The sequence below is a fragment of the Plecotus auritus genome (genome assembly GCF_963455305.1).
Source record: "Plecotus auritus genome assembly, chromosome: 2".
Lineage (NCBI taxonomy): Eukaryota > Metazoa > Chordata > Mammalia > Chiroptera > Vespertilionidae > Plecotus > Plecotus auritus.
The window spans coordinates 19,606,466-19,676,599 of NC_137771.1; the positions used below are offsets into that span (position 1 = coordinate 19,606,466).

Sequence of the window (70,134 nt, forward strand, 5' to 3'; positions counted from 1 at the left end):
GTCCCACCCAGTATGAGCGTAAATGATGTTTCCACAGCCTGTGGACTATTCCGCATGGTTAGTTAACCGAACCCTCGTGTTGAGTTAACTTGTTTAGGTTGTTCTTTTTGTTCTTTGTTTTTTCCTATTCTCAGTAGCCCAGTGGTAAATATATTTATGGCTGAAGCTTCGGGGGAGAGGCATAAGGGAGTCTCCCAGCCTCATTTAAAAACACAAAATAGATACGTAACCAGTCTATTGGGTGGGCTGAACTAGATGGAGACGCAAACAGAAATTATGTCATTTTCCCCCAACCCTGCCTTCAGCTGTGCTCCAGGAATGCCCACCTCACCACTGCCCAGACACGCCAGGGGGGATCTCTCAGCGCTGCCCCTGGCCACTGGCCGCACCGAAAGGCCCAGTCTGATCCGGCCACACGCCTGTTCCTGCTCCCTCTCAGGCCTGAGCGGGGCGCAGGGGCCCCAGCTGGGAAGCGGCACGAAGGTGGGCTGAGGTCCTCCCACTCCCTCTCTTCCCTCCTGCCTCCACACCTGATTCAACAGCAGGACTGGAACGCTGGTGGGAGGCCAACAGGTGTCCTCGGGGCCTGAATCACCAGCACACACTGGGACACATACTTTCTATCCCGGGGAAGTTGGGGGCCAGGGAGCAGCCAAGCTCAGGAGATGCAAGGACTAAACCAGGTCTTACTTCTCTCTGGGACTCCCTGTCCCCACACTAGCAGCTCTGGGATCTTGAGGGCCCAGCACCTCAGCATGGACACTGGCTTCTCCACTGGGGCACAGCCAGTTGGGGCACTTGAGGCACCCCCCGAGGCTCCCCAGTAGAGGCGTAGGAAGGAGAGAATTGATTCATGAATTAGCAGTCACAAAGCACCTACTATGTGCCAGGCTCTGGGCGAGGCATGTCACATTGACTCCTCCCAGGCCCAGGGGGTACATTTGGGCACCTCCAGTGAGGAATCTGGGACCCAGTGAGGTTGAGGATGTGTCCAAAGTCACCCCTACTAAGCGGTGGGGCCCACACCCAAATGCAAAATGGCTCAAGGGACATTTCTGAAGCAGAGTCCACAGTCTCCATGGCCGTCTAGGACGGGGTGAGAGCAGGGAAGAGAAGTCCCTGCCCTTCTTCTGTGGAGCCCAGCCCCAGGGCCTTCTTGGCCAACACTGCCTTCGCTGCCACCTGACTCCCCACTCCTGACAGCCGGCCCCATCTCCGGCCCCATCTCCAGCCCCTCTGACGGAGCACTGGGCTTGGAGTCTGTTGGCCAGGGCTGGACCTCGCCTTAGCTCTCGGGGTTGCCTTCCAGCCCCGTCACCTCTCAGAGCGTCTGCGTCCTCCTCGACGATATGGGGCGACAGTCTGCTGTGCCCACACTGCTGAGAACAGGAGTAATCCGTGCACAAAGCCACGCAGACCCAGCCAGGCGCCGCTCCACACGCAGGCATTTCGCCGGCTCGCTCAGTGCCCCCGGCTGATGCTGGATTTTGCTCAACTTGCTGCATTCCACGCTGTGGCTCGCAGTTGGACTTTGATAAATGTTTGTTACATGAGTTAGTTCATTAACGGGCTTGAGTTGTGGCTCTGCCAGTTATTAGCTCTGTGACCTGCAGCTAGGGGCCTGCCTGGCCCCCCTCGTCAGCGACTCTATAAAGCAGGATCATTCACTCCCTGAGTTCCAAATATCAAACGTGGTAAAAAACCCCATTCAGGGAGGGAGAAGCCTGGAGGGGAGAAGCCAGGGGCAACCCTGCCAGGGAGAAGCCAGGTGTCCTCTTCTCATGCCCCTGGCTGGACCGCGTGTCCCTCACTCCCTGGCCAACAGGACTTTTTCGTCAAGCTGGGACCTTCGGGAATGTGAGTGCTGGGTGGGGGGGGGCGCGGAACGGGGCGGGGGGTGGGGGGAGGCGTTTAATTACCTTTCTTCTGAATGGAGGGAGAAGTGGGTGGGGAGCCCTGCAGGAGAGTGGAGCCCAGGGCACCCTCAGAGGTGGAGGTGAGAATGGAAAGGAGTGAGGCGGGAGGAGGGGAGAGGCTGGGGTCTGAGAGTGGGCATTGCTGCAGGTGCCCATCACTGTGGCCGTCACTGAGCCCGTCACTGAGCCCGTCACTGAGCCCGTCACTGTGCCCGTCACTGTGCCCGTCACTGTGCCCGTCACTGAGCCCGTCACTGTGCCCGTCACTGAGCCCGTCACTGAGCCCGTCACTGAGCCCGTCACTGTGCCCGTCACTGTGCCCGTCACTGAGCCCGTCACTGTGCCCGTCACTGAGCCCGTCACTGTGCCCGTCACTGTGCCCGTCACTGTGCCCGTCACTGAGCCCGTCACTGTGCCCGTCACTGTGCCCGTCACTGAGCCCGTCACTGAGCCCGTCACTGTGCCCGTCACTGAGCCCGTCACTGCCCGTCACTGTGCCCGTCACTGAGCCCGTCACTGAGCCCGTCACTGTGCCTGTCACTGTGGCCGTCACTGTGCCCATCACTGTGGCCGTCACTGAGCCCGTCACTGTGCCCGTCACTGAGCCCGTCACTGAGCCCGTCACTGAGCCCGTCACTGTGCCCGTCACTGAGCCCGTCACTGTGCCCGTCACTGTGCCCGTCACTGAGCCCGTCACTGTGCCCATCACTGTGCCCGTCACTGTGCCCGTCACTGTTCCCGTCACTGTGCCCATCACTGTGCCCGTCACTGAGCCCGTCACTGTGCCCGTCACTGTGCCCGTCACTGTGCCCGTCACTGAGCCCGTCACTGTGCCCGTCACTGTGCCCGTCACTGAGCCCGTCACTGTTACCGTCACTGTGCCCGTCACTGTGCCCATCACTGAGCCCGTCACTGTGCCCGTCACTGTGCCCGTCACTGTGCCCGTCACTGAGCCCGTCACTGTTCCCGTCACTGTTCCCGTCACTGTGCCCGTCACTGAGCCCGTCACTGTTACCGTCACTGTGCCCGTCACTGTGCCCGTCACTGTTACCGTCACTGTGCCCGTCACTGTGCCCGTCACTGAGCCCGTCACTGTGCCCGTCACTGTGCCCGTCACTGTGCCCGTCACTGAGCCCGTCACTGTGCCCGTCACTGAGCCCGTCACTGTGCCCGTCACTGAGCCCGTCACTGTGCCCGTCACTGAGCCCGTCACTGTGCCCGTCACTGTGCCCGTCACTGAGCCCGTCACTGTGCCCGTCACTGTGCCCGTCACTGAGCCCGTCACTGTGGCCGTCACTGTGCCCGTCACTGAGCCCGTCACTGTGCCCGTCACTGTGCCCGTCACTGAGCCCGTCACTGTGCCCGTCACTGAGCCCGTCACTGTGGCCGTCACTGAGCCCGTCACTGTGCCCGTCACTGTGCCCGTCACTGTGCCCGTCACTGAGCCCGTCACTGTGCCCGTCACTGAGCCCGTCACTGTGCCCGTCACTGTGCCCGTCACTGAGCCCGTCACTGTGCCCGTCACTGTGCCCGTCACTGAGCCCGTCACTGAGCCCGTCACTGAGCCCGTCACTGTGCCCGTCACTGAGCCCGTCACTGTGCCCGTCACTGAGCCCGTCACTGAGCCCGTCACTGTGCCCGTCACTGTGCCCGTCACTGAGCCCGTCACTGTGCCCGTCACTGAGCCCGTCACTGTGCCCGTCACTGAGCCCGTCACTGTGCCCGTCACTGTGCCCATCACTGAGCCCGTCACTGAGCCCGTCACTGTGCCCAGGGCTGTCCGCACAGCCTCACTTCATACCCCAGCAATCCTGGGAGGTGGGCATCACCCCCTTTCAGCCATGAGGACACGGAGGATCTGAGTGGCCAGGCGACTTGTGCAAGGCCCCACAGCTAGTGAGGGCAGAGCGAGCACAGAGCCATCCACCCCCAGCGCTGACGGAGGCTGGCCCTGTGCCAACCATGGGGGCCGAGACACTGTCACTGCCCTCCAGGCCCCTAGTTTTATTGGCTTCTGCCTATCCATTCCCCACCCCAGACTCTGCCCGCCATGATCCCCGCCTGGACACCCTCCCTAGTCTGTGCCAGGCCCAGGCCTCTGAGTCCCCACTGGCCGTCTCCTCAGGGAGCCTTGGGCATCCCCAGAGGCCTGGGCCTCTTTCCCCAGCTGCTTGTTTGGAGCCTGGCCCCCAGTGGGGTACACGTTCCCAGGGGCTCGGGACCTGCCTCCCTCAGACCCGCCAAGTGCCCGCCGGTGCTTCACAGGAAAATGCTCCGTGTCAGCTGGATTCAATGCGGACTCAGCCCCACGTGGGTCAGTGACAAGCCTCCCCAGCCCATGTCAGGGTCCCAGCTCCCCGATGTACAAACCCCCGCATCCTCCCTGCACAGGCCCAGGGAAAGGGAGGGGTGTGGGTCCCCAGGCCCAGGCTCCCCTCCCCTCCTGCCACGGACAAGCTCAGGGACCTGGGACAAGTCACTGCATCCCTCAGAGCCCCAGGCTCTCCTCCAGAAAGTGGGACAGCAGTGCCACCTGGGGCAGAGTGAGGGCTGCCGGGTTCAGCGTAAACTCGCCCTACACACAGTAGGCGCTCACTAAATGCCAGCCCCTCCCCTGCAAAGGTGGGCACATCTGTCAGCTGCATCCAACTCAGAGCTCACAGTCTAAGAAGCTTTTGAATGAATCCTTTGTCCAGCAGCCTCCGAACCCCCAGCCCACCTCCCTCTGAGGCCCAGCCCGGCCTCCAGCCCACCTCAGCCCCACTTCTCCTGACATAACTTGTGTGGTTCGGTGGGACTTGTTCCATCCACTACATACAATAAATCTCTCAGGATGTTTAAACTCCAATCTTTTATGTAATTTCCCCCTCCTCCCCCAGAGGAATGGCTGTGTTCGGCAAAAGTCACACATAAAACCCCCCTATCAGGCAGGAAGAGGAGGCAGGGGCTCGAGCAAGGAGCAGCTGCTGCTGATGAGGGGACATCGCAGTTCCCCCTTCAAGGAACACACGCTCTGCTGGGGCTGCAAAGCCAGAGCGACGCCCTGTTCTCCCACCGCCTCAGAAATGCGTGATTTAGCGCTTCGAGTGGGACTGCTCCTTACAGCAACAATGTGAGTCCTGTTTATTGAGCACCTGCTTCCTTGCCTCTAACCCCAGCCCTGCACAGTCCACAGTGCTATCATCTCTGCTGCACAGATGGGGACACGCAGCACCGAGGGATGAAGGGACTCCCCAAGTTCCTGCACAGCAGCAAGAGGAGGGGCTGGGATTTGAACCCAGGTCTGGCTGGTGCTGAGGCCCCTGCTCCTCTCCCCCACCTCCTCCTCCCTGGAAACCTGAGAGGATTTCAGTGAGGAAGGTGAACAGAGAAATCAGCCCAGTCCAAGTGGATGCTCACCAGGCTTTGGGTTCGACCCACTCCTCTGGTCATTTGCATATATTTGCATACCGTGGCTCCAGAGGCCTCAACTATAGGTAATAAAATCAATTAATTAGTGCAACCAACCAGTGGGCACTAAGCTGCAGGATGCCCTTAGGCCACTGTAACACACGGGATTGATCTTGGACGTGATCCATCTCATTGCCTCCTGAGTCAGCAGAGCCCACCCTGAACTGGGCCCAGCCCCAGCAATGGTCCCTCCTTGTCCAAGAGCGAGACATCCAAGGGGAAAAGACTGTTTAACGTTCTGGAATAAAGAGGTTGCTATTTTGTGTTCTTAGGCCACCATGCACCTCAATAAAGCCAGGGCTGCAGAGATTCCTAAATCCTAAGGATGGACAGTGGCCTCTATTCTCTGCAAATGCCGCAGAGGCAGAGCCTCCTCCCCGCCCAGAGCTCGTGGTGCTCAGACACCCTCCCCAGAGGCGAGAGGCCGTCCTGGGACAGAGCGAGGGCAGGTGGCCTGGCCCGGGTCTCAGAGAAACCACCTAGAGGCACAGGCTCCCCTCCAGACCCACTAATGGGCAGTTCCCAATTGAACCGCGCAGAAGAGAAGACCCTGGTGGCCACCTAGAGCTCCTGAGGCCATGAGACCCAAATGAAGTCACACCCTAGATCAGCCGTGGGCAAACTACGGCCCGCGGGCCGGATCCGGCTATTCTATCCGGTTCTCTTGGTCTCCCCTTCGCTCCTTTACTTTGAATTTATATTAGTTCACACAAACACTCCATCCATGCTTTTATTCCGGCCCTCCGGTCCAGTTTAAGAACCCATTGTGGCCCTCGAGTCAAAAAGATTGCCCACCCCTGCCCTAGATCCTTATAGTTCCCAGCAACTTTTAGTCACATGGGAGTGGTCAGTGGTTTTCTACCAGCCCCATGGCCAGAGTCACTTCTTTTTATTATTATTATTATTATTATTATTATTATTATTATTTATTTCAGAGAGGAAGGAAGAGGGAGAGAGAGATGGAAACATCAATGATGACAGAGAATCATTGATCGGCTGCCTACTGCACACCCCACACTGGGAATCAAGCCTGCAACCCGGGCATGTGCCCTTGACCGGAATCGAACCTGGGACACTTCAGTCCGCAGGCTGATGCTCGATTCACTGAGCTAGGGCCAGAGTCACCTCTGAGGCCCAGACAGTCTGCCCACAAGTTGGAGAAAGGCGGCCGGCAGCAGGCTTGGGCATGCCAGGATGCCTGAAGGAATTAAGGTATTGAGGAGTGGAGAAACAAGGGAACCGATGCCTGAATGAATGAATGAATGAATGTGGAGAATGAGTGAGAGCACTGAGCAAACGACAGTATGAATGACTGGATGGAAGGAAGCGAGCCTGCCTGCATGAACAGAGCTAGAGATCATACTGGTTAGTCCCATCATCCTTTGCTCATAGGAGAGTAAACTGAGGCACAGAGAGGTCAGCAACTTGCCCAAGGTCACACAGCTAGCGTGTGGCAACACTGGGACTCCACCTAGATCATCTGGCCACAGGGCCTACACCTCCAGCTCTGCCCTGGGGTAGTTCGATGGCCGAGGCTCATCAGAAGAACTGGACCTTCCCACTGCACCCCACCCCCCCTCTAGCTGACATTGAAAACAACTTCACAAAATCCAGAATCCACGTCGTCTTTGTTGACGGGATCGGCTGGAAGCAGAGCTTGCCTTTTTCTTGATTGTTTCCAGTGGTTGCCCAAATTTCTGCACCTGCAGAGCTGGAGAGGTAGCATGAGGGCTGGACAGACAGGTGGCACCAAAGGGAGGGGCCAGTGTCATTGCCGGGAGGTGTCATGGCCTACACCTTCTGCAGCCCCATAGCCTTCAAAAGTCACTGTCTTAGCCAGGTGATAGTTTAAAGGTCATAGTTTTAGCCAAGAGATAGTTTAAAGGTCATTCATTGTTATAGCCAGGAGATAGTTTAGTGTCTTGGTCCGCGATGTTATTTTTTCTACCCATTCAGCTCTTCGAGGTGGATGGGGAAAGACAAGGAGTGGGGCCAGGAAGAGAGGGGTGGCTGGGTCACTTGGGGACAGTTTTAGGCTCAACATCAGCCGCCAAATCTACTCAATGGTGAGACAAGTTGCCCTGTCAGGTGATGAGCTCACTGTCCCTAGAAGTGTTCAAGTTATTTCAGGACAGCAAAGAGAAGGAAAAGGTTGGACTCAGGTCACTGCTTGTGCTAATATTCAGATTCCAAGAAATCTATTTCAACTCCTAAGTTTCTCTGAATGAGTCTATGCCAGTGGTCGGCAAACTGCGGCTCACGAGCCGCGGTTTGCCACTCTGTTGACTAATGAGTTTGCCGACCACTGGGATAGGGGCTTAATCATAAGGAACAACAACAGCCTGTAATTATTGGAATCAAGAGTCTAGGTCAGTGGTCAGCAAACTCATTAGTCAACAGAGCGGCAAACCGCGGCTGCCGACCACTGGTCTATGCTATTTCAACTCTTTTGCAGAGATTCCTAAATCCTAAGACTCTGTGGGCCTGCGAGCCCGTGAACGCACCTGTGAGGCATCATTCTGGGATTCCGTGCGAAGATAAGATGCTCAGATCCTGAAACTCGAAGATTCAATAAAATGCTCTGGAGTCTGTAAAAGCTGCCCTACTTCCGAGACTGCGCATCTCAGATGCTATGAATGGTGCTGGTTTAGTTACAATTGCTCCAGCTGCGTGATGGAGTGAAGGTTGGAGGCCCTGAGCATCTTCCCTTTCGGCATCTTTAGAAGGGTGTTATTCGGCCATTTATCTCCAGGGACCATTCAGCATTAAAAAGTGGAGTTCCTGCCCTAACCGGTTTGGCTCAGTGGATAGAGCGTCGGCCTGCGGACTGAAGGGTCCCAGGTTCGATTCCGGTCAAGGGCATGTACCTGGGTTGCGGGCACATCCCCAGTAGGGGGTGTGCAAGAGGCAGCTGATCGATGTCTCTCTCTCATGGATGTTTCTAACTCTCTATCCCTCTCTCTTCCTCTCTGTAAAAAATCAATAAAAATATATTTTAAAAAAATAATAATAATTTAAAAAGTGGAGTTCCTGGGAGTTCCCATCCCATTCTCCTGTCTCTCCTCCTCACCTAGCTCACCCCAGTCTCTCCCTTCAAGAATCCAGAGTCAGGCGGGTTGACCAAACATTCCAGAAGCCTGCACTCCCCTCCCCTGCCCCCTTCACTTGACCCTGGTTAATCTGCCTGCAGAGATGGACTATCCCCTTGTCCTTGCCAATCTGCTTTCTTTTTGGATTCTCCTGTAGACCATTCCCCAGCTTGGAGAAACAGGGCTGGGACACAACCATCCTATCCCCCACCCCACCCCTTCTCTCCTCCTGCACCCTCAGCCCCCAGACTCCAGGCAGGGGAGTGTGGGCTGCACCCCGGCTGCTCCACATTGGGACCTGCTCAGTGAGGTGGTGGCCACCAGTTGGAAGGTCACCACAAGGACGCCTGCACCACCCCAATGTCTTGAGTGAGTGAAATAGGTCTTGAAGGCCCAGGTAACGAAAACCATTAGAAAACGCCCTGCGGAGATGTGGTCCCAGCTGCACACTCGGGGGATTTTTCCCTTTAGTGTTAATTATGACAATAGTAGGGATAGTACTGGAACTTTCTCGTGCGTCTCCCTCAGCATAAGCAGCTTGGGGACGGGAAGCCAGGAGCTCACTTTCATTTCAGCCCTGTTTGTTTTTCCTGATTCACTCGCCCTGCTCATCACAGAGGTCCTCTCCTATGTTCAGCATTTAATCCGTGCTCTCGGTGGCTCTGAGCAAGGGCTGTCCTTCCGGCTCAGTTTGGTTTCTCTGAAAAGGAACGGGGCCCCCCGGGGAGGGGAGAAATGGAGACCAGGCAGGAAGGGGCTGGAATTCTAGAGGAGGCGTGCCTCCAGGATGTCCCAGCAAGAAGGTTGGAGTCCCCAACACCCCTGCCCCCTGCATCAGAGAACAATCCAGAGCCCAGAGCCCGGGCGATTTGGCCATGGAAAGAGGAACAGGGTGATGGGCTCAGCCCTGGGCAGCCTGGAGCCCGGCCTGCGTGCGAGTGGAGGGGGTCGCTCGGGGCCAGGAGGCAGAGGCCTCACCAATCTGCTTCCTGTGGCCGCAGGCCCAGCGGCTGGACCACCTCTGCAGCTGCTGCCTGGATCCCCTGGCCACATGTGAACAGAGGGGAGCCCGCACCCACCCCAGGCCCAGGCAGGACAGGTTTTTGGCTCAAGAACCACGTGGGAAGACGCCTTGTGAAGCCGGAGCCACCAGGGGACAGATCAGAGCTGTGCAGCCCCATTCCCCCTCTGGCCTGGTTTCCACGCCGTGCCCAGGAGCTGGGTGGCTGCTATAGGACACACAGACAGAGGAGGATACACAGGCAGCCGGGACAGGACCCGGGAGAGACTGAGGCCTGAGGGTGGGTGGGGCTGGCCTGGGAGAGAAGGGGGTGCAGAGGAAGGTTGTGTTTGGAGCCTGCCCTTCACCAGGCCCTGCACTGGTGCATCACATACTTCGTAATCTCACAACAGCCCAGGGAACCTCTGTTCATTTCGCCACTTTTCAGATGAGAAAACGGAGTGTCACGGGTGATGTACACACCCGTCACCCAGATGTGTCTGGCTCCAAAGTATACGATTTTCCTTCAGCCACAACCAACATTGATGGGAACTAAGCACCGGTTACAGCTCCATCAGGCACCGAGCACAGGAGGCCCTGGAAACAGGCTCAAACCCTGGCACGCTCACTCCCCGATGTGTGACCTTGGGCCTCTCTCACCTTCAGTTTTCTCATCTGAGGGGGAAAGGAAGGCTCTGGGAGTGCAGTGACCTGTCCAGGGTCCCTCAGCCGCAGGCAGAGCCAGGCTGCACCCCGGGGACCTCACTTGGGGCTCACGGGCCTCGTCAGCGTCTCCCCAGCTCCGGCCCCTCCCCCGGTCCTCCCGTTTCTTGCCATCGCCACCCTCCACCTGCACGATTTTGACATTGACCTGAAATGGTCTCCCTCACCCTGAGCCAGAATTTCCATGAAATCCAGGGTTCACCACACTACCTGCTGTGCGGTTTTCTGATGCCCATTAAAATACATACCCGACTGGTAAAATAGGAAACATTAATGTCTGTTCGTGCACCAGTGTAGTCACCGCTCAGACCCCCAGTGAGGACGTCCCACTCCCCTAAGAGGCCTGGGCCTGCTGCTGGGGAGACAGGGGAGGGGGAGGCGGTGGCATCTGGGGGTGGATGTGGCCTGGCCTCGCCCAGCCCAGCCCAGGACGGTGGGGTTTCTCTTCCTGGGGAGGCCCCACCCTGCCCACTGCCCCCAGGCCGGGCCTCAGCCAAGGAAACTGTGGCAGCAGGAGGGGCTGGGCTTGTCCCAGACCCTGTGAGCACAGGCCCCACGGGGAAGGGATCAAAAGGCCATGATGGCCCGATGGCCCCTGAGCATCGGGTGCATGTTGGGGTGCACACCGCATGCTCTCCCCACCCCTCCTGGCTCCTGGAGGAAGCGTAGGCTTGGGCAGTATTTTGGTCTCTGTACCACCCACAGGAGAGAGGCGGGGAGGCACTTGCTGTCCTCGGGCCAAGGGCTCCTGCCAGGAATGAAGGCAGGAAACTGCAAGGGAAAATCTGATACCAAGAAGAGGGAAAAATAATTTTTTCAGTTGTGGCCACATGCCCACGCAGCAGCCATGCAAACCATCAGGGGAGGTAGGGAGGCAGTTTATAGTATATACTAGTACACAGTACACGTAGTATATTATACATACTTACATATAATACTTATATGCTATATAAGTATTATGATATATAAAAATATAATAATATAACCAGATAAATAATATATATAAATATATCCTATATTATAAAAGCCTAATATGCTAAGTGTCCGGTCAACCAGTCAGCCGTTCAACCAATCAAATTGTAATATGCTAATGATATGCTAAGGCCATGCAACTGCTCACTATGATGTGCCCTGACCACCAGGGGGCAGACAGTCGACCGGTAGGTTAGCTTGCTGCTGGGGTCCGGCTGATAGGGACTAAGCAAGATGGGCTGGACACACCCTGGAGCCCTCCCATGGTCCCTCTCCGGCTGGCCAACCTCCCGTGTCCCTCCCTGGCCTGATGGTGCACCAGTGGGGTCCCTTGGCCTGGCCTGCTCCCTCTCACAATCCAGGACCCCTCAGGGGATGTCGGAGAGCCTGTTCCAGCCAATCCCACAGGCCAGGCTGAGGGACCCCACTGGAGCATGAATTCATGCACTGGCCCTCTAGTTATTATATAATGATATATTTATAGTATATTATAAACTATAAGTAGTACTTTATGAATATAAACCTATGAATGGCTAACATACATCAGTGCTTACTATGAGTATGGCATCATCCTCACAGTGCTAGCCTCATTCATTCTTCACACCCCCTTTGGGAGAAAGGACTATCCCCGTTTTAAAGGCTGGACAGAGTGAGGCTCAGCAGAAGGGCTTTGAAGAGACAAGTCAAGGCTCTGGGACTTGAACCCAGGCCTGTGTGCCCCGCATGGCCCCAGATCTTTCCTTCCCCTGGGGAAGAACCCTTGTTGCCCTGGTGCTCTTGGGGTTCAGAAGTTAGGGTTCTGGCCCTGCCTCTAGACCAGCCGTGGGCAAACTACGGCCTGCGGGCCAGATCCGGCCCGTTTGGCTGTTCTATCCGGCCCGTGGAGCCGAAAGAGCGGAGGGTTCTCTTGCTCTCCCCTCCGCTCCTTTACTTTGAATTTATATTAGTTCACACAAACACTCCATCCATGCTTTTGTTCTGGCCCTCTGGTCCAGTTTAAGAACCCATTGTGGCCCTCGAGTCAAAAAGTTTGCCCACCCCTGCTCTAGACCCTCCAGCTTGGCCACCTTCCTCTATGTCCCCTCTACAGTGTGGGCTGCGGGGACAAGGGAGGAGCACGTTCTGACCTGTTTGCAGGTTTCCATGAGGGAGGAGAGGATGGTTCTTGATCCGGAGGAGCTGCTGCCTCCTTCTTGAACCCTGGTGGCACCTGGACCCAAACCCCGGTGAAGATGCTGTCCCATCTTGGGCACCGATGGGCACTCGCCCTGCACTGGGCACTTACACAGTCTCCTTTCGATCTCCACGCCCCAGCGAGGAGGGAATTGTTCTCCCCATTTCCTAGGTGAGCAAACTGAGACCCAGAGGGGCAGTCAGGTGCCCACAGTCACATAGCACGTCAGGGACAGTGCCGGGATGTGCCCCCGCCCTTTGGATTGTGGAGTTTGTGTTCTCTCCAGGGTGTCTGAGGGGCCTTCCTGGGGCCCCCAAGTCACCTCTACTTTGGAGTCCCCAATGCCTCCTTGCCTCACCAGGCTGCATTTATCTGGACTCAGAAACAATTCTATCCTAATTTGGAGACAAAGGACTCAGCCATTGGCCCATAGAAACAAGAGAGGAAGGGGACAGTACGATATTACTTTCCTGGGGCACTCCTACTTAGCCCCCCACCCCATCCCCAACATCCAGGTCTGAACGGCCATTCCCGATCCAACAAGGCCGCTGGTCCTGGGAGACCAGCCCTGCATCCAGCCCAGGCCCCTCACAGGCACCTGGGGAGGGAAGGAGAGTGTGGCTGGGGTGGGGAGATAACAACCACCTCTGCGGAGACCCATACCCTGGCCTGCCCTTGGAGAGAGGTCGCTGCCCCCCTTGGGAATCTTTGTGGGTGAGCGGGAGGGGACAATTTAAAGGAATTAGATTAGGTGCCACAAGGGAAGGAAATTAACCCAGCTCAGTGGCAATGGCTGAACCCCATCCCCCAGCTGGGCTCAGCCACCCCATTCCTGGGCCAATGGTGCCATCGTGTGGCCAGATGCCTCCTTAGCAGCTCAGGCCTGCGACTCCAGCCCCACTAAGAAAGATGGCTTAATTCCGAGGTCCAAGGAAGTCCTTGGGAGCATTGATTCCAGTGTCAGAAGACCATTTCCCGGACAGAGAAACTGCGTCACCCAGGTAGTGGCAATGGGTGAACGGGAAGAGTAGGGATTTGGAGTCTAACAGGCCAGGGCAATAGCCAGACCATACAACCTAGGGTGTCCAACTGAGTATGAATTTTATCTCCGTGACAATAAGGAGCCAGAGGAGGCTCTTGAGCAGGGGTGTGACCTGGTCCGAGGCTCACCGTGGGGCCATCGCTCTGGGACCAATGTGCATAATGGATTAAAGAACGGGCAGGAAGGCCGGTTAACCTGCTGTCGCCCCACCTGCGGGAAAAGGGCTAGAATTCCTTTCAACATAATGTCTGAAGCTCAGAGAGGCCATGTTCTGAAAAGAAGCCTGACTTCAGAGCTGGGATTCCAGGGTTGGAATCCCAGCCCTGCCTGCCACTTGCTGGCTGTGTGACACTTCACCACTGGCAGCCTTGGTTTCCCCTTTTGTGAAACCAACTTACCAGATGAATCACTGAGAAGTCTGAATTAGAAATGGTACCTACCGTGTTTTCCTGAAAATAAGACATCCTCCGAAAATAAGGCCCCCAGGCTCTGTCTCAGAATGAAAATTAATTTACCGTAAACTGGTCGCTAGGGCCGCCCCGACTGGCGTTACGCGGAGTCCTGACATCACTGCTGTGTGGAGGTGGAGCGGAGGTCGGAGTGAGCGGTGAGTGCGGGCGGGAGAGAGGAGGAGACTTTCGCAGATGCTTGTAGAAGAACAGGAGGATTAGAGTGGACAGGAAGCGGCAAAGGTGGTGAGGGCTGGTCTGTCTCTGGTGACGCTACCTGATGCTCGCAGCCGCCTTCATGATGACTAAAGGTTCTCAGTCAGTGGCAGACCCTGCTCCAGCCCAGATCCAGACCCCAGCAAGCCCAGTGACAGTCCCCAGGCAGGCCCCAGGGGGTAAATGTCTGATAAAGGGGTAGGGGGGATGTCTGGTGAAGGTGTTCAGTGGCACAGGGGAGGAGAGAGGGGGATCACTTAAAATGACACAGGAGGATCAGAGGGGGCAATCAAAATGACACAAGAGGATCAAAAGGGGTTACTAAAATGGTAATCCCCCCTCTGATTCTCCTGTGCCATTTTGATTCCCCCCTCTGATCCCCCGTGTCATTTTGAGTGATCCCCCTCCCCCCACCTTGATACCCCAATTCCTTTTTTTTTACCCCTAGAAATGAGCGCAAAAAGAAAAAGCTACTCCGTGGAGTACAAGAAAGGAATTGTGGAAGACTCTTGGGGCCAAAATCTTACTGCTTTCTGCAAAGAAAAGGTGTTGAGTATCCGATTGGTCCGAAAATGGCGAGCAGAGTATGGTAACCTCATTGAACAAGTGGACAAGGGAAATGCTAAAAAGCGCAAGTGTGGATCAGGTCGGCAACCATTATTTTCCGAGCTGGAAGACCTGATCTGTGAATGGGTTGTTGACAGGAGAGCAAAGGCTTTGGTTGTGAATAGGGCTCAGATTCAAGAATTTGCCCTTGCAATGGCACCACAGTTTGACATAGCCCCCGAAGACTTCAAAGCATCACAACACTGACTGGATAATTTCCTTCAGCGAAGTGAACTGTCTTTAAGAAGATCTACAACATTGTTTAGGTTGGAAGATGCTCAAGTTATTAAGCGAGCACTTGCATTCAAGTCCTTTATTGATGATGCTGACTTCTCTAAATACAATCTTTCCAACATGATTGCTATGGATGAAACTGCAGTGTTTATGGGCCAATCATCTCAAACAACAATTGAACAGCGGGGTGCCTCCTTAGCGTACATTCCCTCCACTGCTTACGAAAGTGCACGTGTTTCCTGTATTTTGGCAATTCGTCTGGATGGCACTAAAATCCCACCTTTAATCATTTCTAAGGGCAAGAAGGAAAAGACTGAACGTGTTTTGGGCGTTTTTATTCTTGAAACTGAAAAAGCCTGGGCCACACAAGCAGTTATAAGGAAGTGGGTCGATTTAATGCTACCGCTTGTTATGCGAGGGAGCCAAAGAGGTCTGCTAGTTTGGGATGCAGCCAGCACTCACCGCGCTAAAGACATGAAGACATTTCTTCACGAAAGAAAAATAGATCAGATAATGATTCCTGCAGGAATGACGGCCTATCTCCAGACTCTTGATATTGCAATAAACAAGCCATTCAAAGACAATTTGCGCATGGAAATTAATGACTACATTGAAAATAGAATGGAGAGAAATCAGCGTGGAAACTTTGTGAAACCTAAACTGCAAGAAGTTGTGACTTGGGTGAAGAATTCATGGGAGAAAATCACTGACAGTTGCATTGCAAATGCACTGCGAGCAGGCTACCTTGACAAGAAGTACTCATTTAAAGACAGTGCTATTGCTAAACATGAGAGATTTGGTCCACTGATTCTGAAAGAAATGGAGTCACAAGAAATTCACCAGGAAATTCAGGAATTGGATTGTTATGATGATGTTCCAGAAGATGATGACATGATTGTCATTGAATAAATGAGTAAATTCTTGATACCGTAGGATTCACAGTTTGTCTGGTTTGTGTTGACAGCTACCGTACTACCGTACTGTATACAGGTAATAAATTTCCTTTATTTTCATTTAACAATAAATGTGTACCATATTCTTCTTCATGGAAAAATAAGACATCCCCTGAAAATAAGACCTAGCGTGTCTTTGGGGGCAAAAATTAATATAAGACACTGTCTTATTTTTGGGGAAACACGGTATTCCCTAGCACCTAAAGGATGATCCAAAAATGGTAACACAACAGGGACCTCAATCTGATTCTGACCCCAAATACTCAAAGGTTGCCATGTTCCCACGAGTAGACCTGGTCTGTCCCATGTCAATATGCCCACCTGAGCTCTGGTGGCCGAGCCTCCAGCCTGCAGCAGCTCTGAGAGGAGGTAGGCCTGGCCCCAGGCAGCAGGAGGCCTCCAGCAGCTCCTATCTCTTCCCTATTGATTGCATTTGCATCTGGAACAGATGGCATGCTGGGACTCCCCCTGCACCCCATTTTTCACAGAACACTGGTCTACGAGAAAATCATGTAATTAAAAGAGGAAAATGCAGAACAATTCCCTTAGTGGACTTTGTCATCTTCCCTTGCTTGTAAATCCATTAATGAACTATAATTGCAAAGACAAACCTCTTATTGAAACCTGGTAACCAATTCACTGGGGGCCAAGAGACTCCCATTGTTATCCAAGATGTAAGGAAAGAAAAAAAATCCTAATTAGTCTAGTCCTGTTTATCTGTATTTTTTAAAATAAGAAATAAAAACCAACAAAAATATTGGTTACAAAGTAATGCACCGTCTGCGATAAACCGGCTACCCTGGGAGATGCTGGCTCTCCTGCTTGCTGCGATTTGCTTATGACCGTCTGTTAATCCAGCCGAGAGCAGGGAGACAAGGAAATGGGGTGGAGAGGGTGGATTGCAGGGGGTCCCGGAGTAGCTGTGTGGAGAATTATGATGAGTTAGGGCAGGAGTCTGGTACTGAAAGACCCTCAGATGCGGGCTCCACCTTCCTCAGAGCTGGCAACATGACCCTGGAAGAGCTGGCTCCCCAGCCCAGACACAAGGACCAGGGAGATGCTGGGATCTAGTCCAGCCCGACCCCGACCCCACCCTTGGGGACACCCGTGGGTCCTGTCCACCAGCGCCCAGGCGCTGGCATCTGATAACAACCCCTCCTCCTCCTTGAGGAACCCCTGCTGAGCCTTCTCAGTCCTCAGGGTCTTGTGCCTGATCCCAGCCTGGACGGGCACAGGATCCGCTGAGCCCAGGAGGCTGAATTCTGTGAACTCGGAGCTGGCGGGGCTGAGTGGGGGCTGGGGGCCGTCCAGGGGGCCTGCCTGGGTGTGAGGTCCTGGTGGAGACCAGAGGCAAGAGGACAGAGAGACCGAGGGCAGACGACACTGCTGAGCCCAGCACCTCCTCCGGCACCTTCATGGGGTCCCATCAGCCCCCTTCTTGTGCTTGAGCTGGTTGGTGTGAACTTTCTGTCACTTTAACCAGGAGCCCTAACTCACCGTTCTGGCCCAGGTGCCTGGGGTCCAGTCCCCCCATGGCGGCTTTCGCTGCGTCTCCCACCAGCTGCCATGCACTCTCCCTGCTGGAGCAGGAATATTGCAGGCAGGAAGCAGCCCTCCCCTCACCACATGACAATCCTGGGCCCAGGCCCCCTCCATTTGTTGCTCTCATGGACCATCTCGAGGCTCAGCCCCAGAGACCCCAGCTCTGGGCACTTACACAGTCTTCTTTCGGTCTCCACGCCCCAGCAAGGAGGGAATTGTTCTCCCCATTTCCTAGGTCTTGTGCCTGGAAGGGGGACTGAGCTGGGCCTGTCCAGGTCAGGGGACACAGCAGCAGCCCCCAGTCCACCAGTTCTAAGCTTCTGGGCTGTGGCCCATGGCAGCCCTCCCTGGCCCCCGCTTGCTGGGTGGGGCCCTCACTCCCTGCCCAGCCCCCACCTGCCCCCCTTTGGGGTCCAACCCTGCCCCTCTGCCCTCGGGCACCTGGATGCAGCTCCAGGCTCCTCCAGGACCTGGTCCACCCTCTGCTGAGCTGTGAGCCTGCTGACTGCCGGGAGGAGGGGGAAGAGAGAGGCCACTGGGATCTGCTGAGCACCTACTGTGTGCCCGGGGCTGGACATTCATGATCACAGGCAGCAATGCTGGGTTCCTGCTGCTGTTGAGAAAGGCCTTGGCGTCAGGTAAACCTAGGAATCCAGCTCCTCGTTCACTCGGGCAGTCCCAGCACTTGCAAATGGCTGACACTACTGCTAGTGCAGAGGGTCCCTGGCAAGATTCGCCAGGGCCTCAGCGCCACCATCAGCTTCTCAACTCTCCCTGCAAATAAGGACTTAATCCCAGCCAGGGACTCGCTGCTCCACCCCAACAGCAGGCCGGCCATCCTGCGCAGGACCCAGCAGGGCCAGCCTCCAAGTCACCACACCTTCCTCAGCTGTGACATGGATGGGTGACCCCAGCCCATCCCAGCCGAGGCCTCTGCACAGCCTGCCTCACACCCCATCCAAGTGTTTGTGGGAAAACATGAGCCCCATTTATTTTTTTCTTAATTTCTATTTATTGATGAGAGAGAGAGAGAGAGAGATCCTTGCCTTGCAGCCAGCTCTCTGAAAGCCACAGTCACCTGAGTGGGCCATGCTGGGCCCAGCCAACCCACAGAACCACGACAGTAACAGAGGGCTGCTTTGAGTCACCAAGTTTGGGGCGGTGGGTTACCCAGCAGCAGATAACTGAAACACCCCTGGACTGGAGAGCTATGGGCAACCCAGCAAATGCTGCTTTTCTCTTTGCTAAGGACGGTGGCCCCAGTCTCTATGCACCTGAAGAAGATATAGGCCTACCAGCTCCAGGGCCAGTGGCCAGGTAGCTGGTATCCCCGTGTCCAAATCCATTGACCAATCAACTGGGTCCAGAGGCAGGAACTGTGGGGGTGGGAAATGGGGGATACTCTCAGAAGAAGGGAAGTGTGGGCTGAGCAATTGCCACAGGGTGTGTGATGAGGAGCCTCCTTGGACAGCAGAAAACCCCCTAGCCCAGGGCCAGGCACAAAGAAAGGGATCAGCATGGGGTGGCCGGGTCTTGTCCCAGGGCCGCCCATGAGGTGGGGTGCTGTGTGATGTGACTCCTGGGTGTTGCTGGGGGTTATTCTGCCTCCTGAACTGCCTCTAAGGAAGACCTTCCAGGATGCTCTGAGCTTCCTGTGAATCTGGTAGTAGCACTAAAAACACTCCATTAAACAAGAATGAGTTCAGAAAATCAGCTCAGCTCCCTCTGGGAGGCGAGGAGTTGAATTTCCAGAGGGACACTGATCCAGGGGGCCCTGGGGAAGGCTGGCAGACCCCGGGTGGGGTAGGGGGGTTTGGGAGTCAACAATCTTTCCCTTGTGCTGCCCCTGAGGTGGGGGTGCAGCTGTCTGTGTTGAGGGTCGGGGTGAAGCTTCTAAAGCACAAGGAACCAACAGAGAGGACACCACAGGGGCACCTGGGCCAGCCAGGCCCAGGCTGGGACCCTTCCCATCACCTCTCTCACACACACTCACCTCATGTGCAACCTAAACCCACTCTCTTTTCCTCCAGCGATATGAGGGTGGCAGGGCACCCTGATCAATGGTAAGTCCCTTAAGAGCAGGGACTATTTCATAGGCCACATCTCCCCACTGTCTGACGTGAGGTCTATGCTCTTTAAGTGTTTTTGTCTGCATGAATGAATGAATGAATGAACGAACAAATAAATGAATGAACGAGTTTGATCGGGAGCCACTGCCCTTCTCTGTGCCCTTCTTTTGCTGTCCTGGGTGCAAGTCCTGTCTCTCCAACAGACTCAGTGCTGAGCCAGTCATTTCATCCTCAGACACCCAGCTTTCCCAGCTGTGAAATGGGATGACTCGAATCTGTTCTGGGTAGAGTTACTGGGAGGATGAAATGAGATCATGGAAATGAATGTGTAACTGAAAAGGCAAGACAAATGTGAGCGGGTGACGGGTTTTAGAGCAGTCACTGTCATCACTGTTACCACCTTTGTCATCGCCCGCCATCGCCCTATCACCAGCCATCCTTCCTCCCGCTCCCCAAATAACCACACTGCCTCTGGCCCATTCAGCCCTTAAGTTAAATCACATTTAATTGTTTTTCAAAAAGGAATGGAGAAGTCAGAAGAGATTCACAGCACTCACAGTCAGGGAGGGTAACTAACAACAGGAATATATTAAGCTTTCGGTTAAAAAATGCAAATGCAGTCCCAGTTACACTTGCCCTTGTGTTCTCACTCATGCATTGCTCCCAGACACACACATGCACACACACACACACACACACACACACACACGCATGCATGCATGCACGCGCACACACACGCACGCATGCCCCAAACTCCTGCGCTCCAGCACTCCCACTCCCACACACACCCCCTGGCAGGGCTCCAAGGCTGGTGGATGAGGGAGAGGCCTGCTGCCATCCCAGGGGCCTGCCCCTCCCAAATCCCCCCACTAAGTGACAAAGCTAGACTAAACTCGGGGCTCTAGGGGACACACCCGGACTCTGTGGGCCGAGCCGGGGCGGGGAGATGGAGAAGCCACAGCAGGGACAAGGGACTTAGACGATCCTGTTCTCCATGACGGCCAGCCGCTTACTCACAGCTTCCAGTGGGCGGAGTCAAGGAGAGGTGCATGTGGACCAGCGTGGGGCAGTCACGTGGGACCCGAACTCCAGACCCCCACTTCCTGGTCCTGCAGAGTACCCCTCTTCCAGCACTTTCACCCCCCGAAATTTACCATCCACTGACCTCAAAATGGTGCTCTCCAAACAGCCAACCATGAGCCCCGCATGCCCAGCTGCAGGCTTCAGCCTGCTGGTCCCCCACCTGGTCCTGACCCAGCCTGGGGAGCTGCTCGAGGGTGTTGGTCATGTCACCAGGAGCCTGAGAAGTGGGTGTCCCCGGGCACCGTGTTTCCCTGAGTGTGCTCAGGGCTCTGTGTGTGTCCATCTCTAGATCCTGACCTGTGCCTCAGTTTCTCTGTCTACCCTCTAGGACCCTCTGCTTCTGATAGGGTCAGTATCAAAGCTGGTGTCAGCCTATCTGGCCAGAATCGAGCCTGCCTTCAGCAGGGAGCAGGCAAGGAGGAGCCCGCCCTAACCCCATCACAGCTCCCCTCCCCACCATGCCTGGCCCCTGCCCCCCACCCCCCGCCGCCTCCTGTCCCCGCCCCTCCCCTTCCCTGCATCAGCCTCTGGGAAGGATATGTTTCCTGGTCAAGGCCTGCAGCAGCCCCTCCACTTTGGCCTGGAATTTCACAATGGACTCACATTCGCACGGATCTTCCTCTGGAATGGACAGGAAGTAGAGAAAGTCAAGGGGATGTGAGGGGTTGCCAGGCAGGGAGGTGGGGTAGTTACTGCCCAGGGCCAGGACTAGGGAGTCTTGGGGGAATGTGTGACCCAGGACTTCTGAGGGGGCAGAGATACGTAGAATTCTTGAGACAGAGCCCCCAGGAGTGAGGGAGGGTGAACCCTGAATGTCTTCCTGACCCCCGCCCAGAGCCCTGATAAAGAACTCCAATAACAGCATCACTGCACTGAGCACCTACTATGTGCAGGGCACTGCTGTCAGGAGCCTTTATGTCATCATGGTGACTCCTCACCCCAGTCCTTTGTGTTTAAAATCATTAACCCCATGTACAAATGAAGAACCTGAGAAGTGAAACAGCTTGTCCATGGTCAACAGGTAGTCAGTGTCAAAGCAAAGATGCAAACGCAGGCACGTCTGGCCCTGGAGTCCACACTCTGCCCCTGGGGACCAGCTGGCAAGGTCACCAGGCAGGGTCAGGGGAGGTGGCAAGATTCAAATCCCGGCTTCTCCAGTTATTAATAATTGTTTGATCCCTCTGGCCTTGGTTTTCCTATCAGTAAAGCGAGGACAAAAATATTCCTACCGAATCGAATTGAATGATTTAATATCTGGAGAGCACTGAGGACAGTGTCACTCATGTGATGAGCATTCAATACATGTATGTTTACTGGTACTAAGAGTTAGACTGGCCAGCCCACCTCCTGGGTCTGCCAGCTCTTGGTGCCACCCCATTTCCTGCTTTTCCCCACCCACATCCAGCTGCAGGGTGGCTCCATGACCACCCCAGAGCCCACCCGCCCCTCCCATCCATGCGAGCACTGGCCTCACTCACCCACGCAGATCTTCTTCTGCAGCTTCATGCCAATCTGGTTGATGGTCTTGAAGTCCGCCGTGTAGAAGTAGTGCTCTGCCACGGGCTCCGAGGCGATCTCCCTCAGCTCGTCCTCCACGGCGTTGCCCACGCCCACGGCAAACATCTTAAAGCCTGCAAGAGGGACAAGACAAGTAAGGGTGGCGGTGGGGCAGGCAGCGGAGGCTGAGCCTCTTGGAGGATGCCTAGGAAATCAACTCCAGACACCTCCTGGTGGCAGCTGCTGGAAGTGCAGGCACGATGCCTGGGACAAAGACATTGAGGAAATAAACATTTACTGAGATTCTACTATATGCCAGGCCTGTACTGACTCCCTGCCCTGGGGGCTTTGTAATCTCATTTAACTCTCATAACCATCATCTGGTGGTTATCATTATCCTCACTCCGTAGGCAATAAAACAAGGCTCCGGTTTGTCCCAAAGTGGGCTGCCTTTCAGCAATGGGTATGTTCTTGGGAACATTCAACTGGAACAGTTCCAACGCCTTCTCACTAAAGGACCATTAGAAGCAAGCCACTTACTCTTCTGGGGCCTCAGTCTTGTCACCAGTATAAGAAAGACATGGATGACCCAGTCCTTCCTCATTCACATAGAACTGGGCTTTGGGCACTCATCAGAATAGACACTGAGATAAATTACAGGTAGGTTGTGCCATGCACCCCCGGCCATCATGGTGTTCGGGGTCCAGGAGGGCGCACCTACCAAGGTCCTTGGCCTTCTTGGCAGCATCATTGATGTAGTCCTGGCTCCGGCCATCGGTGAAGACGATGCCCACCTTCTGGGCCCCAGGCCTGGCCCCACTGGACACAGTGAAGGAATTGTCGATGAGGTACTTGAGGGCAGCCCCGGTCATGGTGCCCTTTTCCATGTAGGACATGTTGCGCACGGCTGCCTTGATGTCCTTCTTGGTGCGGTAGCGGCCCAGCGGAAACTCCTGGCGCACGGAGCTCGAGTACTGCACCAGCCCCACCTGGGCCAGCTTGTCTGACACGTCCAGCGTGTCCACGATCTGGTTGATGAACTTCTTCACCAGCTCGAAATTCTCCGGCCGCACACTCTTGGACCCATCGATGAGGAAGACCAAGTCAATGGCCGAACTGCCTCCGCCGCCACTGCAGACTGGGGAGTGTGGACAGGCAAGGAGATGAAGCTTAAAGGCAGTCATCCATCCGACCGCTGGCCGGACACCCAACACACACCAAGCTCTGTGCTGAGGGTCATCCCATCTTGTCCTCTAACTCTCTCTCTAAAGCCAGAGTTTACAGCTGGAACATCATAAGGCTCAGAGGGAGTAGCACCAAGACATGAACTCAAGAGGAGTGACTCCTTCCACCACACCAAACCACCAGCCATTGTGTGAAAAAGAGGACCTCAGGAGGGAATGTCCGGCTGACATCAAACTCTAGAAGGAATCTATCGCCTCTGCAGATTGGTCCAGAGGCAACATGTGGGAAGGCTCAGATGGACTGAGAAGTAGCCGAGACCCCGTCCCTTCCTTAGCCCCCTCCCCAGGGCTGCCCGGGTCCAGCCCACTGACCATTGCAGGTCTTGCCGTCGCTGTTCAAGGTGAAGCCCTCGCGGCAGGCGCAGGTGTAGGAGCCCGGGGAGCTGATGCACACCTGCTCACAGTCATGGTCTCCCGTGGCGCACAGGTCTGACACCACTGCGGGGACAAGAGGGGACTCGGAATCTCACGTTCACGGGGCCTGAATATCTCAGCCAGGATGGGCCCTCACACACTCAGGGAAACGGAGGCGCCTGCCAGGCGGGGTCCAGCCCCAGAGCTCAGCCCAGGGCCCGAATCACTGCACCAGGGCTGACATCCCCGAAGAAGGTGATAATGCTGATTATAAAACCAAAACTTCCTGCTAAAAAGGTAAAGGCCACAGGGACAAGGGTTCGCTTTGCCCTGTTTTGCTCACCGCTGTGTCCCACGTGTCGAGAAGAGCACACGCAGCAGAGAACGCAGCATGGACAAGCCGCTCAACCAACATTGGTCACATGCCACCAGTGGAGCGCTACACCAGGCGTCATCTCAGTGGATCCTCACACTCAGATGCATGTTTTTCTTGGACTCATTTTCCAAATGGGGACGTCCTCACTCTGGCCCCGCCCATCCTACTCGAGACCCCGCCCCTTATGAGGGGTCACGTCCCAAACCCACCTCCCCTCTTGGAAGGACTAAACCTTCTCCTGCTCAGTGCCCACACCGCTCCGATCCTCCCGCATCGCAGAGCACTGGCGTCACCCAAACCCCGCCGTCATCACGCACAGGCTTTTTAGGCCCTCTCTTTACTGGATTCCCGCCCCTCCTTGTCCCCACCAGGACCTGCCACATAAAAAGGTTCTTGGATGGCCTCTCCCCAAGTAACCTTCTGCCGGGGCTGAGGACCGCCCCCAGATCAGCACCCCCGCCCCAGCCCTGGCCCCGCCCCAGATGCTGGCTGCATCTCAGTCCTGCCCTTACAGAGCGCCCCCCCCCCCCGCCCCGCCCCGCCCCGCCCGCCGCACGCACAGCAGAAGGCCTCCTGGAACTTCTTGGACAGCTTCTCGATGACGTTGTAGCTCTCCACGTAGTCCACGTGCTCCTCCTGCGGCTCGCTGGCGATCTGGCGCAGCGTGGCCTTGTCCACACGGCCCACGCCAATGGCGAAAAGCTCGACGCCGCTGGCCCGGGCTCGCGCAGACACGTCCCGCACGCTGTCCTGGGGCCTCCCGTCCGTCACCACGATGACCACCTGCGACACGCGGGACATTGTGAGGCGCTAGGCCGGGCTGGGCGCTTGGCCCTCCTGCAAACCCCGGACTGCTGGCGGAGAGGAGACGGAGCCTAGCCGGTAGCAGGTGGATCCAATTCCCCGCCAGAGCTCTGACACGGGGAAGAGAACGAGGCTAGAGGACAAGACAGGTGTCCTCTGACGGAAAGAGACCAGGCTGAGGGTTCTCCCGTCTGACTGGGGTGTCTGATGTCTCCTGCATCAGGCAGACAGAGGTCGGGACCGGGTCTCCCCACCCCTACCCCCACCCCCACAGCCCAGACTGGGGCCTCTCAGGAGGCCCAATAAGTGTGCCCAACAACGTGCCGTTCTGCCTTTTGGACACCAGAGGGCGGCAGAGGGAGGGGCCTTTCCCACCTAGATGCCCATCAGAGGAAAGGAGGATGCCACCTTTTCTCCCTCCCTTCCCAGGTGCTAGATGTCCTTTCCACAGAGGGAAAGGCTGTCTGCTGTCCTCCCACAAGGCTCCTCTGTTCTGCACCTGGGAAGGGAGACAGAGGGGACCCTGGCGCCGAGCCAGGCCCTCAACCTCCCCCTGCCAGAGCCTGCCCTGAAGCGGGGTCCGCACAGCTCTGCCAGAGTCTGGGACTGGGCATCCAGCCCCCTTGGCTCTTCTCAGCTTCTGACCTGGATCTGCTTCTGATTCCTGGGTCCCCACCCCTGGCCCGGGTGCCCCACCTTGTGACCTGTAGTAGGGTGGTTTGGACAGGGTTAGAAATGCAGCTGCCCCACCCCCACAAGTCACAGCTCACTTCCCAGCCTCTGTTTCCTCATCTGCAAAAGGAGGTTGTGGTGAGAAGATTCTGGGTCAGAAGCCAGGAAGGGGGACTGTTATTTGTAGCATCACTGCCCTGGGTCCCGTGGGGAGTGAGCTTGCACAATCTCTTCCCGGCCGGAGGCCTGGGCTCCTGGCTCTGAAAACCTAGCCGAGACTATTCACGGCCATAGGCCTTCCTCGGAGGCCCACTGTCTCCTTGAGTCCCCTTCAATCCAGTTTTGGGACTTTCCATCCACCTTGTAGGACTTCCCACAGGTCCGTGGTCGGCAAACTGCGGCTCGCGAGGCACATGCAGCTCTTTGGCCCCTTGAGTGTGGCTCTTCCACAAAATACCACGGCCTGGGTGAGTCTATTTTGAAGAAGTGGCGTTAGAAGAAGTTTAAGTTTAAAAAATTTGGCTCTCAAAAAAAATTTCAATCGTTGTACTGTTGATATTTGGCTCTGCTGACTAATGAGTTTGCCACTGGCCTGAGCCGGGGTGAAGCGGTTAACTCTGGAGATGTGACAACTACAGATGTCACCACCCTCCCCTTCACCTCTCTCCATTAGGATCACCCGGGCTACCACATCCTCCCGGTCACCTTGACCATCAACCTCACGTCAGAACTTGTCAGTGGCCCCCACAAAATAAGACCAACAGGCTGCCCAGGTGTCATTTCTCTGAGGGCTGTGACGGCTGGGGCTCTATGCTGCTGTCTGGGAATATTTCTACCACTTCTGAGCTGGGCAAGCTGCATAAGCTCCCTGTGCCTCAGCTTCCTCATCCGTAAAATGGAGACACCACCTCCAGGCAGGATTGTATTCATTCGACACTCATGTCTCAGTCGTGCACTGCATGCCAGCGAGTGGGGTACAGAAGGGGGTGAGGAAGAATGCTTCCCTGGGCTAGGGCCCTGGGCAGGTAAATGGCAAGTCTTCAGTCCAACAGGACAGCGATGGGGAGGTTCGGGAGCCCGTGCAGGACCAGTGGGGGAGAGGACACCTGACTGGACTCGCGGGCCCTGGGCTGAGTCCTGAAAAAAAATCACACCATTTCCAAGGTCTATGGAACACCCAGCACTCTGCCGGGAGCCCTCGCTGACTGTGCGACCTGGGGATCATCGCCTCGTGTGTCCGACCGAGCCCCTGCCCTCTAAGGCGTATTAAATAAACAATTAGCTAACGCGTAATGGGGCTCATTAGGTACCAAGCGCTGTTCTGAGCACTTGGTGCTTATGAACTCGTTTAGTCCTCCTAGGAGCCCCTTGAGAAGGCGTATGTGACTCCCATTTTACAGCTGAGGAAACTGAGGCACGTGAGATGAAGTAACTCACTCAGAGGCTAGTGTGGTGGAGCAGGGACTTGAACCCAGGCAGGCTGATGGTGATGTCCATGCCCTTGACCATCACGTAAACATCTGAACTGTCTCACTCTGCCTTCGAGGAGCCCAGACTGGCTGGGAAGCCAAGGTCAACTAAACGGAAATAATCAAGTACATCCCTGGGGTCCGAAGGGTGGGAAAGATGGGTTCGGCTCTGCCACTTCTCTTGGTTGGGCTTGGTCCCCAAATGCAAATGGCCACCTCGCAGGGGTGTTGGGAGAATTCAAGTGTACGCAGGCAAAGCTCCCAGTGGGAGCCTGCAAACTGGGGGACCCCAGCAGCACGGGGGGGCGTGTACCTTGCTGATGCCTGGGGACTTGGCGCGACCGCCCTCAGCATCACTCAGGGCCTGGGTGATGGCGAACTGGATGGCCAGGCCAGTCATGGTGCCCGTGGACAGCGGCCGGATGCGGCGCACGGCCTGGAGCAGCGCGGCCTTGGACAGGTAGGCCCGCAGCGGGAACTCCTGCTTCACGGAGCTGGCATAGTTGACCACGCCCACTCGGGTGGCATTGGGCCCCACATTTAGCGACTCGATGACCTGGGACAGGAACACCTTCACCTTCTCAAACTCCACGGGCCTTACGCTGCGCGAGCTATCGACCACAAACACCAGGTCCGTGGGCCGGGTCCGGCAGAGGTGCCCTGGGAGGAGAAGGAGGGAGATGGCAAAGAGCAAGGGGCAGAGGTCAGAAGGCTGGATGAGACACTCAGGCAACGGGGCAGAGCATCGGGGGCTACTTAGACCCTGACCGGAGGCCTCAGGCAGCGTAGACTGCCCTTGAGCCAGGCTGTCTTGAGCCTTGATCAGCATGCGGACACGCTGCCTCACAGCTCAGCTCCTGGGAAAGAGGCTCAAAGTCTGGCCTTGGGTAACTCACTTCACCTCTCTGAGCCTCAGTTTCCTCATCTGTACAATGGGCTGATAATCCCTCCCTTACAGGATCCTTTGAGGACGAGCAAAAGTGCACTTCAGGTGCCAGCCCAGGGCTGGGCCTGCAGTGCGTGTTCAGGGAGCAGCGAAGGCTGGCTGCCCTTTAAAACCTGCTTCTCAGGTTTGTGCCCAGAGTGGCTCCATAAACAAGGAGCAGCTGTTTCTCTGAGCTGGGCCGCAGGACACCGAGGGTGGGCCCTCCGGGGTGGATGCGGCCTTGAGGCCCAACGCAGCGCCTGTCAACATGGGCTCTTTCATCTGAACATCAGAGCAAATCACCAAGTGGACCCAGTTTCCCTCCCTGGCGCGGCCTGCTGGCTGGTGTCCAAGGGCAGGGGAAGGGGCAGAAATGTCTAGTAGCCACCCTGGTGGCCTGACCAGGTGGGCCCCCAGGGCACACCCCCAAGGAGAGATGTCTCCCCAGCCCCCCTGGGAGGCAGCTCTAGGAGCTGCTGTTTCCTCTGCCGGTGGGGAGAACGGCTACCGCTTGATGAGGTCACTGGCCGGGGCCTGCAGCCAGTGGGGCTCAGGGCAAAGGCTGGTCCCTCTCCACCCACAAGAAGTCCAGACTGAGCCCAGCTTCTCCCAAATAAGGTTGCAGGAAGGTTCAGGAATGGGAGCGTGCTCTCGGCGGCCCCAGGTCCCAGCTCCCAGCCCCAGTACCCTACCCAGGCATCAGCGTTCCCCTCCCTGGTCCCCTCTGGCTAATGGCACAACAATGGGTAAACTGAGGCGGGGAGGGAGAGGGAAATGGCCACAGCATAGAGCAGTGGATCAAGACCCAGAAGGTTCTGGGGCTCTCTCCCTGTGTGGTCGTGGGTCCTCCCCTGTGCAGCCTCAGTTTCCCCATCTGTAATGGAAGACTTGGGTATTCGAGGATTCGGGGGCCACGGCTGGAACTCTGGAAAGGGTACAGCATGCATGGAGCCCAATCCAGGATGTGCTGAAAGGGCTGGTGACCAGAAATGGAGCCCCCCCACCCCCAGAGGTACACTCCTCAGAGAGCCACGCGCTCGGCCCTGGGCATGGTGCGGCCCCAGGCGTCCGCGGCTCTCTGGTCGTCGCTTCTGCCCTCAGTGACCCAAGAGACAGCAGTCCCTGCAGCATGAATGGTCCCCGAGGGCAGCCCGGGCCTGAGAAACCCCAGAAAAGACGAAGGGCTCCAGGGAGAAGCCCACTCACGTCCCCTGACAGGACAGGCTGAGGGTCACTCCAGCCCTGGCCCTTAGGCGCGTCCCCATCTCCGTCTGCTCCCGTGCTGGCCACCCTGCCTCCCCGCCATCTCCTCATCTGGGATCCCATTTGCTCTCTGCCCATCTCAGTGCCCAGTCCCCAGGCTGTTGGTCAGGGGCCAGTCCAATGTCCCCCACCTCACATAGGCCCCCTCACCTCTGGGTTGGGGGGCGAGGCCATGTGTGCGTGGGGCCAGGTGCAGCAGCAGCAGAAGGCAGGGCACGAGGACAGCACCAGAGATGACCCTCATGGTCCTGGCAGCGCGGGCAGCAGCCAGCACAGCTGTGGAGGCCAGGAGGCTCCGGGTCTTATCAACCTTGCCGCCCAGCCTCCCCACCAGGAGGCCCTGCCCTGCCCCTTGCCTCCTTGAGGGGTGGGGCCCGGCTAAAAGGGGCTGTGTGTGGTGTGTTTCCCTCCCTCCAGAGAGGGACGGGAGGAAGCCGGGAGAGGGCTGGAGAGGCCCCTGTAACCACAAGGCCTCCTTTGCCTCCAGAAGCAACCAGAGCTGCAGCTGCAGTTCAGGAAATCTCAGGTGGGTGGAGGGCGTCTCCTCGTCTCCTCCCGGGGCTGGAGCCTGCGCTGACCTGAGGCTGGGACTCCAAGGCCAGGGAGACCCGAGTCCTGGGCCTCACACCCCAGCCCTGCCCTGCGGCCTACCCCACACCCCGATTCTTCTCTCACCTGCAATTTCAACCCCAACTTTCTCATTAAACACACGTCCCCTCTCCGGCCTCGACTATCCCCTGCCTCTCCACGTGAGCGCTGCTCTCCAGCTGCACCTGGGTTCTCAGAGCTCTCTCCAAGGCTTTGCACTTGCAGGGCAATCTGCCCAGGCTGTCCTTCCTCCCACCCACCCTGCCAAACAGACTCTTCCAAGATCATAACTGGAGTCACGTGTACATTCGTACTTGGTATGTGCCAGGCAGCAGAGAAGATGGCCAAGAGCACAGACTTGGGGGCAGATGAGCTGGATTTACGATATACTACCTGTGTGACCGTGGGCAAATTGCCTCAGCTCTCTGTGCCTCCAATTCCTCCTCTGGAAACGAAATGCGAACAATGCCTACCTCCCAGAGTTGAATAGAGGAGCAGAGTTATATGAACAATCTCATTTCATTCTCTTGACAATCCTGTGAGGCAGCTACTATTATTACCCTCATTTCTCAGAAGAGGAACTGAAAAGCAGAGAGGTGAAGTAACTTGTCTAAAGTCACACAGCTGAGAAGTATCACTGCCAGGACAGTGCCCAGGCCGGTGTTCTCAGCTGCCTGCTCTCTCAGGTGTAGTGTGGTGGAGGTACCATCTCCATGCCCACCTCCTGCCCACTCCCCTGCATTAGGCCCCCTGCCTGGGCTTCTGTGCATTGTCTGTCTCACCCATGAGTAGGTAAGAGTCTGGTTGACTCATTTCTGCATCCAGGCCCAGCCCAGGGTCTGCATGGAGGAGGCAAAAACAAAGGAACATAACCCTGGCCGGTGAGGCTTGGTTGGTCGTCCCGTGCCTCGAAGGGTCGCCCGTTGATTCTCAGATCACATGCCTGGGTTGCAGGTTCAATCCCTAGCTGGGGTGCGTGCAGGAAGCAGCAAATCAATGTTTCACTCTCACATCGATGATTCTCTTCTCTTTCCTTCTCCCTTTCTCTCTCTCTAAAAATCAAAAAGAATTTTTAAAAATTAAAAAATAAAGGAACATAATCAGGAATGGTCCCTACCATTGCATCCAGGGCCAGTAGTCGATGGGGTAAAGTGAAAGAGCATGGACTTGGCCACTGGAGAGACCCAGGATCAAATCCACCTCTGCTGTTGTCCTGTGTTCCCCGGAGCTGCTGCCTTCACGGCTCTGAGCCTTGGCTTGTTATCATGCAGTGGGAATGGCAGTCCTTGGCCTGCCCGCCTCACAGGACCATAGAAGGAGGCAATGAGAGGACGGAAGTGGAGATGGGGGCCAAAGAAGCATTATCTTCCCAGGCGGTAGAATCATTAACACTTAACACCTGTGTACTTCACTCTATGTAAATTGTACCTTAATAAAAGGAAATGTACAAACATTATCCTTACAATGATTGCCAGGCACAGTTGACCCAACCGACATTCTCACCATCTTCATCAATAATGGTACAGTCACTCACTCTGTCACTGTACTTCTTTGTTCTCCCAGCAAACCTTCGATGCCAGCAGATCCGGGTATATTAGCCCATTTGTCAGATGAGGAAACTGAGGCCCAGAGAAGTTCATGACTTGCCTGAAGCCACCCAGCCAGTTAGAGGCAGAATCAAGCCTGGACCTAGGAAGTTAAAAGCATTTCCCTCTGACTTTTTCCATTTAAGTTTCATTTATTCATATAATTCATAGCCCTCCCCAATTTCCAAAACCGGGATGATGTGGTTTCTTTTCCCTCTGCAACTTGTAAGCCTAATTATCTTCTCCAGAGACAGTGCAGGCATGATGACCCTGTACTTACCACTTCCCCCAATTGTGTTATGAATATGTTACTGTCCCCGCCCCGAGTGTGTCAGCTCCCCCAGAGCAGGGGTCTGGCCTGTCTCACTCACCACTGAATCTCCAGGACTCAGCATGGTGCCTGGAGCAGGGTATCGGGTGTGCAAATGAAGAAATGCATTAAAAGAAAGAACTGCCCGACTGGCGTGGCTCAGTGGTTGAGCATCAACCTATGAACCAGGAGATCAGGGTTCGATTCCCAGTTAGGGCACATGCCCGGGTTGTGGGCTCAATACCCATGGGGGGACATGCAGGAGGCAGCGATCAATGATTCGCTCTCATCATTGATGTTTCTATCTCTCTCTCTCTCCCTTTCCCTTCCTCCCTGAAATCAATGAATTTTATATATATATATATATATATATATATATATATATATATATATTTTTTTTTTTTTTTTTTTTTTTTTTTAAAGAAAAAACTAATGATGAAGGGTCAGACTGGAGTCAGCAAAGGGGACCAGTGGTGACAGAAGCCCCGGGGAAGGTGGACGAGGAGAACGTGAGCTGGGGCCCCTTGCCCAGAGTCCCCTCCCCGCCGTGGACAGAGCTGTGTCCAGGGCTCAGGGTACAGCGCTGTTGGCCAGGGTGGCAGCTGGGCCCATGAAACAGCCCTTTCAGCTCGGGCTCTGAATGGCCGGTCTATGGACGCCTGAGAAGAACACAGGCGCCTTTTCTGGGTCACCTCTCCGCTCATTAGCGGAGCCACAGAAATATGCGACAGGTAAGCTTTCAGGAACAGAGATGGAGCCGCCCCAAAACGGGGGCAGCTTTACATTCCAGAGCGAGAGCAGGGCTTGCGGGGAAGGAGACCTGGAAGTTCAGCATATACATTGAGGAAAGAAAATAAATATTTGTGTTTTAAAAATGTGAAGCATTTCTCCCCAGGAATCAAAACTGGGAACAGTGGGTCCGGTATTGGCCAGAGGAAAAAATGCGTCGAGGGGCCGTCCTCCAGGCTGCTCCCCAGTCAGGACTCCTGCTGTTCCCGCTCCCTGTTTTCACACACCTCGGGTTGCCAGAAACTTAAAGCCTTTAGTGTTTTATCCCAGAGAGAGAGCACATTTGTGATCAAGTGCGGGGCCCCTCAGCAGTGTGGCTCAGTGGAAAGCGCACAGGGCTCCCGCTCCGGCCCCAAGGCTCAGTTTCTCTCTGAAAGAGCAAACCTGGTCACCTCGAGTTCCCAAGACAAGAATGCAACCCTGTCTAGGGCAGCATGTCCCCTTTCCCCTCCCCGCACCGTCATCACAGGGTTGCTGCATCCACATAAACCTTGATGGTCCCCTTTACCCCAGTTTACGAGAACGATTTAATCTTTCTCTTGAAATCCAAATCACTTACTGGTTGAAAAAATGTCTCCTCCTCCTAAGAAGTACAGCCATGAAATCACTGGTTTGATATTGTTTACTAGAGGCCCAGTGCACAAATTCGTGCACGGATGGGGTCCTTCGGCCTGGCCAACAATCGGGGCTGATTGAGGGGGCCGGCCAGCTGGGGGGAGGGCCTACGGGAGGTTGGCTGGCCGGCCTCCCCCATTGGTGCTGATGGGGGGGAGGGCCAGTCAGTTGCAGGGAGGGACCACGAGAGGTTGGCTGTGAGAGCGCACTGACCACCAGGGGGCAGCTCCTGCATTGAGTGTCGGCCCCCTGGTGGTCAGTGTGTGTCATAGCAACCGGTCGGCCAGTCGTTCGGTCGTTCAGTTGCTTAGGCTTTTATATATATAGATATGTTTGTTCTGATATGCCCTTAAATAAATTAGAAACAAGTTCAATGTAACCTTTTCATCCACTTAGTGCCAAAAATTATCTTGCGTCCTGCCAGCGGCACGCAGGCCAGACTCAGAGGCATCCTGTGAGGCGAAACCACTTTGGGACCAGGCAGAGCTGGGTTTGATTCTGTCACCTGCCAGCGGTGTTGACTTCAGGTGACTCCCTTCACTTTTCTGCTCTTGGGTGTCTCATCTGTAAGTTGGGGTCTCCGTGGCAGTGGCACCGGTGGTTGAGAAGGAAATGTAATGAACGCTGCATCTGTGTTGTTTTCACCGTGTCTTCTGTCGTAGTCAGGAGAGAACAGGTTAAGCTGCAGTAACAAACAAGCCCTCCATCACACTGGCTTTAACACAAGGGCGTGTTTCTCTCTCGTGACACGGGTCGACATTAGACAGTCACCTCTCTGCACAGGCTCTCCAGGCTGCCTCTGTCTTTCTGTCCCATCATGTCCAAGTCCTTCATCTCCAGCCACATGGATGAGAGAGGGACAGCAAGTGCCTCTCTTACTGCCTCAGACATGGAGGGCACATCACCTGACTGCATGGAAGTCCAGGGGTGGGACGTGGGTATTTAGTGGGCAGTGACCGCTCCCAAGTGAAAAAAAGCTTCTGTGGGCACTGTGTTCCCTCTCCCTGAACATTCAAGCTTAGCTGGCATTTAGGGCACTTCACAAGCTTTCCCCGGCCATGCCAGCCTCTCTCGCTCCCCTCCCCCACCGCCCTCTGTTCTCTGCCACACAATGAGTCACACTCGCCTTAGTTTTCACACTTTTTTTTTTTTTTTGCCTTAATTGCAGCAGATGTTTTTTCAGATTTGACTTACCAGGTTTAGGGACTCCCACCCCAGGGGCCCTGAGAGCCGCGGAGGCAGAGGCTGCCTTTTGCACCAGCCATTTTCAGAAGTTGCCCTCAGTGACTCATCTTGCCTGGGGCAAATATAAAACCTTGAAGCGCAGGCTCTGAAGGAAACTCAGACAGCCTGCCACCCATCATGCTCATTCTGGAGAGCTGGTTAAAAACACAGAGTCCACCCATGTCGGATGCCTTCTTGTGGCCAGAGGGTCAGCCCACAGCCCTGGGGGCAGCTGTCAGCGGTTCCCGTGGGGAAGGACTCCCGCTGTCAGTCAGTCAGGTAGAGGGAGGGCATAGGGTTAGCACTGGGAACTGTAGCAGGCCTAGGCCCAGTTGATCCCCCTCCCCATGGCCCTTCAGCCCACCTCTGGGTTCACCTACAGCTGCAGCAGGCAGCTCCCATGACCCTGACAGTGAGCAGGGCAGCCTGGGCATTTCACATCTGGAGGGCAACCCTCAACCAGCGGGGGATGGGCATTGTGAACGAATACCCCAGCTTCCCACTGCCCCCTGCTGGACAGTGCTGAGATGTGCTCCTCACGGTCCCTCGGAGGGTCCCCGACAGGAGTGAGCCCCAATTGCCCACAGGAGTGAACTGTTAACGCACTTTTTACTGGCTTTTATCCCTTCCCTGCCTCACCTCCCCTCCCACTGTGTTTCCTGGGACCGCCTCCCAAATAAACGACCTGCGCCCAAGCCTTTGTCTCGGGATCTGCTTTGGAGGCATTTAAACTGAGCTAAGGTAAAGCTCTCTCCAGCGTGCGAGCCCCGAGTCCCGGACGGGGCTGTGTTTGGGGCTCTTCTGGGGGAGAACAGCCCTGACAGGTGAAGGCAAGAAAGGGAGGTGTCTGCACATGACCCTGTGGCCAGCTGGGGGCAGCTGTCAGAGGTTCCTGTGGGGAAGGACTCCCACAGTCAATCATGCTCAACAGAATAAGCATCCTCATCTAGATCAGCTGCATTATTCTCTGTTTTATCCCTCCTTCAGTTACCCCAAACCGGCAACAAGTTTGGTAAAGGTTTGTTTTTGTTGTTGTTGTTTTTATTGTTTAAAGTATTACATATGTCTCCTTTTTCCCCAATTAACCACCCCCCACCACCACCACCACTCCCACCCCCCAGGACAAGCCCCACCGCCCCAGTGACCATGTCCACTGGTGATGCTAATATGCATGCATACAAGTCCTTTGGTTGATCTCTTACCCCCCCCCCCCCCCCCCCCCGGCACACCCCGCCACTTCTCTCCGAGGTTGGACAGTCTAATCAGTGTTTCTTAGTCTCTGGATCTATTTTTGTTCATCGGTTTATAAAAAAGCAGATTCTCGGGCCCCATCCCAGACCCAGCAAATCTGTATTTCTAAGCTCTCCAGGTGGTTCTGATGTAACTAAACCACCAATTTCGTCCAGCCTCCCATATGAAACATAAATTCTCTCTCTGTCTTGGGAACACCTCTTGGATAGGGAGCTTGCTATCCCCCAATGAGTATTCCATCAACTCTGAAGTGAGCACGCCTGCTGGTGTACCATGTTCAGTGACCTGAAGGTCACGGTCATGTCTCCACTGAGCTGATTCCTCCCTAATGAAAACATCCTTGTTTCTTACCAACATCCTTTTTAGCAGCCTGGTGCCAGCTCCCGGTGGCAGTTCAATTTGTCTCTTTCCTTCTGAAAGACTCGGGCTCTGAATTTAATGTAATCCTCCAGTTAGCAGGACAGAATATATTTCCTCCCCCATTTTCCAAATTACCTAACCTCAACTCGTGCTGCCTAAAATCCCTGCTGTGTCCCCTCCGCCTCAAAACAGAGCCTCTGGAGGCCTGAGAAGAGCCATGACGATTGTGAACAGTGTTCCGCTTGCCTCTTTCATCCTTCAATTTCAAAACTTCGGATCCACACTGACCAAGATTTCAGACATTCAGGATGATTGCTGTTGCCGCCGCTTAGAAGTTTAAGGAGGAAAGAAAGAAAACTTCCTGCCCGGCTGGTGTAGCTCAGTGATTGAGCGTCGACCCAGGAACCAAGAGGCCGCTGGTTCGATTCCCAGTCAGGACACACGCAGGAGGCAGCCAATTCGATGTTCCTCTCTCTCTGTCCCTCTTTCTTCCTCTCTCTCTAAAAAATCAATAAAAACATATTTTAAAAATATATTAAGTGAAACAAAACTTCCTCCCAATTGGGAGGAGGTGGTACTTTCACTTTCTATTGGTATGTAACAAATTACCCCAAACTTAGCAGCTTGAAACAGCACAAATGTGTTACCGGAGTTCCCATAGGTCTGAAGTCGGGGTACAACTAAACGGGGCTCTCTGCTCGGTGCCTCTCAGGCTGAAATACAGATGTTGGCTGGGCTGTGTTCTTTTCTGGGGCTCAGATCCGCTTTCAAGCTCACACAGAGCTTGGCAGAATTCAGTTCCTCCCCGCCCCCATCCCCTCCCCGCCCCCATCCCCTTGCTGGCTGTTAGCCAGGCCTCTCTCCGTTCCTGGAGGCCACCCACAGTTCCTTCCCATGTGGTCTGTTCCAAGGCCTCCTGGTGCTTCACATCTCTCCTATGCTGAGCCCCCCTCTTCGGGAAGAGCCGGGGACCACCTGACTAGGTCAGGCTCACCCCAGATCATGTCCCTCTGTAACATAACCTAGTCCCAAGAGCGACTGTCCTGTCAGAGTCACCAGTCCCACCCACACTCAAGAAGGGAGAAGACTAGACAAGGTCATAGGTCATTGGAGGGCATCTTAGAATCCTGCCTACCTTGGGTGGTATGTCTGGGCATAGAACAAGGGAAGTGGGGAAGAGGGCAGGGATTGACAAGGAAATAAAGCCTTTTTCAGTTTGGGGGGAAGTTGCTTCAAGGTCATATGGGAAGGAGGAGTTGCTAAATAACGTACCAAACTCCGGCTCTCTGGATGCTCTCCTGGCCCAGTCTCCAGGCCCTTCCCTCCGGTGCCTTCCGCGATGAAAGGGGGTGGGAATGCAGCCCGTGGAGTTTGGTGACTGGGGAGCAAGGCCTGGCCCTGTTGACTGTTAGGGTGTCCAGGTGGCTTCACCTGCAGCCTCCATGTGGATGCCCAACCCCAGAAACACTTACACCTTCCCTCCCACACGCCTGGCACGTCCGTTCCTTCCACTGTCCCACCTGAAGTGCTGCAGAATGAGACCTTCCTCTCTCCCAAAGCCTCAGGTGGGAATTCAGCTCCACCGACAGGTAAACTTCCAGCAGCGTGGCCCCGTCAAGGTCAAGGCTGAACACGTTTGTGGGTTTGGAAGCTGTGAGTCACCAGAAGGGAGGCTCCCAGGCTGCAGTGGCCTGTGACCTGCCGTCCGTCTCCTGGCCTGGACTGTGCCCCCAGCAGGTGGGCAGAGGGAGCTGCAGGGCCAGTGTCCTGCTTGAGCACCGGGGCCCCTGAGGTGGCAGCAGAACCGTTTACCGGGCGGACTCTGTTTATTGAGGGCTGTAGCTCCCTGTGCCGCCCGCCCCTGCCAAGCCCGCTGCCTGCCGGACACTCGGTGGCTAATTAGCCAGGCTTCCTCCGGGCGCCCCAGGAGAGAGACCGGGCTGCACACACTGGCTCCCGGAGGGCATCGGGCAGGTGGTGGGCAGGGGCCTGTGGCCACAGACACCCACAGTAGCTGCTTCTCAGATGCCATCCAGAAACCCCAGGTGGGCCCGGGTGGGTCCTCCACCACTGCCATTAACCTGGGAACTGCTTTCCTTGCACTTACGATTTCATTGCAAACTGTCTCTTGGGGAGAAGGAGAGCCTGCAGAATCAAACTGGGTGCCTGCTTGCGTATGAATCTCTGGTCTCCCCAACAGTCAGCAGAGACCCCACAAAGTGGAGAACCGCCCATCAGCGCAGGTTTCCTCATCTGCACAGTGGGCACACGCCCCACCGCCAGGCTGTTGCTGTGTCCCAGGGCCGCCCACCTGCACCGAGCCCCTGCGGGCCACAGCCCCCGTGTGTGTCTCATATGGTTCGTCACACCTCACACGCGCTGTGTTGGTCTCAGGCCCTGGAGGTGGTCAGGCGCTGGAAGCCAGAGGCCGGACAGGGCGCGGAGGCCTGTGCTTTGATCATAGGGCATGTCGGCTTCATGTCTGGCTGATGCGTTATCCTCTGTGAACCTTGGTGACATCACCCCCTCATGTCCACAGAGGACACTCACATCCCCCCTCCCTCCTTGCTCACTGTCGTGAACTCCAGACCTATAGACAGCCGTCTCCTGAGCATGTGCCCCCCATGGCAGCTCAAGTGTAAGCAAAGCTGAACACATCTTTTGTTCCCGCCCTGTGTCCCTAGTTCAGAGCTGGGCACCACCACCCCAAATGCTCTCCACACCTGGGCACCAGCCTCGATCCTCCTCTTCCTCCCTTCTCTGTCCAGGCCCTGCAGGTCCTGCTTCCCAAATGCCTCTTGAATGTACCCAGCCCCACGGGCTCTGTCTGGTTCAGGTCCCCAGCACTCCTCCGCTGGGCCACCTCCTTCTGTCTGGGCCCGGCACCCACACTAGACCCCGCCCCCCATCACAGCTCTGCCAGCTCTGCCCCTCAACTGACTGTGACCTTGGGCAATGGCTGGCCAACCCCAAGCCCAGGAATAACCATCACTCGGCACCTGCCTCGTGGGGCCAGTGGGAGAGTCACAGAGATGACACTGAAGAGTCCACTCAATTGCGGGGACCATTCCTGCCACCATCCCAGCCTGAGGACTGAGGTGCTCGTGCTTGGCACCCAGGTTTGATTCTGCAGGCTCTCCTTCTCCCCAAGAGACAGCCGCCCGGGTGGTCCTCACCTGCCCAGCCTGTGCAGCCCCGCTGTCCTGGGCCAGCCCCTTCCAGGCTGCTAGCTCAAACAGGCCCTCTCAGTGGCTGGAACGGTGGTCCAACCTGGCGCTGTCAAAGGACCCCTGTGTGCGCCTCAAACAGGGCATTGATGGCCGTGGTGAGAGCTGCCAGCGGATTGCGGGCTGGCTTGACTTGGCCGGTCCACGCGACTTCCCCAAACCCAGCTATTTCCTGTTCCTTGGGCCGGCCCCCTCCCAGCCGCCTGGCCACAGGCACAATCCAACTATACATCGCAGCCCGTTTCTTGGCTCCAGGCCAGGGATGGGGGTGGCGGCATCACCTCAGCTATTCCTGGGGGCACACAGCCATGGCCGAGTGGTGTCCTCTTGATGAGGATGCGAGGCTGGGGACAAGGCCAGTCCCTTCCTCCTGTAACCTCTGCCCCTAGTCCCCACTTGGTGAGGGCTTTGGGGCGGGGGGGGGCCCTCTTCATATGGACCTGCACAAGAAGCAAGAGCTCACAGAGGCTGGGATCCCCAACTCCTCTTAACAGCCTCCATTTGGAGTGGCGGCGGAAGCGGGGCGGGGGGGGGGGGGGGGCGCACTTGGTCTAATCCCTGACTGCTGTGTGACCTCAGGAAAGTTACTTGATGTCTCTGGGCCCCAGTGCCCTCACGTATGGATGGGAGCTCGTTGTCCATCTCTATCACAGTTGCTTTATCAGTTCCTTGGGGTTCTGATAAAGAGCATTTGAAACCCTTGAAGAAACCTGCTAACCCCAAGGAAAGCTGACAGGCCTCTCAAGTCCATCCCCTTCCCTTCCTCCCCAAGGTCACCTTCACCAGCCTCCTGTGGGTCCCTGCATTGGGTCTCTTCCTTCCTAAAACCCAAACCCAAACCTGACCCTGGAACTCCACTGCCCCAAACCCTTCAAAGACTCCCCTGTCCCGGGATAAGGCCACACTCTGGGTGTGACATTCAAGGCTCTGTTAGGTCTCTGCATACCAGGGAGGGAGCCAAACTCACACTGCCTCGGGCTCCCTGCCGACTTCACGCTCAGGCAGCCCGAAGCGGCTCGGCCGGGAGGAAGAAGACAAGCGGTGGCGAGAGGAAAGCATTATTGAAGAATTTGATTCCTAGGTCCAAGCTCTCCTAAAGCCAGGAGTGCCTGGGCTTTTCCTTTATGTGAACCAAGAAGTACCGTGACCACCTTTTTCTAAAAAATAAACTTAGTTCACTCAGGTTTCTGTTACCTGCAACCATCTCCTTCCTATAATGTCCTTCTTGGCTAAAGTTAGACAAGGTGGGCTTGCAGCCAAAGAGCCCTAAGATCCCCAAAGGCTCCTCCTGATCCAGCTGATCCAGGCCCCAGAGGCCACCAGCCTCCCCTCCAGCCCTCCTCGCTAGCAGCCAAACTGGGCTCCGGACCCCAGCTCCCCTCCCCCACATCCACAGAGGCCGTCCGTATCCTGCTACTTTTGCCTAGAACATCCTGCCCCACTTTGCTTACTGCTGCCCGCTCATTCTTCACTCAACTTGGTGACACTTCCTCCAGGAAGCCTTCTCTGACTGCCGGACGCCCCTCAGACTTTCCCTGTCATGGTGTTTGCTGTTCCTCAAACGATTATAATTAGTTATGGGTCTGTCATCATCTACCCTACACTGTGGGTAACTGGAGGCAAGTCTGACCCATCGCAGCACCCCCAGTGAGCATCTGGATCGGGGTGGGTGCTCTCCAGGTGAGTGGAGTTCCAACCTTACCTGGGAGACATCATGGTGTTTACATGGTCCATGATTTGTAATCAGAAACAGTGCCAAGTCCTGACACTCCCCAGCTGGACATGCTCCCCTGGGAGTCTCTGCAACAAACAGGGGTGTGTGTGTGTGTGTGTGTGTGTGTGTGTGTGTGTGTGTGTGTTGAGGGTGAAGGAGCCCCGCCTACTCCATATTTGAGGAAACACATCAGCCCAAGAGAAGCATGTTGCTGCTTTATAGGAACTTCTTCCCTGTCACACACAAAGCAGTTTGGTGAGGTCTTGGCGGGGAGCCTCTTGCACAGCCCTCTCCTTCTGCACCCCTCAACACACCCGAGAGCCTGCCCCTGTGGCCCTATCTCCCCCTTTGGGTCAGCTCCCTCGGGAACCCCTGTCCTCAGGGAAGCAAGCAAAAGAAGGGGTGTTGGGGCCCAAACCTTCCGTACAGCACCACCAACACCAGCCCCAGGGAACGGTCTGCACCCACAAGGGTTTGCCTGTTTTGACTGAACTAACCTGTGGATTTAGTCCAACAAATGGATTTGCCTGATTTCAAGGCTGAATTTCTGCTTGACCACAAGCATCGGGCAGAACCGGGTCACTTACAAACCAATTGGCGTTGGAGGGACTGAGCTGAGCAATGGACTGGTGGCTGATTACTAGAGGTGACTGTGGTCGAGGCGACCCATTTCACAGAGTCCACTGCTGTGTGACTGCCCTGACCACGCGTGACTGTTCCAGCCACGTGTGACTGATCGTTGACGATGACAACTCTTAAGCAAAACAATGTGTGTTCGAAGGACTGATGACCAAAGTTACTGCTATTCCCTGGAACTAGCTATTGAGTTGATGGTTTGGCAATTGCTTGAATTTTCATTTGAATTAACAATTATTCAGCCACTCAGAAGTACTGAATTGGCCAGAGTGGGCAGCCAGTTATTGGATTGGATTGAATTATCTGACATCTTATTATTGAAGTTATTCCCTATTCTAAATTGACTGGGTTGGCTGGCTCAATCATTATTTAAGCAAGCTATTTGAAGAAATTGAACATATGGATTTGGGGGGAGGGGAGACTCATTGATGATTACTTCAGGAAATTGCTGTGTGAACTGACAACTACTTACAAATCAGTGTGACGGACTGTTGTTGTTTGACCAAATTATTTTACTGAACTGACAAGTGTGTGTGTTTTTTAATTTGTCAGCCACTTGGTTAAACTGGCCAAGCTGAAAGTTATTTAACCAAACTCAACGAATTGAGAATGACCAATTGTTTAAACAAACATCAAAGCTGATCAAAATAAGCCACGTGTTGTTAGAGCGAATCTTCGAGAGACCCAAGGAGCCCCTTAGCCTAAAGGGTTGACCCAACGGTGAGCATCTCCCAGGTCCCACAGGAAAAGCAGGCCAGAGAGGGGTACACAAGCAGATTGTCCTGAAGTCGGCTGGGTGGCTCTCCCAGGCCACAGGGGCCACCAAAGCGAAGAAGAAGTGGATTGCGAGGCAGCTCCGCCCCTCCCAGCACCAGGACTGGGGCCTGGCGCTGTCACACCTCGGAGTATGGGGGAGGCGCTGGGCCCACCTCTGGCGTCTTGGATGGCAGAGACACAGCTTCCTCGTAGGACGGCAGGACCACCTGGGAGGGACAAAGATGAGGACTGAGGACTGGCCAGAAGGAACCACACCTCTGACAAAAGAATTCCATGGCTGGCACACCTTGTATACCTACTATGTGCCGGGCATGGCATGCACCACACAGGTGCGGTTTCTGCTCCTGTAGTGAACAGGCTTGTCTCTGCATCAAGCCCCCTGCGTGTTTGACAACAACACACATTTTCCCTGGGAAAACATTCTCAATCCACCTGCTTCCAGAAGAATTGGTCCCATCCCTCAGATGGAGGGGGTAGACAAATGACCTGGATGGGGCCCCTCAGAGTAGAATTTCATCCCCCTGGCTATCTACAATCATTGGTTTGGGCATAGGCTTGTGACCCAACCTGGTCCAATCTAACCTGCTTTTGGGACTTCCTTTCTGCTGGGGCTGCTGAAAGGGTGGGATGTCAGCCTCGGCATTTTGGCAGCGATTTTGCCACCATGAGGAAAGGGCTGCCTGAAAATGGAGCCCACACGAAGGAAAGGAGGTTCAAAAGATAGAAAGGATGAGGTCGCATCTGGATGTCAGGACTCAGCCAGGCCGGGGCCAGACATATGCTGGACTTTCGAGTTCTGTGAACTAATACGTTTTTGTTTTTTTTTAAGTCTGATTATGTTGGCTTTCTGCCACTTGCAACCAAAAAAGTCATGACTAATAGCCGAAACCGGTTTAGCTCAGTGGATAGAGCATCAGCCTGTGGACTCAAGGGTCCCGGGTTCGATTCCGGTCAAGGGCATGTACATTGGTTGCGGGCACATCCCTGGTGGGAGGTGTGCAGGAGGCAGCTGATCGATGTTTCTCTCTCATCGATGTTTCTGGCTCTCTATCCCTCTCCCTTCCTCTCTGTAAAATATCAATAAAATATATTTTTAAAAAAAAAGTCATGACTAATATAATGCCCATTTTACAGATGAGGAAAGTGAGCCACAAGTCATTTAAAGCAGCTGCCCTTTCCCCATCACTTCTCCAACCAGCTGTTGCTAAGTGCACCTTTCCCAGCTAACCTGAACCAACTGACAGTGTCAGACTTGGTCAAATGTCACCTCCTCCAGGAAGCTTCCCTGACACCCCAGATGAGACCAGCCACCTCCTCTGCTCCCATTGACCCTGTACAGCACGCTGAGTCGTAATCAGATTTCTGTGTCTGGATTCACTCTGGACTACACCGTTCTCTAGAACGGGGTGGCATCTTCATTTTTTTTATACCCCCCCCCCGGGTTGGATATGAGGCCAACAAAGAGTAAGAGGCAGGAAGTACTGGATGCATGCCTGCATGAAAGAACCCTAGATTATCAGAGATCTTTAGAGTTTTTCTGGTCCAGCCCTCATCTTACAAGTGGAGAAACTGAGGCACGGCAAGGGAGAGAGACTTCCCCAAATGACATAGTGAGTGGCAGAGCCAACACGCCCCGAAACCCCCCAGGCTCACCTTCGGCAGCATCTTGGAGCTGCTCTTCTCCTCGGCTGAGTTCATGCACTTGATGAGTCTGTAGCATCTCCACACGCACTTGAACATGTAGACCTGGAAAAGGCCCAGGTCAGGCTGTGCGATGCTGACCCTCCTCACTGCCCCAGCAGCCCTGAGACAGTTGCTGGTGCTTCCTGGGGAGCCCCAGCTCACCCCAGGAAGGCAGCATCCTGCTGCTGCTACTTAGACCCCTCTTCTGGTTGAGGGGGGCCTCACCTGCCAGTCCTAAGTACTCCAGGTATCCCCCTTGTTACTACCCCACAGACTCAGCACAGGAAGGGGCTTTTGGAAGCTGCTGAGCCACCCTCAAGCCCCCTGCCAATCGTCCTGCAGACCCCACTTGTTCACTCCCTCCTGAGATGGCCTCGCTCGTCTTGAGACAGAGCTCACACAGGAAAGGTCTGTTTGAAAATGGCTAATGAAGTGTTTTTTAACAAACCAGTGGAAGCGGCAGTATCCCATGTTTGTAAGTGCCAAAAACGTATATGTACAGATGTGTGCCCTGTCAGGTGTTGTAAGCAGCTGCTTTCTCTTAGCAGTTGAAGTAAGAACTGGGGAGATGATTCCCGGGGTGGGGCGTGAAGTCCCAGGGGCATAAGCAAGGCACAGTCGCCAGCAGTTCCCTCTCTGCCTCCTGAGGAAGAAGAGCGGGTCCTGTCCGCTGGGAGGTCGCTTGCTTCCTGGAGTCTCAGGATGGGGACTTAGAGGAGGCACAAATCAATGAAATGAATTATAAAAGAATGAAGTATGTATGCCCTGGCCCTGGTCAGAGAGTGTGCGGGAGGCAACCAATCGATGTATCTCTCTCACATCGATGCTTCTCTCTACCTGCCTCCCTCCTTCCCTTCCACTCTCTCTTAAAAAATATCAATGGCAAAAAAAAAAAAAAAAAGTATGAAGGGCCAGGGGAAAATCACGTAGGTGGAGGGTGGCCAGTGAGGCAGAGTGAGGGGGCCCAGAGAGAACCCCCATCCAAGGAGGAGAGGGGCGGGGGACGGGGTTGTATGGTGAGGTCTGGGAAGTTGTAAACCCCCACACTGGTTCCTCCGAGCCTTCCGGAAGGTTCTCGGTGCACATCACTAATGCGCGTGGACTTTGAGGAAAGGTGACAAGGAGTGCAGTTCTGTCTCCAGGTTGGATTAGGTGAGGCCCGAGATGCTCAGGGCCTCTGATGACAGGAGGCAGCGGCGTCTGCTCACACGCACCCACAGCAAACGGCAGGGAGGAAATGCCGGCCACGCAGGGCTGCCCCTGAGCGGTGAGGAGGGGCGCTCGTCTTCTTCCTGATCATCTGCAGCTTCCAGATTCCTTCACTGAGTGTGTGCTGCTTTCACCGTCTGATCAGAACGCTTCCTGAAAGCCCTTTCTTCTGCTGAGTCAACGTCAGCCTCCCCGGGGCCTCGGGCCACAGTGCGGCCTCTAGAGCCCCCGCGAGGGTCCTTTCAGAATCTGGAGACTGTGATCGTGTGCCCCTGGAGCCATCTCTTCTCCCAGGAAATCGCCCTGGTTCGCGTGACCCCCTCGGATGGCAGAGTTTCCATCCTCCTGTTTGTCACCATCTCTCTAGGGACTGGGACCTGAACTGGACTCTGTCTGGGTCTGACCACCCCAGAGAAGAATTAGACAATTTCCCTCCCGCCCCCAAACAGTCCACCGGCCTCACCGCCCCTCCCAGAGCCACGGAGCAGGCGCCGCTCACCTTCAGGACGAGGACGGTGATGAAGGCGATGGAGAAGATGATCATCATCTTGATGAACTGGTTATAAGCCATTTCCTCCTGGCTGGGGAGGTAATTCTGCAACAGATTCGGGGGCCATGTCAGTGCCTCTGGCCACACGTGGAAGAACGACATACCTGCTCGCTGCACATGCAGGAACACGTGTGGCACAGCCATTACCCTGGCTGATCCTGCAAGGGCCCTGGGAGGCAGGTGCTACTTACCATCAGCCCCATGTGACAGGGGAGCAAACCAAGAGGAGCAGATGCAGCCCCTGCTGGCCCGATGGCCCTTGCCTGGCGGGGCCCCCACCCCTGCTGGCGGTGGGCATGGCCTCCTCTAGAGCAGGCTTGGCTGATGGAACCAAGATCCTGAACACTTGGGAATGGCCCTCCCCTAGGGCAGCTCACAGCAGGACTACCTGGTGCCAGGTCGCTGCTCACAGTGGATAGCCTCCAGCGAGCATGTCAAACCCGCGGCCCACAGCGAGTATTTTCGCGGCCCAGCCAATATAACGGCAAGTAAGAAACGCTTTAATACAAATTTCATAACTTAATTTTTACAATGTCCTGTTATACATAATGATTAATAACAAACTACAACGTTCACTAATGACTGGTTACTATAATCTTGTTGCATTCATTTCCCTTCCGCGCCTTCCGCGCCTTCCGCGCCTTCCGCGCCTTCCGCGCCTTCCGCGCCTTCCGCGCCTTCCGCGCCTTCCGCGCCTTCCGCGCCTTCCGCGCCTTCCGCGCCTTCCGCGCCTTCCGCGCCTTCCGCGCCTTCCGCGCCTTCCGCGCCTTCCGCGCAGGCGCACCATTTCTCTCCATTAACACTAACACGAATATTTTAGCAGCCGATTGCCACGTCATTAGTCCTGTACTGACTTGTTTGGTGTGCGCAACAGGAAATATTTCACTTTCGGAGGTTCATTTGCGTTACACTTATTAATTTGTGCAGTTATTCCGTGTCTGGTAAGTTAATGTCCAAGAAAAAATATTAATTTTTATGAAAATGTTCTATTGTGCCCTAACCGGTTTGGCTCAGTGGATAGAGCGTTGGCCTGCAGACTCAAGAGTCCCAGGTTTGATTCTGGTCAAGGGCATGTACCTTTCTTGCGGGCACATCCCCAGTGGGGAGTGTGCAGGAGACAGCTGATTGATGGTTCTCTCTCATCAATGTTTCTAACTCTCTATCCCTCTCCCTTCCTTTCTGTAAAAAGTCAATAAAATATATTTTTAAAATAAACAAATAAATAAATAAATAAATAAATAGAATGTTCTATTGTTTTATGTTAACGATTACTCATTTATTTCAGCCCTTTGTGTTCAGCATGTCTCCATCGAAATAAACCTACGTTTCTATGAAAATTGAAGCCTTTTTTTTTTGCGGCCCACACAAACTTACACCTTGTTTCTCTGACCCTGTTAGCCTTTGAGTTTGACATGCTTGCTCTCTGGCATTTGCACACGTGTGCACACATTCATTGACACTCCCCCCTTCAAAACGCGGAGCTCATTTCCCTCCCTCGAGTGTGGGCCAGACCTAGGGCCTCCCTTCTCTTGGATAACAGAGGAGGCAGAGGCGAGTGTGACCTCTGAGACAGCAGTTTTCTCCTTGCTCTGCCCCTCAGACACTCACGGGGGAGAGAGAGCCAGCAGCCATGCCATGAGGATGCTCAAGCGCCTTATCCAAGGTACACAGGCTGCGGGATTGAGGCAAAGGGCTGACAGACCCCTGAGTAAACCATCTTTGGCGGGGAGGGGGGGGGTCCTTCAGACCTAGCCAAGCCCTCATCGTCCGCAGCCCCACCCCATCGCAGTTGGGACCTCATGAGAGACCCTGAATCTGAACAACCCAGCTAACCCGCTCCCAAAGTCCTGATCTCCAGCAGCTGTGTGAGATAATGATGGGCTATTGTCTGAAGTCACTCTGTCTGGGGAGAATTGGTCAGGCAACAATAAAAAGATAGTATTATTTCTGTGGTGCAGTTCTCACGGCAGGGCTCCCTCTGGGATGGGGCAGGGCTACTCCTAGAGCCACGGCTGCCTGGCTGCTTCCCTGTGTCTAACCTGCCTCCCTCTCCGTTTTCTAGGTTCTTCCTGAGCACTACCCCTCAATAAATCACTCATAAAAGAATCCTCCTCCCGCTCCACTCCAGCCCAGCCTAAGCCCTGAGGCACAGAGAGGGAAGCAACGTGCTCGAGGCCACACAGCCAGCGACGCGAGTGGGCCCTGGGCCCAGACTTACCATGTGGTTCATGGACTTGAAGTTGAGATAGGTGGGCACTTCCATGTAGGAGCTGCAGAGGGTCAGGATGCTCAGGCAGAAGTCCAGCAGCTGCAGGGTTATCACTGGGACCTTGGAGGGGTGCTTAGGAGGACAGAGACAAGGAGGAAGACAGACCACAATTAACCCCCAACCAGAGGCCCCGGGTCTATGGGGCACATGGAGGGCCCTCAGCCTGAGAGACTGTCTCGGCTACCGAGTCCAGCCACCCTCTAGTCCACTGTACCCAGAAAGAAATGGATGCCCTTGGCTCAGAGGTTCATGCCAAGGGCGGGTGGCAGACACTGGGACCAGAGCCAGGGTCCTGACCCCCTTTCCAGGGCCCTTCCAGAGTCCAGCTCCCCCGTGTTGTGGGGAAAGTGTGGAAAGCAGCTTTGGGGAGCCACGTCAGCGAGTGGCGCCAGCCATCAAGGGCATCCACGGTGTGTGCTCAGCATGGCTTTCATCGTCTTCCTCTCTCTTTAGAACGTGGTTACAAGGAGGGACGAGGCAGGGTGGGCTGAAGGGGGGCCTGCGCCCTTCCCCCTGCTGTGGACTCACCCTGGCGGGCATGTGCTGAGTGCTTCCCACGTGTGAGCACCTCGGTACACTGTCCTCTGTCAGTGCTGCCAGGGCTCAGGGAGCAGATGGGAACCCCAGGTCCATTTCACAGAACAAGGAACTCTGGGACGCTTTACTCAGGGACTTGCTGAAGGTCACCAACTAGGAAGGGGCTCCGGGGGCTCCCTGTCTCTGCCTAAGCCCTTCCCACCTCCCCAGGCTGGGTGGGCTGAGGTTGGGGCTGGGTACTCACAGCCCGGCTCCGGGAAACAAACTTGAGGTAGGCAGGCAGCTCCACGTAGGAGCCCAGCAAGGTGAACAGGCACAGCAGGTAGTCCATGATTTGCAGGGACATGAAGGGCAGCAGGTACTTCTCTCGGTTCTGAAAGGCAGGCCCAGCACGGTCAGGGCGTCCCTTGCACACTTCCTGATGTCCCCGTGCGCCCACTCACCGGCAGATCCCTCCCAGCCCAAGTTCTCCCATCCCACGTGACTCCACATGCCATCCCCTGAGTGAGGCTCGGGGACGGGGAGAAGGCAAGACCCTGGCCCTGAATGCAAGGAGCCTGGGTGTCCAGGAGACACAGAACAGTCCCCATCCACAGAGGGAAGTGCTCCAGGGCTCTAGGAGCGGGTTCGACCCAATTCCCTTTCAGGAACTCAACCAGGATGGGCCATTTTACAGATGAGAAGGGATCAGAGAGGACTTCCTGGAGGTGGGGGCACCGGGTCGATGTGGAAGGATGGGAAGGGGGCGGGTACTGGAGGCCCTGAGCAGGGAGAGGCTGGCGCTGAGACAGGCAGACCTTGCTGGGCAGGCGCTCCTGGGCCCCTCAGTCATGGTGGGAGCCCGGGAAGGCTGGGGCTGAGCTCCCTCTCCTTCAGCGGAAAGCAGTGACCTCTGTGGGGCCTGGGCCACCTCGGAAGCCACAGGTGGGACCAGATCACAGAAAGGGTGGTTTTTCGGTTTCTTGTGTGGTTGTCTAAAATCACTCAGGAGGTGGCCAAACAACCCAGGCTGAGTCCCAGCGCCTCTGGGGACAGCCTGGTTCCTTTCTGTCGCTGGGCCCTTGGCGTTTCTGCGTAAGCACCCAGGCGCCACCCTGAACAAGGGGGAGCCCTTTCCTGGGGTGCAGGGCTGGGAGCTGGCATTAGCCAGGGGGCGATGGTGACATTTCATGCAAGGTGGAAGCATTCCAACCTGGCACCACCCCCGTGGCTCCCTGTCCCGGCCCTGAGGGTGCCAGGCCACTGTCTGCCCAGGAAGGCCCTGCTTCCGGTCCTGGCTTCCGCCTCCCTGGGGCCGAGGGGCAGGTGGTTCCTCTTTGCAGGAGGTTGAGCCACAGCCTCGCTGTCTCATCTGCTCACTGATGGAACTGAGCTGGCCACATCTATACTCTCCCCTCTGCCTTGGCTCCTCTCTGGATTACACAGCGGGCTGCATTCTGCCCCCTCCTCACTCCTCCAAACCGCTCTTCCTCTGCTGAAATGCCCTGCCTCCATTTGCATTATAAAAGGATGTGGGTCACCAGGGATGATTTCTAGGGTATAGGTGGGGTCTCCCAAAATACTCACCTGCCACCATCTCAGCAGCCAGTTCTGCCCACTCAGTGGGTGTGACTAGGAGGGCGTAGGAGGGCAGCTGGGGCTCCCCAAGTCCTGCCCCCCATGCCTCTTCCCCCTCAGGGCTCTCACCTTGACCACACCGACCAGCAGGCTCACACTGATGACAAAGAGCATGGTGATGAGCAGGAAGCTGGAGATCAGGTCAGCTGAAAGGCAAGGAGAGCAGTGAGGTGCCTGGGGAACCCCGCTGGGCTCCAAGGGCCACCCTTTGGGAACCACTGGTGTGGGAGCCCAGGGAACAGGAAAGCCCAGGCCCTACCCTCAGTAGTTCTCAGTCTTAAGAGGCTACAACGATGCAAACATAGCATTTCGGGTGACACAGAGGGTATGACACAGGGTCCCGGCTGAGGTGGGGGAGGGCAGGCTGGGGTCTGCTTTCACCGGGGTGAGGACTGGGAAGGCCTCTGAGGGGGCAGCCTGTGAGCTGAGTGACAAAGCCTTCAGGCAGGGGCCTGAGACACGGTGTGGTCAGAGCAGCTGGGGCTCGGGCAGCCAGGAGAGCCTGGAGGAGGCCGAGAGGGAGATTCAAGGACCCCTGTGGCCAACAGGTCGGCAGGGGCTGCGTTTCACGATTTTCTTCTAGTGCGATGGGCAGCTGTCGGTGTAAGCAGGGGAGTCCTGCTGTCACCTTTCTAGGCTGGTTAGGTTTGCAAAGCGCCATCCTGCCCGCTCCCACACCTGGGCCAGGCAGGTGGAATAGTCCCATTTGCTGATGAAAGATCTGAGGCTCAAAGAGGGGAAGTGGCAGGGCCTCAAACCTCAGCCAGTCTACCCCCAGCCAGGCTGCTCCAGCCAGGGCCCCATCCCTCTCCTTCCCTGCTCCCCTTCTTGTCCCCTGGACCTACCAATCCTGAGGTAGCCTGTCTGGGAGAATTTGCAAGAGGCTTTGCCGTGGGCCACCTCCACGGAGTGCTCGATGAACAGCAAGACACTCATGATCTGGGGGCAGAAGAGAGCATGAGTCAGCCGGGGTCTGCGCCGCTCCCCCACCAGCCCTCTCCCTCCTCAAGGTGCAGCCGGGGCCTGTGAGGAGGATCCCGGAGGAGATGGAAGGGCAGGTCAGTAGAGCATCCTGATTAAAATTGTGGCCTGTGCAAGCTCATGATCCAAGCTCTTCCTCTTCCCAGCTAAGTGACTTGGGCAAGTTAGTGACCTCTGTGGGCCTCAGTTTCCCCCTCTGGAAAAGGAGGGTCCTGGAGCAGCCACCTTAGGAGGCTATGATGAGCATAAATGAGAACATCCCCGACAGAGCCCTCAGACCCATGTTCTCATTAAAGTGGTAACTGGGACTACTGAAGGGCAGCCTTGGAGAGAAGGTGGGGGCTGAGACTGGGTCTTTTCTAACGACGGGCACTGGTCATCGTGGGATCTTAGTCACAGCATCTGAGCAGGTGAGAGCTTCAAGTTCACGGAGTCGTCAGCACAGGAGCATCTGACCCATGAGTCCCCTGGGGTGCCCTCCAAAGCCAGTCCCTCCTGGCCCACCTGCCCAATGAGGACAATAACAATACCTGCCTCCCAGGGTTGCAGGGGGGCCAATGGGCTGTAACTCACTCACAGTGCTGGTGGGTCGTAAGCACTCAGTCTGTTTTCTATCATTATTACGGTTATCCCCATTGGACTATAGGCTTCTGTGTCTCTCTTGTTCACTGCTGTGGCTGTTCTATTTGTGACTAAATGGATGGATGACTGGATGGATGGATGGATGGATGGATGGATGGATGGATGGATGGATGGATGGAGAGAGGGAGGGAGGGATGGATGGAGGGATGGAGGGATGGATGGACTAATGAACCCCATCCCCTCAGGGGACCCTGGCAGAGAATAATGGAGAAGGGGCACATCTGATGGGCGTGAGTATTGAGGTGGCCCAAGCAACTGATGAAGTCCAGCCACAAAACTGCAGTTTGAAAGGATTTGGGGGGCACCTTGTCCATGCCCTCCACCTTCCAGCGCAGGAATCCTGATCATACAGCCTCTATTCAAATGCTTCCAGCCACGGGGAACTCAGAATATTCTGTCTGTGTCCTTGTGCAGGCCTCTGCCCTTCCTCCACCACACACACATCTCTCTGGGCACCATCCACCCACACTGAGACCAAGACTGTCTCCTCCCTCCCAGTAGGTGTCCTCTTAATATGGCTCATGTTTAGATTGGCTTCTAGGCAGCCCTGCCCTGGTAACTCATGCTCAGCTGACAGGCAACCCCACACCACCATCTGTTTCCCCCTTGCAGACTGTGTGGTTATTTTAGCTCAGACGCAGGTCTCGGTGGGTCTTTCTGCCATGTTACATCCTGTTCAGTGGGGCAGAAAGGGGCAACACAGAGGGGTAATGCAGGGCTGGACTCCAGAGTGAGGCAGAGATGGGTTTGAATCCAGGTCACTGTGTGACCTTGGGCAAGTCACTTCGCCTCTCCGTTTTCTCATCGGCAAATGGCAATCCCTGGATCCAGTAAGAAAAACATTGGATTGTGTTTGCAAAGAACTGAGCTTGGGGCCTGGCAATAGGGGCTCAGCAAACATAACCTGCTTTGGACTCGTTTCTAAGGGATGCATGTGAGCTTACAAGGGTTGGTCAGGCAGTACCATGAGCAGGTGCCAGGGGCTGGCCGTGAGGTTGCCCTAGCTGCCCCCTCCACCTGGATAACCAAATAGGCTTTGTTTTACCAGGAGGGTGAGAACAGCCCAGAGCGGAAGGCAGACGTGGTGGGGCCTGCGGCTGGCACCCATAAGAAACAGCCCTGAGAGAGAAAAGCTGCTTCCTCAACCCCTCTCCTTCCAGTTTCACCTTCAATGAAAGAAAGAGAAAGGGAGGCAGATGACAGCTCAGTCTAGGACCGAGCCGGGAACAGGGCCCTGCGAGGTGAGGTGCAAGCGGAGCTCCCCATCCCTGGGAGTGTGCAAACAGGGCACAGATGAGTCACAGCTGGGCTTAGAAAGGCCCCTAACTTTCCACGGAGACACCCGTCCCCCATGCAGGTGGGGCACAAGAAGCTTTTTGAAGTCCCGAGAATCCAGGCTTGTCTGAGATCTGGGACGAAGCTCAGAATCAGACAATCTCAACCTCCACTTATTTTATAAGCTCCCTCTGCTTGTTTTATGAACTCAGAGAGGCTAGGTGGCTTGCCCAAGGACACATAGCAAGTTGGGGACAGATGGAACTGAAGTCCAAGTCTCCCGGTGCTGTCCTGGTGCCTTCCCACCATTCCCCAATCCTGCCATTAGCACCCCATCACCCCTCCTGAAGGAAGGGGAGGGACATTTGTACAACCTGACTCCACTGTGGGCCAGGTGTGCCACCCACACCATCCCAATGATCCTCCCACAACCCAGTGAAGGGGCTGTGCTTAACCCTCCCACCCCCATTTCAAAGATGAGGACAGTGAGGCTCAGAGAGGCCCCAGGCTTCCCAGTTTGCAATCTGTAGGGCCAGGATTCAAACTGAGGCTGAAGAGTCTGATTCTCACCCCCTCTCACGGTCCTCCCAGCATCCCCCAGCCTCCCGGCTCTGTGAGGCCTGCTCCCCGTCCCCTCTCTCATGTCAGCGCCTCAGTGGAGTCAGAGAGGGATGCCCATCTCCTCTTCCTTCTGGAGTCCCCTGTCCCTCCTGCAGCTTGCATAAGATGCAGCAGCGAGCACCAGAGCAGGGCACCCCATGGGCCCCCCATCTTCGCCCATTTCACCTTCTCGGCATTCCTGTATGGGGAGGAGATGATTCTGTCGCCTTTCACCAGATGAAAACCCTGAGGCTCCAAAGGACAAGAACCAGCCCCAGGTCACAGACCCAGGCAACCTCAGGGCCTGACTCAGACCCTCCGCGGACCCCTGACCTTCCACAAAGGCACCCGTCCCCAATCCAGGAGAAAGAGAGGAGACTCCGCAACCTAGATGAGATAGAGAGAAATCGACATTTATGGAGCAACGACTGTGTGCTCAGATTAGTACTCACAGGTTTGCACCACAAACTGCCAAACACTACAAGAAGGTCAGCGTGTTCCCAGTGTTACAGATGAGGAAGTGGAGGCTCAGAGGAGAGAAATCACATGCTCTGGGTCGGGCAGCCCAGCTGGGATTTAAACCCTGGTACCTGTGCTCCCAGGGCCAAGTGGCTGCTCCGGGGCCCAGCCCCAGGTCCCACCAACCCTCTGCCCATCCTTGCCCAGCCCCAGAGACTCAGAGTTCAGGACACAGCAGCTAGAGCACGACGGGGGGCCTCCCCCACAGCCTCACTGCTGTCCTACCCTAGCCACGACCTGGCTGCTCCCTGGCCTCAGTGTTCCCCCCCAGTCAACGAGCAGCGTCACCCCGTTTGCACCCAGGCCACTGGGACGATTGAGCACAAGAGAGTCAGGGGACTGGAACTTCTGCAAATTGTGGTGTATCACACCCAGGCTCCAGCCCCGAGCTGCACCCCGCTCATCCCACCTCCCTCACTGCTCCACCCAAGCCTGGAACCAAGTCATCTGCAGTTTGGGAAAAGTACCTGGCTTACCTACAGCATTTGCTGGGAGAGGCCTGGAAAACCCAGGAGCCCGATTTCCCAGGCCCTCCATTCTGCTCACCTCCCTCCATGCCTGCTACCCTCACCCGGTTCCCACCTGGACACAGCACTGCCCTCTTCCTGAGCTCTGAGGGCCTGGCTGGGCCGTGACCCACACCCTCCTGGAACAGGGCTTCTCTCCTGCAAAGCCCAGGCAGACAGCATTCACTCACCCACTGTTCCTCCATTATGGCGTCTTCCCTCTCACTAGTCCTTAATTCTACATGGTGAAATCATGTGGTTAAGAACAGGGTGCTAGCCCTAACCTGTTTGGCTCAGTGGATAGAGCGTCGGCTTGCGGACTGAAAGGTCCCAGGTTCGATTCTGGTCAAGGGCATGTACCTTGGTTGCGGGCACATCCCCAGTAGGAGGTGTGCAGGAGGCAGCTGATCGATGTTTCTCTCTCATCGATGTTTCTAACTCTCTATCCCTCTCCCTTCCTCTCTGTAAAAAAGCAATAAAATATATTTTTTAAAAAAAAGAACAGGGTGCTAGAATCAGATGGTCCTGGCCCTAAGCTGAGCTCTAGGCCCTTAAGTGAACCACTAACCTCTCTGAGCCTCAGTCTCCTCATCTGGGAAATGGGTGTAATAACCGGACCTGCCTTGTAAGGTTACTATCAGGTCGAATGGCAGGTGGCACAGTCAGACGGACAGCCAGCACGCCCTAAACCAGCACTGTGGGGCAGTGTTCATGAACCGTGTGGGTGTTCATTCTTCCCCTTCCAGTAAATACTCTCTGAGCACAGACCACGCCCAGGCCCTGGTAAGCCACGACCCTGGAGGGCAGGTGTCACCGTCCCCAGGGGAAACGGATGAGTGACCAGTGTGTTCAGAGCCATGGCAAGGAACACACAGGGGGTTAGGGTCCCCGATGAAGGAGTGATCACCGCTGTCTGGAAGCCTCAGGGAGCCTTTCACAAACAGGAAAAGCTTGAGATGCTTCTGACGGACAAAGAGCAGTTTTCCACCAGGGAAAGAGAAACGCACTCCAGGAGGAGGGAATGTCATGTGCAAAGGCCTGGCGCCTGGCAGTGCAGATCCAGGGACTGGGGCGGAACGCCTCTTCCCTGAGATGGCACCAGTGGGGAAACAGGGCTCAGAGAGCAGTAGTAAGCAGCCCGCGGTCACAGGGAAGTCTGCTGCAGAGCCAGGACCAGCCTCCCTCCTCCCGGGGCCACGCCAGGGCTCAGGCTGCGTGTCTGAGTCAGTCCTGGCCTTGGCCAACCGCCCTCACTGCCACCCCCACTCTCCATTCCCCTTTTTAGCTCTTCTCTCTGCTTCTCCCTGGTTTCTGTTCCCACTCCCTCCCCCACCCTGCTCCTTCTTTCTCAATCACAAGCACAACTTCCCCAAACCAAACAGCGGGCAAGTGGCCAGTGGACACTCTTGTCTGTCTTCCTGGTGGCTCTGAGAAGCAACCAAGAGCTTCAGCTGAAAAACAGGGGGACGGGGCACTCCTGAACATGGCCTCGGCCGTGTGGACGCGATGCCACAGCTGAATGTAATGAAGGAAGTTTGGTCGGGTGAGGCCGACCGTGGTGACCGGACTGGGAGGTGGGGATGGCTTGCGTGTCACTGGGTTTGGTGTGGTGGTAACAGTTCCGATCATGTGAGTGGTGATTACAGAGGTGACAGTGGATGTGGCCACGCTGGTGGTGATAAAGGTGATGCCGGTGAGTGGCGATTAACTGCAGTGATCACACACACGGCCTTGCTGCTGCTGCTGCTGCTGCTGCTGCTGGGGGTGGTGACATCAGGATATGGTGGCGGTGATGAAGACGATGGGGATACTGGACCCCTTTATTTGGGGTTCAAATGCCACTTCCCTCTACAGAAGGTGGGCCTACTCTCTTGGACCTCCTGGGAGTGCAGGATCCAGCCTTTCAGAACCAAGCAGAGACACCCCGCTCTGAGATTTCAGGGGCTACACTTGACAGAGACAGCCCTCAGTGGGGCCCTGCCATGGGCCAGCGGTGCGAGGGCACAAATCCATCCGTGAACTTCTCTGCCTCCTCCTAACAAGTCTGTGAGGTCGATGGCCCCCCACTTTCCCACGAAGTGAGCAGGGCCTGTGTGTGACTTCTCAGAGGTCGAGCTGGAGTCAGGCTGGGCTTGTCCCCCACAGATAACGCAAACTGCAAACCGGGCCCCCAGGGCACACCCTTTCCTGTCCTCAGCCTGACCCTCCGCTGGGAGGCTGGGGCTACAGGGCTCTTGCACACTGAAGCCACCATCATTACTATTGTCAACCTCAGCCTGGAGCTCAGTCTTCTCAACCTCCCAGGCTCACCCTGTTTTCCCTTTGCACCCACCCCCCCAAGTTTTCTGGAAGGAGGAGAAGAGAACCAGACACATCAGCAGCAAGAGGAAGCTCCCCGCCCCCACCCCATACTTCCTGTCGCAGTTAATCAGGGGGCACCGGTGGGGGCCATTCCCCTGCAACATTATCTCCGCAACCACATCCCCAGCAGCCCAGATACCATCGCGACGCTCCCTCCCAAAGGCTCAGCTGCAGCCCCAGCCAGGCCACCCCACCTGCCCAGAGCCCGCTCCTCTTTGGGGCTGCCGCCTACTGTCCTCCCATCTCTGTCCCCTCCACCTACCACCTACTGTCCTCCCATCTCTGTCCCCTCCGCCTGCCGCTTTACTTCCCTGGGCCCCAGTCTGCAGAACAGAGAGAAGGCTCCACCGGCTAGTAGAGCAGTGGTGAGAGTGGGTGAGGTGACATAGGTCTGTTCCCAAAGTTAAAGATTCAGAGGACGGACTGACTTGCAAAAGCACTTGTGTGTAGAAATCAAGCCCCAGGTCCCCAGGCAGTGGCCGCTCTGTTGGTAACTACCCCAAGCTGGCAACAACCCATACCCCACCCCCAACAGAACAGGCAAATGCACTGTTATATGTTCATGAGACAAAGTACTTGATGGGCGAGGGCAGGGGGATGAGCCGCTCGCTGCACACAGCAACATGGGGGCAGTTCGCAGACACACAGCTGAGAAAAAGAGCTGCACATGTGTGTGAGCTCATCCTGTGTAGCCTAGAACCTTGCATGTTGGGGAAAGTCAGTGGGGCAGGGTAGTGGGGAGGGGGAGGAATTAGGGGTCTCTGGGTGCTGGTCCTATCCTATTTCTTTATCTGGGTAGAGGTTGCAAGGGTGTGCTCACTCTGTTGAAGTTCATCCAGATGTGTACTGATGATATGTCAATTACACATCAATAAAAGGTCTACAAAAGTAAAATAAAATAGAAAGTATCTGACCCCTCCTCTGGGTCAGACCCTGGGGCTGAGCCCCCCGCCGCCCTGGGAGGGAGTGGGTGCAGGGACCTCTCCGAGAGACAGCGGGGGCTTCAGCTTCTGAGAGGTGGTAAGTCTTAACAATTCTCCCAAAGGGCATGGGAAGGTGCTCCAGGCAGAGGGGATGGCAGGAGGAAAAGCAAACGTGGATGAGATGCATTCAGGAAACTGCAAGAAGTTTCCCTTGGGGAACTGTGACTGGGGGTGATCCATGTGCCTGGCACACAGTAGGCCAGGAAATGGTAGCTGCTGTGTGGCTGGGCTGGTGGAAGATGTGGGAGACGCTGGGGGGCACAGGGTTTTCCGAAGGCGTGACTCTGGGGCTGGCAGGGACAGGAGGGAAGCGCTCGGGCAGCAGGCCAGCCCGTGCAAAGGCCCGCCGACCGCAGAGCTCGCAGTGTGGACACCGCTCACCGCGGTGCCACCTGCAGCCTGGAACAGGGACAGGAGCACTCGGACAGGGAGCGGCCAGCTCTGGCCCAGGGCCTCCTGAGAAAGCCTGTGCGGGGCCTGTGTCAGCCCAGCGAGGCATGCCCTCTGGCCTCTGGCCTCTGCCCTTCCGGACCTGCCCCGATGAAAGAAGGCAAAATGGCAAGGAATGGGCGTGGATGATCAAGTTCCTGCCCTAATGACTTCCAGGGGCCTCCGCATGCTTGGGGGGTGGAGGGGAGGGGAGGGCGGAGAGTACGTCATCAAATCTCCTTCTATGGGCCGCCACTCAGGGGCCTGACCTAAGCCCCTGTCCTCCTCCTCTTCGGGTTCTAGGGAAGTGGCCCGCACCCCGCAATCTGTCCCCGTGAACCATGACTTTCCTATTCCCATTCAGAGCAAACCACCCCCGCCCCCCGCCCCCACGATGATAAGCATTGCTCTTAGGGCTGAGCATTTAGGGGAGGACAGGTCCTCCTCTGAACGCCGACTCCCACCTTCCACCCTCGCCTCGTCCTGTGAGGCAGGTTCTGCTATCAGGACTATTTGCCCCATTTTGCAGGGAAAATGGAGACATGTTTTCCCATGAAGGCTCCGTGTTAATAAGGGCCAGATTCCCCGAACAAGAGGTGCGAACTCCCAGCTGTAAACTGAACGAGCCGCGGGGATGTGCTGGGGGCACAGGGAATGCAGTCGGCACCGTCATCGTCACTCCGCTCGGTGACAGCGCTGGTGCGGACACATCGCCGTGGCCGCATCATGAGGCACAGCCGCGCAGAATCACTGCGCCCAGTGCCTGAAGCTGATGTAATAATGCACATGTCAGCTGCACTTCAATAAAGATTGTTTAAAAGAAAAAAGTGATTGGGACGAGGCTTCCGGATATTACAGCGGAGGCTCTCCCCACCCCTGACCCCTCCCCCGCCACAGTCTGGAGCAGCGGAAGAGCCTGGCCGCTCCGAGCCTCAGTTTCCTCCTCTGCCAAGTGGGGGCTCTGGTGGCAGCTGCCATTCGTGGGGTGCTCACTAGGTGCCAGGTGTGTGGGCCACCTGCTTTTTTTGGAGTCTCTGAGCAGCTCTGCAGGTCATGGTCACTGACCCCCATTTGACAGGGGAGGAAACTGAGGCTGGAAGGGACACTGGCCCCGCCGCGGGCTGAGGACTGGAAGGGCAGGGAGCCAGCAGGCCCACTCTGCACAGCTCCTTGTTCCGCTGCACGCCTCATTAGGCGTTCTGTGCCCCGCTTCCCCCTCCGTCAAGGCAGGTCCCCTGGGAGACCAACACAGGCCTCACCGTGACCTCATAGCCAAGTCCTAGTTCCAGACCACTGCCCTGGCTGCAAATGACAGCCTCACTTCCCGGGACCTCGGAGACAGGGTGGTGACCGAGAAACCTCGTCCCCCAGGCCCTGCCCTCCAGCCGCAGGCCAGTCTGAGCAAGCCCCAGCCCCTGCATCAGGAGGACCCTCTCCCAGGCTGGTGCCTCCCCCAGCGGAGGCCCTCTGACAGCGGTGAGTCCCTCCAACCAAGGTGACCCCGACGACTGGGACCACCACCCGCCTGCCATTCCCAGAACCTCTTCCTGCCCTTCCTTTGGGCCTGAGATCCAGGTCGCTGGGGAGAGGATGAGGCCCAGGCTGGGGGCTGGGCAGCCTGGCTCACCTCACACAGGTGACTGACGATCGTCGCTCAGCCCAGCAGACCTGGTGCAGCACGAAGAGCCCCCTTTGCCCACAGTGGGCCCCGCGTGCCTCTCCCATTGGCCTCGTGGGTCCAGCTGCCTCGTGGGCCGCCAACGTTTTATAAGCTGGACGGTGGGATGCACACCCTGAGGTGAGGAGCACAACTCGTTCCCTCAGCCATGGTGCTGGGGAGAGGCAGACACCCCACCCTACCCCCCGCTTCCCCACCCCTGCAGGAAGGGCCCACAGAGCCAGGCCTCACGCCCCACACGGGGGCATCGGGCGTGAAGGCAAAGAATCTAACAGATCCTCATCTGGGGCTTTCACCGTCTGACCGTTGGGGCCTATTTTAAGGCCACAAACAGCTGAGATTTGAAAAGGAGCGCGGCCTCTGTGGTCTGCTCTGACGAACAACTCTGGGCACTTGCCTGCCAGCTCCCGCCGCCCACTCCAATGGGGCCACATCAGCTCAATACCTTGGAACGGTTACCCTTGAGACAGGGACTACTAGCCCCATTTAATGGATGAGAAAACTGAGGCCCAGCCAGCAAAGACGCCTGCCTGCTCAAGGTCACATCGAGAGTAAGTGATGGAGACAAGTCTGTGATCTCTTCTATCTCAAAGTGGAACAGAGAGAGGAGCCCCTGAAATTCAAAGAAGAAAAAAATCTGGGGGTCGGGGGGAGGCTTCCTGGAGGCGGAAGCTTCATGTGAGCTGGACCATAAAGAAGAAATGAAGGGCATCCAAATACCTGACCAGCCCTGGCCCGTGAGCCAGGTACATAATTCATTTGTTCCCTGTCGGGCTTATCCCACACACCTGTGTGCCAGTCGTGACAGCCTGGAGCAAGGCCCTGCTCACACCCCCTCCACCCCCGGGTCACCTGGTACAAGTTGGGGACCCTCCTGGACCTCTGTCTTCTCATCTGTAAAATGTGAGAATTGGGCCAAGCAGAGGTCCACCATTTTAGCTATGAAGCCTGAAAGAAGCGAGGGACTTGGTCCAGTCCCACCGCGGGTCACCTCTCCAGCTTCCCCCACCACTCCTCACAGCCACCCCTTCCTCCAGCCCAGCTTGATAACGTCCCAGCATCACAGGATCTCCCCACCTCCAAGCCTTTGCTCATGCTGTTCCCTCGCCTGGCATGCCCTTTCTTCCCCAACTTACCCAAGCAAAGTCCTGCTCAGTTTTAGCACGCAGGCCTCCTCCAAGAAGCCTTTCCTGAAGCCCCACCCTCCACCAGGGGCTGGGTTAAGACCCCTCCACTGCACCCCCTAACCAGCGCTGTCATCCATCAAAGTCATAGCCACAGTTTTTCTGGGACAGACTAGAACCCCTGGAGGGCAGAGGCCAGGAATGAGTCAGGCCTGGGCCCTGGCCTGGGGCCGAGCGTGAAAAATGAAGACATGTATCTGTACTCACTAGAGACTCTTGACATAACAGAGGCCGATTGCTTTATATTTTTTCCAATTTAAAAAGTAGTACACTCGAGCGACCAAATAAACAAAGTAGCATTGGATTATAACCCAAAGTATAAAATAAATATGCAGGAGGCCGGGCTGATAAAAACATAAATCAGCCCTTTATTTATATAATAAATGAGGAGAACTAACAAATGTCCCATGAGGAATTTAAAATAATTTATGTAGCCCTAACTGGTTTGGCTCAGTGGATAGAGCGTCGGCCTCCGGACTCAAGGGTCCCAGGTTCGATTCCGGTCAAGGGCGTGTACCTTGGTTGCTGGCACATCTGCAGTAGGGGGTGTGCAGGAGGCAGCTGATGGATGTTTCTCTCTCATCAATGTTTCTAACTCTCTCTCCCTCTTCCTTCCTCTCTGTAAAAAAATCAATAAAATATTTTTTTAAATAAAATAATTTATGTAGCAACACTGCCCCCAAGAAGGGAACACACCTCCCCCTTCCTTACGTGTGGGCTGTGCACAGTGACTTCCTTCCCACAAGAACGGGGTGTGGGGGAGGGGGAGGGGGCGGTACAGTAACTTCACCGTGGAAAAGGCTGTTGACAGCACCCAGCCAGGGGATCAAGGTCAACAGTGATGGGACGTGATGATGGGCTGAGAACGGCGCTTCCCTCTGCGGTCTTCCTCCCAAAAGCACGTCCCTCAAGTCCAGCCACGCGAAAACTGTCAGGCAAGCCCCTTTGAGGGATATTCGATACAGTGCACCGCCAGTACCCCTCAGCACTGTCAAGGTCATCACAAACGAGGAAAACCCGAGAAACCGCCTCAGCCGAGAGGAACCTAAGGACTAAACATAACAAGGGAGCCTGGAGGAGCTCCCGAGACAGAAAAGGGGCATCGGGGGACAGCGGAGGAATCTGAATGAAGGGCGGACTTCAGTTAATAATAGTGGACAATACCAAGTCATCAACTGTGACCCACGTGCCTTCCTAATGTAAGATGTTGGCAATAAGGGAAACCTGGTGTGGAGTATACACAAACTCTACACTCTGTTCCAAACTGCTCTGTAAATCCAAACCATTCCAAAATAAAGAGGTTCTTTTTCGAAGCAGTCATGCCATGGTACCAGATGAAGAATAGAGAAAAGCAGAGAACAATTAGAGCTCACCATCCTGTCACCCAGAGATGACCAGGGCCAGTGCGGCCTCCCCTCCTCACCCGTATCCTGTTGCTCCAGGGTTGAAATCACAGCAGGTGTGAGCTCTCCCCCAGGCAATGCACTTCTAACGGAATTCAAGGTCAGGGAGGGAAATACATCTGGGCAGAAGGATCTTCTAGGGCTCCCTACCTCCTACCATTGATAGGGCGTGCGTGGGGTTGCCAGACAAGCCAGGACCAACGTGGCCACTTTAAGAAAGTCCTCTGACTCCCCTACCTGCACAAGTTTGGGTTAGAAATCATCTGTGACCCAGCGAATCTTCTACCCAAACCCAGCAAAATCCTGAGGAAGGGCCTCCAGCCATCGGACACCAGAGGGTCCTCCAGTGATAACGCTCCCTGTGACTCCATAGGGTGTAACGCGACCCAAGGCACCAAGGGCCCGATTTAATCCTCCCCAGAGGCCCAAGTCCACGAATAGCTCTCAATATGCAGGGTGGTCACCCTTGACTGGCTCCAGATGAAGGCGAACTTGGTGGTTGATACATCTGGGTGGTGGCTTCTCTTTTTCCATCCAGATGTTCAAGGCCCTGACAGCACATCTGCCACCGACTGCTGGGCCACAGGAGAAGCCCCAGTCCCTGTCACAGAGGGGGCAGGAGGATGACCCCCACACACACAATGGAATCAACTAAGGACTGCAGCCCAGAGACGGCTGCTCGAGCCTGACATACAGTTTCCAGGCTTCTACTCATACCTCCTACTCTAGAACATCCCATGGCTCCCGTGTCTCACACCATAAAGTGTTACTCAACTGACAGGACGTTGGAAATGCCTGGAAATGTTTTTGGTTAACAACTGGAGGGTGCTATCGGCATCCTGTGGGTAGTGGCCATGGATACTGCCAAACATCTGACAACAGACCGTTCAGTCCCCACAACCAAGAGTTCTCCAGCCCAAAATATCAACAGTGAAAGTCCAGGCTCTTTCGCTTGTCACTCCCAGCCCCTCCTACCTCCTGTTCCCCAACCTGAAGCTTCGAAGTTGGTCTGTGTAGTGTCACCTGCACAAGCCTCTGTCCTTCGGCCTCCACACCTCTGCACAACCCTTCTCCCCCACCCATACCCCCCACAACTGAACTCTATACCTCTGCCAATGACACCACCTCCAAGAGGTCTTCCTTGATCTTTTGCCCACAGATTGTCCTGCTCTGTGGGCAGACACTGACATTACTTAATGTCATGTGTGTCATGGAACTGATGTCGTGTAGCGGTGAGGACCTCAGAAGAAACCTTAAGATCACAGAGTCCAGAGTTTGTAGGGCAGCCTCCCACCCAGGTGGCCGGCAGGTGGGTTCGGCTTGGCCTGCACAGGGATTTTTTTTTTTTTTTTTACCTTGAAGCAGTCACCAACATGGAAACATCAGAAGATAAGACATCAAAGCCCGTGTTCCCTGCTTCTCTAAATATCAGGAGAGCCCCTGCCAGGGCCACATTCCTTCACGGCAACAATCGGCGGAAACAGAGCAGCTGCCAGAGTGGGCCCGGAACAGGCCCCCAGGCCACCGCAGGTCCAGCTGCCCCACGACACTCACTCCCATGACTGCCTGGCCCCCGGAGGTGCTGGAGTTTGAGACCTCGGAGCCAGTCCACACCCCCTACACCCCCTTCATTTTACAAAGGGAAGCTGAGGCCCAGGAGCGAAGCTTGTCCAAGTCACACAGCCGGCTAGTGGCAGAGCCGGGGTAAGGGTCAGGGGGGCCTGCTTCCCACGGGGCCTCCTCTGCAGAACCACACTGATCTGCCCAGAATGTTGCGCAACCTCAGAGCCGAAGGGGCCATAGGACTTGGTGTGGGGACACACGCTGCCAGGCACTTCTCTCAGAATCACTCCTGCGTTGGCAGAAGCCAGGCAGGGCGACCTCAGAGCGCCTCCCCAAGCCAGCGTCTGGGGGCTGCCGCGTGACTGCCGGTGTGCGGGCAGCACACTCCCGGTCTGATACCCCGCTCACAAGGAGGCACGCGCCTGCGTCAGGCACTGCCCTGGAGGTAACACTTGTGCCCCTCACAAGCGGCCTCCCAGAGGCTGCCGTGATGGCCCTTCCTTAGAGGAGGAAGCTGAAGTTCCAGGAGGTTAAGCAAGTAGCCCAAGGCTGCACAGCTAGGAAGTGGGGGGGCAGAGGGGGGCGGGGCAGGACTTGCACCCAGAACGCTGGATCCAGAGGCCGTGTGCACTGAAGAGCATCATCACCCCTCGCAGGCTGGGCTCCTGCGCCCGCCTGGCCTGCCAGCCTTCACAGGAAGCGGAGGCAGCCAGGCCTGAGCTCAGAGCAGCCACCACAGCCTGTGGGCTCGGGCTGGTTTTGAGGAAGCCCTTCCAAGGCTCCTGAGAGAACTGCTCCCCACAGGCCATGAGTCACCCTGGAGGAAGGTGCCTGGGCCTGGGGGGCCGGGCGTGGCTTGGCGTTGTGGGGAGGGGGAGGGGGAGCCCCAGACCTCAGCCACTAAGATGGGGGACCACTGGCCCCCGGGGGCTGTGACTCCCCCAGAGTCAAGGCTCCACACCGGGCAGGTGCACACCAGTCTGCAAAGTGGAACCGCTGGGCCTGCTCCCACCTCGGGATGCCCCCCAAGAGACGGAGCCAGGCAAGCCCCCTGTCCATTAGCACAAAGCCTCAAGTTTTCCTGAGGAGAAGGCAGTGGTTGGCCAACGGCAAACTAGAGGACGCCTTCCTTCCTCCCCTGAGGAGCACAAAGAGAGATTCCTGCTTGTTAGCCAGGCCGGTGGCGGGGAAGAGCGGGAGCCTTGCCTGTGCCTGGCCCCCCCTCCTGGCAGCAGTCCCAGCCCCCGATTCTCCCAAGAGTCCTGGCTCCCAAAGCACTTTCCCTTCTGGGGTTCCGTCCTCATCCGGCTGACCTTGTGGCTGCTTTCTTGTCCCATTTTACAGAGCGAGAAACTGAGCTTCAGAGAGAACGTGAGCTACGTTATCTTGCAACAAGGACCCCTCCTTCCACCATTGTTCTGCTCAGGCGGCTGCTACAGGGTCCCCTTCCCCCCATTGGACAGGGAGGGAGGCTGACACCCAAGCAGGAGCCCACAGAAAGGTGGTGAGCAGCGGCCGTCCAGTGGCTGTCCAGCTGGAGGGGCTCAGGAGACCAGGGGTCCCCCCTCTCTCTCTCACACACACACTCCCTCGGGCTCCCTGGGCCTGCCCACACTCACCACATGGTAGATGGCCAGGGCGGTGGTGGCGATGCGGACGTTGAAGCAGCAGCAAGTCTGGCGGACGGCCGTGCTGGGGGCCATGGTGCCGCTGTGCCCTCCTCCGAGGCACTGAGGGGGGAGAAGCCCAGCTCCTGGAGCAGGACAGAAAAGGGGAAGCTGCCGCTGCCCTCCTCACTTCCTTCCTGCCCCTCAGACAGGCAGGGGCAAGGCCGTCACAATGGGGCGGGGCCGCTGGGGAGGGCCACCGCCTGCCTGGGAGGCAGCTGGCCCCTGCCCCTCCCAGAGGGGGCTTCCCGGAAGGGCAGACCCTACACCGTCAGCACCTGCCTACCTTGTTTAAGCAGCTTCACCCGTCCCGCATGCTGGATGCTCAACACCACCCTTAGAAGCAGGAATTGTAACCAAACCCATTTCCAGATAGAGAAACAGAGGTCCAAAGAGATCAAGGCATTCACCTAAAATCACACAGCAGTTCATGCTGGTGGCAGAATCCACATCCAGGGCTGGAAGGCTGCAGAAATAACTATTATCTGCTCATTCCTGCCTGCCCTAAGCATTACCCCTTTCATCCTCACCTCCACCCTTTGAAGGAGGTACTCTTATTATCCCTATTTTACAGATGAAGAACCTGGGCACAGAGATGGGAAGTGATTTGTCCAAAGTAACACAGGAACCTGTGGCAGCATGGAGACTTGGACCAGAGCTCACTGTTCTAGAGGCTGCCCCTCCAGCCTCCCTGCCCCCTCAGAGAGAGGCATGTTCTTCCTGAGCCATGTCCAAACCCCAACAGAAGAATAATTACTAAGCAAATCTACCCATTGTGTGTCAGGCCCTGGAGCTAGGCTCTTCCTACAGCTGGGTTATTAATGCCTCACAGCAATTTGGGAAACCCCCCCTCCCTTGTGGGCTCAAGGCCCCCAGTGATCACATGCAATCAGGGCTTTTTCTTCCACCTCACTCTTTGAAAAGGTTGAAATTAATAAAGCATGACTTTAGGCAAGGAACACTGGGATTTATACTCCCTCTCGGGTGATAAGTGATAATGGTCCATATTACAATAAGGAAAGGGAATATGAGGCACTTGCAAAATGCCTGTAGGAAGTCTGCTCTGCCCAGATGCTGAGCTCACTTGCAAAATAAGGCTTCTGGTGGAGAACCCTGCAGGACCTACCATGAAGTCCCGCCCACACATGAGATCATGGAGTTGGGATTAGCCACTACGGCCGCCCATCATTTCTGCCTCAGGAGAGGTTATAAAAGATCTCCAAGCTTCCCTCCCTGGGCAGGAGTTTCTCTGCTGGATCCACAAAACTTGCCTGGTGCACTTGATCAAAACGTTCTGCTTGCCACTGAGGCCAGCATGGGGCTCCTGCAGATCCCTTCCCTACTTCATGTTCAAGCCTGCATATTTTTCATCGTAGGCTTTGCTGAAACGAGATATTGTAGAAAGGTGGTACAGTGTAATGGTTAAGCGCTTGGACTCCAAGGTTCATGGCCTAGGTTCAAATCCTGAGCCCTTCTGGCTGGGCAGCCAACGCAGCAAGAAAAGTTCTACTTTGCCCAAGAGCACCGGGACCAGAGTGCCTGGAAGTGAGGAAGAGGGCCAGCGGGGCCCTGAGGGCATGCTGAGAAGTCTGGATTCAATTGTGCTAGAAAGCCCCTTGACAGTGTGAGGCCATAATAAATGATAGCTGTTGGTAATGTTGTGATTTGGTGAAACCAGAGCAGGTTTGGAGCCAGTTCCCAAAGAGAAGGCTGACACCCACTGCTGGCCTGTGAGATTGTTTTCTGTGGTATACGGATGACGGATTTGGTTAAATGTGCATCTTAAAAATATACATACCCAGTTCATGAATTCCGTGATCTTCCATGTATGGGAGTAATATAAGGTCTCATTTTAAAACAGATGCACTTAAGTGTAGGAATCCTGGTGGGTGAGAAATTTCACAGTCGCTGTGTGATCTCAGACAAGATGCTTGATGTCTCTGAGCTGCTGTTTCCACATCTGCAAAACAGAGGCAGAAGCTCCACCTTGGTGACAATGAAATGAGGTCATGTGCAAACTCAGCTTGTTTGTTTCCTCCCTTCCTGGCCCACCCGGCTCCCCTCCCTGCCCTCCCACCAACCCCCCTCAGGCTGCAGGAGGTAGAGCTGGGATTGAAACCCAGATCGGCCTGATGCAGTCCCGGGCCACGCCTCCAGGAGGGGCCAGTGACCATGAGGACAGCCTCTTCCTGAGCAAGTGGCATCTCCCAGGCCGTCTCCCTCCCAGAAGCACAGTTCTGATAGGTCACTTGTTCCTTGCTGGGTCACCAGCCTCCAGAACAGCTGGTCCCTTGATGGCGACCTCCATCGCTTTCTCAGGACGGAAGCCCAGTCCTCTTTTTTCACCTCTTCCAAACCTCCTGAGAAAGGAATTGCTGTTATCCCAAAGGCCAGGCCCTTGACCAAGACCAGTGTGGTGGTCAGAATACAGAATCCCCCAAAGATACCCACATCTAAATGGCTGGATCAGCCCTGACAGGTTTGGCTCAGAGGATAGAGCGTCGGCCTGTGGACTGAAATGTCCCAGGTTCAATTCCAGTCAAGGGCATGTACCTTGGTTGCGGGCACATCCCCAGTAGGAGGTGTGCAGGAGGCAGCTGATCGATGTTTCTCTCTCATCGATGTTTCTAACTCTCTATCCCTCTCTCTTCCTCTCTGTAAAAAATCAATAAAATACATTTTTTTTAAAAGTAAATAAATAAATAAATAAATAAATAAATAAATAAATGGCTGGATCCTGTGAATATATGTTGCCTTACCTGGCAAAAGGACTTTGCAGGTGTGATTAACTAAAGGATCTTGAGATTGGGGAGATTATCTTGGAATATCCAGGTGGGCCCAATGTAGTCAAAAGGGTCCCAGTAAGTGTAAGAGGGAAGTGGGAATATCAGAGTCAGATAGCGATCAGAAAAGGCTAACCTGCTGGCTCTGAAGAGGGAGGAAGACAGGCAGCTTGTAGAGGCTGGAAAAGGAAGGAAGGTATTTTCCCTGTCCGAAGGATTGCAGCCTTGCTGACACCTTGATTTTAGCCCAGTGAATCCCATTTTGGATTTCTGACCTCCAGAACTATAAGATGATACATTTGTGTTGTTTCTAGCCACTGATTTGTGGCTAGTTTGTTTCAGCAGCAACGGCAAACTCATACATCTCCTCAGCAGAATCCATAGTGGAATCCAGGTCCCTCTGACACTAGAGCCCAAGCCCACCCGACAGAAGCCACAGTCCCCACCCATCCTGAGAAGCACAGCCCTTGACCTCCTCGCTATGTGACCTTGTACGAGTTGTGGACTTCTCTGAGCCTCAGCTTCCTCCTCTGCAGGGTGGGGATAAAACCATCTCATGGTCTGTGAGTATTCAATAAGAAAAAGCCCTTGTGGGGGGCACCATGTGTGCCCCTTACTCCTGTTCTGCCGTCTTCCGTTACAAATGACACGTCTTGAAGTTCTGAGGACTACTTTTTAAACTCTCTTTCTTAAGTAGTGGACCCTTGGAAACTTCAGACCTCCCGAAGTCCTCAGAATAATTCGGAGGAAATGTTCCCCATCTCCAAGGTCACAGCCAGACGGAGCGGAATTGCTTAGGAAACTGTCCTCCTAACTGTTGCTTCTGACCAAGGAGGCTTTCAAGACCCATTGACTTCAGGAGTGATATGCATACCCAAGAAGGGCATCTTCAATCAAGACAGTCCATCATTCTGGCTGTTTGTCTTGTTGAATGATTTGCCGCTGTGGCGCATGCACATGTCAGCAGACAGCTCTGTGCCTCAAAGGAAGTTACAAGTTTTCTTTGTTAAGCCAGAGCATCCCGGGAACTTCCCTCTTCACCCACAAGTCTGGAGGTAAAAATAAACCCACGACTCGGCCAAGTTTCAGGTTTAAACAAAGAGCTGGACAGTCCTGTGTCCTTCCCCGGAGCGGGGTCTGGCTCCGAGTCGGGCCGCGGCTGCAGGAGCGTGTGATTCTGACCGCTGCTGGGATTGTTTCTGTCCTCAGCTCAGCCCTGTCCCAGCTCCTAGCTCAGCGGGGCCTCCACTGCCCCAGCCCAGACCAGAAGGCAGCCCCGAGGTGTTGAGCTGTGCCTGGCAGGGCCGGGAGGGCAGTGACCTGCCACCGGGCGGGCACACGGCTGATCAGCAGCAGCAGGAGACCACGGGTCCTGCTCGGGGACAGTTGCTGGAGAGGCATGTGAGTGGTGCCGCCACAGGCAGCTCCAGGTCTCTCTCCCCTCTGGAGCTGCTGGGGGCCCCTGCACCTTGCTCAGGCCGAAGGTCCAGCTTCCC

The 70,134-nt window shown here is 55.7% G+C and overlaps 2 protein-coding genes across 2 annotated transcripts; both read right to left on the bottom strand.

The window, feature by feature from the left end:
• Positions 1-20,410: 20,410 nt before the first annotated feature.
• MATN1 (matrilin 1) lies at positions 20,411-29,366 on the bottom strand (the record flags this gene model as incomplete). Its single annotated transcript, XM_080655997.1, has 8 exons — positions 20,411-20,460; positions 21,059-21,139; positions 21,997-22,149; positions 22,737-23,153; positions 23,572-23,697; positions 24,550-24,772; positions 27,248-27,594; positions 29,273-29,366. The coding sequence occupies 8 exons, from the start codon at positions 29,364-29,366 to the stop codon at positions 20,411-20,413; spliced, it is 1,491 nt and encodes a 496-aa protein (XP_080512123.1).
• Positions 29,367-42,025: 12,659 nt separating this feature from the next.
• Positions 42,026-66,009, bottom strand: LAPTM5 (lysosomal protein transmembrane 5). Its single transcript, XM_080656617.1, has 8 exons — positions 65,808-66,009; positions 50,910-51,003; positions 50,134-50,210; positions 48,692-48,820; positions 47,860-47,982; positions 45,591-45,686; positions 43,853-43,945; positions 42,026-42,405 (listed from the first exon to the last, which is right to left on the bottom strand). The coding sequence occupies exons 1-8, from the start codon at positions 65,889-65,891 to the stop codon at positions 42,316-42,318; spliced, it is 786 nt and encodes a 261-aa protein (XP_080512743.1). The 5' UTR covers positions 65,892-66,009; the 3' UTR covers positions 42,026-42,315.
• Between the last annotated feature and the right edge of the window lie 4,125 nt (positions 66,010-70,134).

Coding starts and splice junctions, on each gene's coding strand:
- LAPTM5 (XM_080656617.1), bottom strand. CDS start 65,891: ATGGCCCCCAGCACGGCCGTCCGCCAGACTTGCTGCTGCTTCAACGTC. Junction 45,687..47,859: donor TCAAGTCCATGAACCACATG/GTAAGTCTGGGC, acceptor AATCTGTTGCAG/AATTACCTCCCCAGCCAGGA. Junction 42,406..43,852: donor GCTCCAAGATGCTGCCGAAG/GTGAGCCTGGGG, acceptor TGTCCCTCCCAG/GTGGTCCTGCCGTCCTACGA.